The sequence below is a fragment of the Thamnophis sirtalis genome, unplaced genomic scaffold (genome assembly GCF_051295495.1).
Source record: "Thamnophis sirtalis isolate CommonGarterSnake01/CBP01778 unplaced genomic scaffold, rThaSir2_p1.2 scaffold_11, whole genome shotgun sequence".
In the NCBI taxonomy this organism is placed as follows: domain Eukaryota; kingdom Metazoa; phylum Chordata; class Lepidosauria; order Squamata; family Natricidae; genus Thamnophis; species Thamnophis sirtalis.
In genome coordinates, this window is record NW_028261391.1 from 46,199,363 (window position 1) to 46,271,451 (window position 72,089).

Consider the following 72,089-nt stretch of genomic DNA (forward strand, 5'->3'; position numbering starts at 1 on the left):
AGGGCTGATATTGCAAAGTCCTCCAGTCATGATTTCCATGGCTAAGGGAGAACTATAGTATAATATATTAATATGGTCTCTCCAACAATAACAGAGAATTAGAAATTGGGTCTCCCTGCTCCTAATCCAGCATCTTAACCAATAGAATGCATTTGCTTATCTACCCCGTCTACTGTTTCAGTTTAGGATTAAATAGGCATTTTACATTTGATTGCAGACAATAACATTGCTGCAATATTGCTGAAATGTCTCTTCAGAAATCTATTGCTTTGCTGCAAAAAAGGAATGCAGTCTGAACTTCCCTTCTGGACAAGTAAGCTGGCTTCCACATAAAAGAGTATTGCAGTTCACTCATTCTGAGGTGTGCCCTGAAGTGACATTGAACTGTCTCATATTACAGCTTTCTACTGCTACCATGATTTTCTTGAAAACAAATGAGTGACTTTTGGGGAAATATTAGTGTCCAAGGATGCACTTAAATGTTAGTGTCTGAGGATGTACTGAAGGTGAAGGGATGGTAAATGTTTAACCGTGTCTCTGATTGTAATCTCCAGTTTTAACAAAACCATCCTTTCCTTGCAGTCTTCTCAAAACTCTAGCTAAGGAGGGATATGATGAAACTAAAGAAACTATCTCCTGCACTGCCTAAGTAACGAAACAAAAATGACTTCAGAAGGAAACATTTCTGGGTGGGAATGTGGCAGAAGCAGCAGAGGTTCAAGGGATGCTTCTGCCTTGCCACCTGTGGACATGTATCCATTAAAGGATTCTTCCGTGTAGATTATTTCCCAAGGTGTTCTGCATCATTTATGGGATAAATTTAAGATATATGTTAATGAAAGAAAGGCATTCAATGAAATCTAGTGTGTATGAAGCCTATATGAAACCTAACATGCCATGAATTGTTAATCTAGTAAGAAGCTAACCTGGTATGAAAAAGAGAAAAGTCAAGTACTTAGATTTTTTTTTTAAAAAAAAATTCAAGATTCATATTTATTCAGAATGATAAATGAATTTTAAGAACATGTGGATTCGTATACCTCAATTTCAAAAATCTGAATGACCAATAAATATAGGAGCAAAATGATTGTGAGTTTTGTATTTTTTTCCTATCTAGAGGTCACCTGGAATTTTGCAACCCACTTCTGGTGGCCTTAAAGGAGATTTTCACAAAGGTCAGACACAAAGACACAGATATATGACAGAATATTATTTGGAGGGAACTACCATATTTTTTGGAATATAAGACCCACCAAAATTTTAAAGAGGCAAATTAAAAAAAAAGTTTTTGCACTCTGCAGACCTCCCCAAAACCGCCCTTTTTTGTGAAAATGGGCCCATTTTTTGTCAAAAAAGGGCATGCGTAATCTTTAGGAGGCTTATAGAATGCTCCTGGGGGCTGGGGGGCCAAAAATGAGCAAAAAATGCCCCGCTTTTCGCTTATTTTTGCCTTCCCAACCCCCCAGGAACATTCTGGAAACCTCCTAAAGGCTCTGTACAGCCATTTTTGCAAAGGGGGCGGGGTTTCAGAAGGCCAAAAATGCTGTATTCAGTGTATAAGACGCACCCAGATTTTCACCCTTTTTTTGAGGGAAAAGGTGTGTCTTATACTCCAAAAAATAAAGTAAGTCATCCCAGATGGAGCATTTTCAGAAACAATGTGAACAAAAACATTTTTTTAAAACCCATAAGGTGTTTTGGGGATAAAATATTTCTTCTAGCCCTATCTTTTAACCCCATTTTGTACTTAATGTACTTAATAATCACAGGAATAACTAGTGAACACATGTGGCTTCCTCATCGCATCTATACTTAGAATATTAAAATATTTAAAACAGCATCAATTGGAAAGAAAGCTGATGTTTCCCCTATCCAAGTAGGTCTGAAGGAAGGAATAGCCCGGCTTTAATATACTGCTGGTCAAACTTATCCTTTGAAGGTTCCTTGCGACAGGTTTTAACTTAAGCAAGTGATTATAAGGGAAATGATAGGAAGTCTGTCAGCTACATCATAGTCGTGTATCCGAATGTTGCATTTGACAACAAGACATAAAGATTACTTATAAATAAAAGCATCCAATATAATAAAATGCCTCCTAGTGGGTTTAAAACAGAGTAACAGCAAGGAACTTGTGTTATTAAGTTCATATCAAGCCAAGCCTGAAAGAAACCAAGGGAAAGAAACAATTCTTGAGATGTCCCAGACTCAGGGCTATTAATAATGCACACGATGAAAACCATTAGGCAGCAATGCTGTGAATCACTCGTAAACCAAGACTGAAATTTTAGTTACATTGCAATTCCTTTAGGTTAGGGAAGACTGTTCTTGACTGGCAAGCCAAGCCAGGCCTGGCCTTGCACATCCAGGCAGGAAAGAGCTCTGACTGCTTCATCTACATCCAATAAAAGGCACACAGTCAGCCAATGGTGGTTCTTTTCCTTGATTAAGCCTAGGGCAGGAGTGTATTGGGACTTTTTTCCCCTTCGCTAAACTGGGTGTGACCAGCGCATGACGCATCCGGCCTATTGGCTGGGAGTTTGACAGCCCTGGCCTAGGCCCTGGGTTTCTCAGAGCAGTTTAACAGTGGGAAAATTCATTGCAGTGAAAGCAGTGAAACATCCACCCTGCAATTATTTTCTAAGTACATAAATACCCCCACTCCAAAAACATATGATAATCCTAAGGATTGTATATACCAGCTATGGTTAACCTTTTTGGCACCAAGTGCCGAAACTGGAGTGTGCACGCACCAGAATGTTGGAACTCAGAAGAGAGCAGCTGGCTGGTGCACCTGCGGCCGGCAGCTAGATGCTCTTCCAGGTACTCTTTTCATGTATGTGCACCAGACAGCTGGTCTGGCATGAAGACCATGCGGCTGGTACGCATGTGCGCAATGGAACCCAGAAGAGCAGCTAACGATGGCGCGAGTGGCCATAGAGAGGGCTCTGCGTGCCACCTCTGGCACACATGCTGCAGGTCCGCCATCACAGGTACATACACTGCTCCGCTTTCCAGCATGGATTCAAGAACTTGCAGGAAGAATTTAACTCTAGCTAAGCAGGCTGCATCTACCCAATCAACAATGGTCTGCACCCAGACTTAATTCCAACCTCAGTAAATAAGAGCTAGCTCAGTTATGACAGATAAGACACATGGCTGTTCAAATTGTACATTCATCTTTCTTTGGCTGTAAATCAACTCTGTAAATCAGTTGTCATTTTAAGAAACCCCAGATTAGCCAGTGGCTAATTAGCTGAGGCTTTAGTAGCCACAGTTTGGATGGTTTCAGACAGTTTTTATTCTTGCAATAGTGGCGAATATCTGTAGCAATGCAAATGAAGATACTTTCTGCTCAATAAGTAATCAGATGGTGAGAAATGGCAGGTAATAGTAAGGTGAGATTTCACCTGGTTTCACTTGCTGCTGCCTATCAATCACATCTTCCAGTGGATGACATGTTCCTGCTGGGAGTTTTGGAACCTCTTTGATCAGGTTGCTCCCAGGCCTGGCTAAACATCAGAAGACGTTTCAGATCCAGTGTCTATAGAAACCAGAGGCTGTGAGTTCTAGTCCTGCCCTAGGACTGAAGCCAGCTGGGTGACTTTAGGCCAGACACGCTCAGCCTTGGAAGAAAGCAGTGGCAAACCATTTCTGAAAATGTTGCCAAGAATGCTGCAGGGACTTGCCACCAGAATGCAGATTGACTTGAAGATACCCCGCCCCCTGCAAAAGTAATTACAACTATTAACATAAACCTAAATGGAACAAGCAATGCTAGGCATGAAAGGAAAGATTAAAAGGGCTAGGATAACACTTGGGGCAGAATAGCAATCTTGTGAAAGTTTTAAAAAGTAACAGGAGAAGGGATACAGGAAGAGAAAAAAGATCTTTCAGGAGAAGAGAGAGAATGGTGTTGAGGGCTTAGGAGATGGAAAGAGGAAAAAATCAGTTGGTGATCATTGTCAAAAGAGCTGTAGGGAAAAGAGATGATAGCAACCTAATAAGATGGAGAATCAGAAATCCCTGAACAGAAGAAAAACTGAAGGAGCAGGCAAATAGAGGCTTATGGGTGAGAGAGAAAGAATTTCCAGATTTACCTTCCCAACTGCGTCAAAATCCATTTCCAGGGATTTTTCTATATTTGTTTTTGATGTAGTTGTAATTATCCAGAATACATTTTTTTACTTAATTTATAAGTCCTCTAAGATTCTTGGGTTTTGCTTGAGGAGTAAGTGGCACCCAAGACCAGAAGAACTTTGGCACAGATTAATCTGATGCACCAGTTATGACCTTTGTTGAGTCAGGGGATCCTTTTTATGGTCATATATGCCATAGTCAACTTCCATTTGGACAATTGCAATGCTCTTTGGGAGGGAAGCACTGGCTCAGTGGCTAAGTGGCTTAGATACTGAGCTTGACAATCAGAAAGGTTGGCAGTTCATCAGTTCGAATCCCTAGCACTGCATAATGGAGTGAGCTCCCATTACTTTTCCCAGCTTCTGCCAGCCTAGCAGTTCGAAAGCATGTAAAAATGCAAGTAGAAAAATAGGGACCACTTTGGTGGGAAGGTAACAGCATTCCCTGCACCTTTGGCGTTTAGTCATGCCAGCCACATGGCCACGGAGACGTTTTTGGACAGTGCTGGCTCTTCAGCTTTGGAACGGAGATGAGCACCGCCCCCTAGAGTTGGGAACAACTAGCACATATGTGTGAGGGGAACCTTTAATGCTCTTTGCATGAGGTTGCCCTTGATGGCCACTCAGAAGATGCAAACATTCTATAATATAGCAATGGAAATAGCTGTGGGTCACTGTTCCCTCTAAGATACGCGGCTGCGCGGCCGCGCACCTTGCAAGAAAGCCCCGCGCAGAGTTCCTATCTGACGCGCAGAGATTTCTGTAAAGGAAACGTTTTGCAGGCGGCTTCAACTGGATCCGGCAGTGCTGTTGCCTGTTGGAGGAGGAGGAGGCGAACCAGCCTGCTGCCACCACCGGCCACCGCCAGCCCCGCTGCTTTTCCCGCCCCCTTCCCAGCCCCACAGTCCAGCAGACGCAGCAGAAGCAGCCCCAGGGCTCCGCTGCTGTTCCCCGCATTTTCTGGACGGGGATCCCTTGGAGAGGGGATTCCTTCCTGCGAGACCCCGTCCAGAAAATGCGGGGAGCGGCAGCGGAGCCCCGGGGCTGCTTCTGCTGCGTCCGCTGGACTGTGGGGCTTGGAAGGGGGCGGGAAGAGCGGCGGGGCTGGCGGTGGCTGGCGGTGGCAGGCTGGTTCGCCTCCTCCTCCTCCAACAGCACTGCCGGATTTCTGCCCAACGCTGCGGGGGCGCCAGCAGGAGCTTTGGCGGCTTCACCTCAGCCGCAGCGCTGGGCAGCAAATGTGCTGGTGCTGTTGGAGGAGGAGGAGGAGGAGGCAGCAATAGCACCTGAGGACAGGACAAGAAGCAATGGAAACTTGTCAGAAGGAGACTCAAGCTGGAAATAAGGAGAAATCTGACAGTAAGAACAATTAAAATCCTAGGAAGATGTCCTTTCATGAAAAATTACTTTTTCAGTTAACTCTGCCTGGCATTAGTTGGGGGAACAGAAATATTAGTTGGCCAATTCTAAAAGAGAGCACCAGAAAGAACTTAAAAGATTTTTTAAGAGAGCTGGGTTTTTCATTTATATTATATGTATGAACAGAATTAACACAAATTGCAGATACCAATCAAAAATAAAGAAAAAAAGGATGAAATAATGCTCATTTTTAAAACCTCAATGAAAATAAAAACAATATACCAAGAAGGTGGCATACTGGTTGTGATTTGATCTCTTCAGGGGATCCTGGGGATCCCCTATACAAGTTTTTTAATATTGCAGACTTGCAGTATTATAAGTCATACTGATATTATAGAACACTTTAATTAAGCGGGTCCCTTGAATAAACATAACTTTGAGTTTCAAATAACACTGATTTCGTTGTTGTCTTAGGTGACATCTGTGAAAAAAATTCAGGTGCTCAGGCATGAAAATGTACCGCTCAAACACTATACTTTTCCGCTCACACTGAAAAAATATTAGAGGGAACGTTGCTGTGGGTATCTTGTTTCATCTATGTGATTCTTTGCAAGCTGTACAATCAAAAGGACAATTTAAGGTTCATTTGACCTATAAAGACCTTCGGGGCTTAGGGGGTTCCTACAGAACCACCTTTCTCTGACTGTTTCTGCCTATTCAAGACAATCTGGAAGAGTCATCATGCTTTAGGTCTCATAATATTAATAGCAGTGATGGGTTGCTCCCAATTCCGCCCGGATCGGGCAAATCAGTAGTGGTGGTGGCAGGAAGCTCCACCCACCCACCTGGACACTTCTGTGCATGCGCAGAAGCATTGCGTGTATGCACAAGCATGCATGCGTGCATGAGTGAAACAGTAGTAAACAAAATTGAAACCCATCACTGATTAATAGTACAATAAATCTGTTTCAGCCCACATTAAGGAGGTTGCTTTCCTTTTTAAGTTTTTGAGTCTTCCAGGGGTGAATTGGAGGTCCCCCCCCCCCAGTTTTTGTGAAGTCCCATAGTTCAAACTTCACTGACTCAAAACTCTAGGAACTGAGGAGGGACCAATGGGCTGCTTAGATCAAACTAGCTCCTTAAATCAGGACGCCTCAATTAATTTGGGGGAGTGAGAACCAGTATAATATATTAATATATTACTAATTGCTTCTGCAAATAAATTGTTGCATATTTGCTACAGAACACACTCTTATTTTCCATTGTTGGGGATGAATCAGTAACAATTGGATCTTCTTGGCAGATATACAGCTTTGAGAATCAATATTTTCAAAGCCATATTTTCAGTGGTTCATTCAATCTGTACTGTATTGTATGCAGGTTTTGAAATATGGCAATCCCATATTTTCAAGTTTGTTTTGGCTACTCTTTTATTTTAGGACCGGTAGGTCTTGGGGTTTCATTGGGACGGATCTAGAGAAGATTGATGTGGCAACTTTTAAAAATGTTTCTATGATCTGCTGAAGATATTGCAGGCTACATGTGTGACCAACTTTTTTAAATCTTTCTGAATCCGATTACAGGAAAATGGTAAAGCCTGCAGAATAAACAATGAGATGTTTTATCCTATAAGCAGGTCAATCAGATGGGAGCCGCCTGGTTCCAAAGGGGTCTCAACAACATCCTTGAATCACAGACTGGAAGAAATGAAATAGGAGCAGATCTGTTAACATTTGAACTACTCCAGCACCATGTGCAGAAATGTTTATGGCATTACAGTGAAATTTATTGCCACAGGAGCTGCTGGGCAGCCCTACTAAAAGATTGCTTGCAATCGTTCTAGATTTTATACCTAGTTCTCTGCTCCAGGAAGGATTTGCAGCTTTGATTTGTACTTTGTGTAGCTCTATAAATACTGATCCTAGCATGTTATATATGATGACAGCGGTAAACCTCTCTGGTGATATATCTTCTGCCTGTGCATTGTCTGGGAGTACTTTCGCTTTGAACTGTGCTGCGCTGTGCTGTTGAGTACAAGAGGAGATAAAACAAAAGGGGCAATCTGAGAACAAGATAGCAGAATAAGCCATATCTAAGACTGATGACAACCTCCCTAGCTCCTGGACTCTTGGCTGCCGTCTAAAAGCAAAGCTGGAAAAGCTTCTAGGAGTCATGCTTGCTTGTTCAGGTTTGAGCTCCTACAAGCACATCACTTCCAAAATGCCCGCATTCTCCATTCCTCAACCTTACCAGTTCTTATCTCAAGCCTTGTTCAAAGTAGAATGATTTAATTACAAATTAAGTCAAATTTAATGCTCTTTGAAAAGAATGGGGCAATTTCACTTTTGGGAGGAAGTTCCCACAGACATTGTGCAGATTATAAGCAATGTACCATTTTGCAACATTATTCAGAATAGCAGAGTTAGAAGGAACCTTCTAAGTCCGTGATAGCAAACCTATGGCACACGTGCCACAGGTGGCACATGGAGCCATTTCTTTTTTTTTTGAATAAACACAGACAAAACACACACAGAAAAAACAACAACCAAAAAACCATCTTCCATTACAAATTGTAGAAAGTGTGTCGATTGGTTATAAAAACTTCCATGCATCCCTTCCACAGTCATCACCTACAATTCATATCAAATCATATATTTTAAATCTATATTTATATATATTACTATCATCATACCTCAACCTTCATTTGACTATAACTGTTTTTATTTCCTTTTATATAAAATATTCCAAATTTAAAGCAGAACCACATAATGGCATTCCAATAGCTCTTCCCAATATCATCCAGTAACATTACATCTTTATAACATGTTCTATATAAAAATTGGTTATATTTAATAACAGAGTTTCTAAACCTCCTTTCGTAGACACCATTTGCAATTTATATCAAATTTCCTCTTATCAAGCCTATATATATATATATATATATATATATATATATATATATATATATATATATATGTGTGTGTGTGTGTGTGTGTGTGTGTGTGTGTGTGTGTATATGTATATGATGTATATGTATATGTATATGTATATGTATATGTATATGTATATGTATATGTATATGTATATGTATATGTATATATGTATATATGTATATATGTATATATGTTGTATATGATGTATATGATGTATATGATGTATATATGTATATATGTATATATGTATATATGTATATATGTATATATGTATATATGTATACATGTATATATGTATATATGTATATATGTATATATGTATATATGTATATATGTATATATATGTTGTATTTGTGCTGATAAATAAATAAAGGGAGACTAGTATAGATCTATTTCAAGCTATTTAGCTCTCATCAGCTAGCCATACCCTTACTGGGATTCGAACCTGTGCTGTATTACATCTTAGGCAGATGTCTTAACCATTAAGCCACAGTTTGTCCTCCTTATCAGCTGATATTTGATTTGATTTTTTTTTTATTGAAAATTTATATGCCGCCCTTTTCCCTGAGGGGACTCAGGGCGGCTTACAACAATGAAGGGAAGGGAGTGCAAGACAAGACTTAAAAGAAAAGAATCGTGGTTTAAAGAAAAATTAGTCATAAAACACAACATTCACTCAACATTCGGGCGGGGTGAGAGTAATCCTATCCCCAGGCCTGACGGGATAGCCAGTTCTTAAGTGCTATGCGGAAGGCCTGGACTGTGGTGAGGGTACGGATCTCCACGGGGAGGTTGTTCCATAATGTCGGAGCGGCAACTGAGAAGGCTCTCCTCCGCGTAGTCGCCAGTCGGCACTGACTGGCGGATGGAATTCGGAGGAGGCCTACTCTGTGCGATCTGATGGGACGCAGGGAGGTGATTGGCAGGAGGCGGTCTCTCAAATAGTCAGATCCACTACCATGGAGCGCTTTATAGGTGGTAAGTAAGACCTTGAAGTGCACCCGACGATCAACAGGTAGCCAGCGCAGCTCACGGAGGATTGGTGTTATATGGGCGAACCGAGGTGCGCCCATGATCACTCGCGCGGCCGCGTTCTGGACTAGCTGAAGTCGCCGGATGCTCTTCAAGGGCAGCCCCATGTAGAGCACATTGCAGTATTCCAGCCTAGAGATCACAAGGGCTCGAGTGACTGTTGTGAGAGCCTCCCGGTTCAGGTAGGGCCGCAGCTGGCGCACCAGGCGAACCTGGGCAAATGCCCCCCTGGTCACAGCCGACAAATGGTGGTCAAAACTCAGCTGTGGATCCAGGAGGACTCCCAAGTTGCGGACCCTGTCTGAGGGGAATAAATTTTGCCCCCCCAGCCTGATTGGTGGAACATTAACCAAATTTTTGGGAGGGAAACACAACAGCCACTCGGTCTTTTCCGGGTTGAGTACCAGTTTGTTAGCTCTCATCCAGTCTTTAACAGCCTCAAGGCCCCGGTTCATCACGTCCACCGCTTCATTGAGTTGGCACGGGGCGGACAGATACAACTGAGTATCGTCCGCATACTGGTGGTATTTTATCCCGTGCCTTCGAATGATCTCACCCAGCGGTTTCATGTATATGTTAAATAGCAGGGGGGACAGAACCGAACCCTGCGGCACCCCATAGGTTAGGGGCCTCGGGGACGATCTCTCCCTCCCCACCAACACCGACTGCGACCTGTCCGAGAGGTAGGAGGAGAACCACTGTAAAACAGTGCCGCCCACCCCCACCTCCCGCAGTCGTCGCAGAAGGATACCATGGTCGATGGTATCGAAAGCCGCTGAGAGGTCAAGGAGAACCAGGATGGACGCATAGCCTCCATCTCTGGCTCTCCAGAGATCATCGGTCAATGCGACCAAAGCGGTTTCAGTGCTGTAACCGGGCCTGAAGCCAGACTGGAAGGGGTCAAGGTAGTTAGCTTCCTCCAAGGTACGCTGAAGCTGTAAGGCCACCACCTTCTCAACAACCTTCCCCAGAAAGGGGAGGTTGGAGACTGGACGATAGTTGTTAAGAACTGCTGGATCCAAAGACGGTTTCTTCAGGAGGGGCCTCACCACCGCCACCTTAAGCGCGGTGGGGAGGTGTCCCTCCCGAAGAGAAGCGGTAACAACCGCCTGGATCCAGCCTCGTGTCACCTCTCTGCTGTTGGCAGTCAGCCAAGAGGGACACGGGTCCAGTATACAGGTGGAGGAACTCACAGCTCGCATAGCCTTGTCCACATCCCCGGAGGCAACATCCTGAAACTCAACCCAGAGATGGTCTACCAAGTTATTCCCCTGTGTCCCGGCTGGATCTGCAGGGGTGGAGTCCAGTTCCGATCGAAACCGAGCAATTTTGTCCGCCAAGAACTGACTATATTCCTCAGCCTTACCCTGCAGGGGGTTCCCCGTCTCCCTCCTATTTAGGAGGGAGCGGGTTATCCTGAACAGGGCGGCTGGGCGAGACTCGGCGGACGCTACCAAGGAGGCAATATGTGATCTTTTGGCGGTTCTCAATGCCCAAATATACTCCTTGGTGCAAGCTGTCAACAGTGCTCGGTTCGATGCGGACCTATCGGATCTCCACCGGTGCTCTAGGCGTCTCCTCCGGCGCTTTATCTCGCGGAGCTCCTCGGTGAACCAAGGGGGTCTCCGCGAGCCGCTGACCCGGAGGGGCCGTAGTGGCGCAATTCGGTCTAGAGACTCCGATGCCGCCGAGTGCCAGGCCGCAGCAATAGTCTCCGCCGAACTGTGGGCGAGAGCATCTGGAATAACCCCAAGCTCCGTCTGGAACCTAACAGGGTCCATCAGTCGCCTGGGGCGGAACCACCTGGTCGGTTCCTCCTCCCTACGGTGGGGGTTTGGCCTCCGGAAGTCTAGCCTCAGCAGGTAGTGGTCTGACCACGACAGGGGAATGATCTCATTTCCCCTCAGACCAAGATCATAATTCCACTGCTCCGAGAGGAATACGAGGTCGAGTGTATGTCCCGCCAAGTGGGTAGGGCCTCGAATTACTTGGGTCAGGCCCATGGCTGTCATGGAGGCCATGAACTCCTGCGCTCCATCAGAGTGTTCACCGAGCGAAGGCAAATTGAAGTCCCCCAGAACCATTAGTCTAGGGAACTCAATTGCTAGCTCGGCTATTGACTCGAGGAGCGCAGGGAGGGCCGCTGCAACGCAGTTGGGAGGCAGGTACGTTAGCAGCAAACCCGCTTGACCCTTGAGGTCCAACTTCACTAGCAGGGACTCACACCCGACAAGCTCCGGAGCAGGGATCCTACGAGGAGCTAAAGACTCCCGGACTACAATAGCCACACCGCCACCCCTTCCCTGGGCTCTCGGCTGATGAAGCACCTGAAACCCGTCTGGGCACAGCTCTACGAGGGGGACTCCTCCCTCTGTGCCCAGCCATGTTTCAGTAATACATGCCAGGTCTGCCCCCTCATCTACAATCAAGTCCCGGACGAGGGGAGCCTTATGGATAACAGACCTGGCATTTAGCGACAACAGCCTGAGACCAGGGTCCTGATCGCTCACGCCATCTGACCTTGGAGTGGGACTCATAGGGCCGGAAGGAGGGATCTCTGCAATATAGCGAACCCTCCTTCCCCTATAATGGCCAGCCCTAAAGTCCCCGCCATATCTGCCTCTCCCTGTTATGACCGCAATGCTCCGACTCTCTCCCGTGGGCATAATTCCCCCAACCACCCCAATGGCCCCCGCTTGCCCCGCCATATATATGCATTATTATCATTGTCAATCAATTATTTAACTGTACCCATTACCACTTCATTTTATACATAATGCTCTAAATTTAACTAAATTTGATTTAATTGCATTACATTTTTATAACATGTTCTAATTAAAAATTGGTTATATTTAATAACAGAGTTTCTAAATAACAGAGTTTCTAAACCTCCTTTCTTAGTCAATTTGACCATTTTTTATTATAAGCTTTCATTACATCAACCTAACAAAATTTCTCTCCTTAGTTCCATCAATTCTTCCCTCTTTTCTTCTTCTATACTTTGAGATCTGGGGTAGAGCTCCAGTCCAGCTCTCCTTTCCATATTCCACTCTTTCCATTTCCAACCACGCTCAGTTCACTGTCAGTATCAACAATTTTCTTGTCTATTTTCTCCTTCAGTTTTTAGAACTCTGACCTCCACTTTCTTCATTTATTTATTTATTTATTAGACTTATATACCGCTTCATAGGGCCTTCAGCCCTCTCTAAGCGGAACATCCTCAATTTTTCCATCAAATTTTGCTGTTCTAGGATCTATGTTCTCTTCTCAATTCTCTCTGTTACTTCTAATAATTTTTGAATTTCAAACATAATCTTTTGCAATGTTAAGGTTTCTTTTTCATATTGCTGCATTCTGCCACTCTGGCATTCAAAACTTTTTATTAAATTTAAAGCAAGTTCATTTATAATCATTCAAGACAAGGCTTTGTTTTCATTCCACTCCAGTTGCCAATGAAGCTCCTGAAAAGCACCTGTATAAGTAACCCACTTCTCACTATCACTCTCTGTAAACAAGCTGAGGAACCTTGAAATGCAAAATCAAATGATCAAAGAGAAAAAAGAATAGACAATATTTCCAAGCTTTCCAAGCCTCCAGCCTCCATGTGGCAGTGTTACTTACTTTCCCTCTGTTGTTACAACCCTCTTTGTATTCCTTTTATATTTTCTTTATATTTCAGGCTTAAAGAAAACAAAATTCTTAAATGAAGCACAAAAATAACCCCATCCAATCCAGCATTATAAAAATAAGGAAAAAGATTTTAATCCATAGGTATATATAAAAAAGAATAAAAAATGTAGTAGAAGAAAAACTAATCCATTCAATTTAAAAAATAGGAAACATTTGCAAAAGTTCTAGCCGTAAAAGAAAATTTAAAAAAGGATAACACACTGTCTAATGTAGCTTAATTTCACCACTTGTTCTCTTCTGTTTTCAAAATTAATTTAGCTTTAATTTTTTGGGGGGTAGTCTCTTTTATAATAAGATTTCCTCACCAGATGGACACACTTTCTCTTTCCGTTTTCCTCCCATTCTGGAGCTGTCCCAACTTCAGCAACTTCAATGGCTGCGCTTCTGTCGCCGGCAAAAAGAGATTCTCCTGGATCAATCAGGGACTTTGCAGTGTCCCTGAGATCAGCAGGACGTACTCTTCCCTATCACCATCTCTTCGGAACGGTTTAGGTCCAAAAGGACCATCCAGCGGCAAAAGTATCGACTGCGATCTTGGAGCTCCAAGATCGCACGTCATGTTGTTGTGACATCAGATCCTCCTCCACAGAGCCATTTCTGAGGGCACACGAGGTGTTGCCCTGTCAGCTCCAGTGCACATGCACATGATGGCCAGCTGATTTTCTGCCTTGATTTTCACTCATTTTTTGCCCTTTGGGGGCTTCCCTGAAGACTTCCCAGAGGCTTTCTAGGAGCCTGGGGAGGGCAAAAAACCACCCAATGAACAAACCGGAAGTTTGGGAATGGACTTCGGGTTTGCATGTTAGGCTGTTTTTTGCCCTCCGGATGCTTCAGGGAAGCCTCCTGAAGCTTCCAGAGGGAGAAAAATGGCCCAAGGGTCAATGGCCCAACAGTCCCAAACTTCTAGTTTGTGCATTGGGCAGTTTTTCGCCCACCCCAGGCTCCAAGAAAGCCATGTGTGCATGCACAGGGGAGCATGTGTGTGTGTGTGTGTGTGATATACACATGCACAGAGGGCACAGCACGGGGGCATTAAATTATGGGGTGAGCATGCGATCACACGCGATAGCGCACACGAGGCAAAAAAGGTTCGCCATCACTGTTCTAGGTCTTCCAGTCTAACCCCCTACTCAAGCAAGAGAGTATATACATTCTATACATGGAAATGTATCAACTGTATGCCTTGCTTCGACAGGTGCTGATAGAATGTTACACCTATCCGGACTGGTCCTGCCAACACATCTAGGATTTGATGTCAGCATGCTGTTCTCGAAATGTTCCTTTGTGGCTGACCAATCCAGTATGATCCTCGGACCAAGCTTTATTCTAAGATTGGCATGAGATTGACACATATTTAAGACTATTCATAGACTTTTGATGCTCTCTGAGCTTGATTGTTTTCTTGCAGATGTTTTTTTACCTAACAAGTTAAGATCATCAGCACCACGGACCCCATTATTCACAACGAGCAAACGTGTGTTGTGCCCAATGTTTCCTATTTCTAGAATTGGGATGGCATGGCTATAAAAACTGTTGTTGTAATGTTTCTCTATTTCTCTATGGAAACATATCTGATATATCTATGTCAATCTGCTTTTACTTACCAACTGATTGGCTGGCTAACTGACAAACTAACTCCAAAGACTTCAGCAAGTCACAGCCCCAGTGATCCCTCCAAGGAGACATCAAGTTTGTTGACCAATCAGGTCAACTTCTTAGCTCCCCCAAAATTCCACTGATCCAGAGATAACAAACCTACATAATCTACAAGGGAACATGCTTCCCAACCTTGATAAGAAGGGGCCAGGCTTTGCCATTCTGCGCAATCTGGCCTTCCACTAAACCCAATAATGGGAGGACCTTCCAAGGAGGCAATATTTGCTTGCATGGGGCCACTGACATTATGCATGGGGAGATAAAATAAAGGGGTTAGAGTATGACCATCTGGGCAACAGAACACATTTCTTCAAAAGTAGCCTTGTCCTCTCATTTAAGAGCATTCCCTGAGTTTTCAGCTGTCTCCCTGGTGCTCCCTTGCAAGGAAGGGAGGAAGGAAGGAAGGAAGGAAGGGAGGGAGGGAGGGAGGGAGGGAGGGAGGGAGGGAAGGAAGGAAGGAAGGAAGGAAGACAGAGAAAAAGAAAGAAAGAAATAGAGAAAAGAGCTTGATTAGTGCTAGTAATGCCTGATGTTTTGTGTCCTTGAATAGAAGTTCTTGTGTTCATGCGTCTCTTTCTCAGTATGCAATGGAAGGTATATAGGCATGTTTAGTCAAATGGGCTCCTAGTACTGCTGATCTTGTTCAACCAGGCAGCAACATTGAGCTGATAATTAGCTCCATGGGAGTAGGCAGTTGTTCAGAGAAAACAAGGAAAAAACAAGGATAAATCCCCAAAGGCTTTATATGAAGACTTGCAGTTAGACTGCAATTCTTCATCAAGAATTGTCTGTTTCTTGTATGGTCTGTAGTTCAGGGGAAAAGGTATTTGTAGAAATAAGAGCTTCCAGACAGTAAGAATGGGTAACAGAAATAATTTCCATCAATTGGACATTATATTCTTCCCTGCCTAGTGAAGCACGCAGTACTTTTTCATCCTTACCTGAAGGTGGACAGGCATCCCTGATCTGTGGGAAAGATATCATGATGTGTTCAGTGTGTTCAGTCTCTGTGGAAATCCTTGAATTTGATGCAGTTTTGATGCCTTGGTTTGTAGATCAGTTTCATAATTTCAGTTGAAGATGTAGACAGACAATTTGAAATGGGGCAGGTGATCATCTGCATCCTCCATACTTCTACTGCAGCTGTGGGGAGCAAAATAATTGAGTCTTTGAAAAAGTTAGCTATTGGACCCTGCTAATTTGGATAACTACAATCTTGTTTTATACAATCTTCTCTGGGGCAAGAACAATTCAACTCCAAGCACTACAATGAATCTTTTAAAATCAAGATTAAAGCTGCTCTGCTTTTCAATATCCCCCCCAAATATAAAGGCATTTATACATTGGAAAAAATGCACTTATTTACTAAGTTCGTAATGGTAACTGTTGTGGCCCAGCAGGAGCCGTTGGAGCTGCTGATGGACTCCGATAGCAAGGAACCCTATGAGTCTGCTATGGAAGATGTGGAGGACCCTGGGCAGGGTTCAGACTCAGAGCAGGGACCAGAGAAGCTGGTTGGCCACCAGGAGGCGCCTGAGGCATGGAGCAGTGGGGAAGATCAAAGGGAGTTTGTCCCTGATGCCAGGCAACGTAGGGAGGAGAAACAGAGGCAGCAGTTATGGAGACAGACTCATAAGAGATAATCAAGGCCAGGTGGTTGTGGCTTGGCTCCTCACAAGAGACTATATAAGAAGAGACTTTGGGAAGAGTCCTTTTGCAGGACACAACCATTTGTAACAATCTGGAGAAGCTCTTGTCTGCATTGTCTGTTGGAGTCTGGGTTGCTGCCAAGTTCTTGCCTGTGAGTCGTGTTTTGGGCTTTCAGCCAGCAGGATTGTAATTGCTATAAATAAAGAGTGGCAAACTACTAAGCCTGTGTCGGCGTTAATCACCGGACGGAGGGGGGTCAGAACAGGTAATTTTATTTCAATTATTATTATACGTGGTGAACTTTTGCTTAGCAGCAGTACAAGCTAATAAACGTACTGGAAAGCTGAAGGTCAATCCAAATGTTTTGTTTCCAGACAAAAATTTCTCATTCTTTCATACTGGTACTAGGCCAGTTTTAGCAGCAAGAGATGGGAATAAGGGTGACAGCTTGTTTGAATATCTGGGTGCCCTTCTTGTTAAACTGATAAAGCTTTATTGTTGTTAGAAGTCAGTGTTCTCCTTACTTGTTCCAAGGTCCTAGCAACCTCCCAGTTGGAATTACAGGTGAAAATTAGGGTGCAGAAGATAGTTCACAGTATAGGAACTGCAGATCAAGTACTTCCCCATACAAGTGGGGAAAGCTAGGTGACTTCTCAAGCGAAGGCGTAAGGAAAAATGATTGGCTGTAAATAAATATAAAAAAGATATAAGGCAGAAATCATTTTTGAAAATGTCTTAACAATCCCAGCATCAATTAGCTATGAGCCACTTCATTCTGAATTAACTGTTTCCAAGGAAATATTAAAGATAGCTCTAGGTACATTCCAGTAGTCTATATGGATGGTAATGAAAGTATGAATCACTATAAACAGGTCCTCCTGCTTCAGGTAAGGGCATAATTTGTGAACCAGTTGGGCAACGGTCCCTATGGCCCCAGTCTCTAGCTGAGGCTTGAGCAGGAACTGAGAGTCCAGAGGGACCCCAAATCACAAACGAGCACTTGCCCATCCGGATAATAGATATTGGTATAGAATAGCAATGAACAGGTAGCACCCGTGTCTTTCATAAGCTGAACTTCAGCCTGCTCTATAACCTCAGGATAAGACTGGAATGATAGCACCCTCCTACAACTCAGGTGATAATATATGCAGTAGATGGGTATCACCAGCACGTTGATGATACTGCAGTGCAGGCTGTCAGATGACCTCCCAGGAGGAATGTATAAATATCCAGCTGTGTCCTGTGATTCTTGACCACTTAGCTGGCCCTAATGGTTTGGGCTGTGCTGTCTTCACAAATTGGATCCCTCTTTTTTGTTGCTTATCTTTGGCAGCGTATTGGGCAGTGTGGTTGGTAGGTGCCTGTGGATTGAGAGATGTAGCTTCGGAAAAGTTGATGTATACTTAGTTTATAGAGGTGTCCCAGTTATTGACTTATTAGACAATTGTGTTGCATAATTGCAGAATGAATTAATGAAACCTGACCATATCTATGAACCTAAGCAGTCTATTCAACCAAGACAATATCCCATTTAGCCCAAGATCTATGGCAGGGGTGTCCAAGCCAGAATTCTGGGAGTTGAAGTCCACAAGTCTTAAAATTCCCAAGTTTGGACACCCCTGATCTTTGGTATTTGCCAGCAGTGGGCATATGCAAGTGTGTGAAGGCAAGCACTCTGTCAGCAACTAAAACTCAATTCACAATGACCCACCCTTTGCAGTGGGTTCAAATGATTCTCCTGTTTATAATTCTACCATATTTCCTCTCCCCCTATTTCCTTTTGCCACAAAATGTTCATTAAACCCGAAAAGTTGGAGCAGTTCCAGTATGATTGTTTTCATAGAAAAACTCAGCATTCAGAAGCACAGCAAGCTCTGACCCTGGACAATTTGCATCACAACTTATTCTCATGTGGGTTGACCTGCCCTCCAAGAAATGGTCTAATCTCTTTTTAAAACCAGGAGTCATTGCTATCCCATTCCTCAAGGAAGTAATTAATAAATTAGTATTCCTCAGTCATACCTTTACTAAGTCCATGGGTGCCTTCAGAATATGGCCATTTTTTTTTTGCATGTGAGGCATGTAAAAAAACAAGAGAGCTTCAGTCATACACTGTGGCCACCAACTAGATTAAAAAAAAAACACCTTGTGGACATCCCCAATAGAATTTCTAGATATTCTTTACAGCTCATTTAAAAAGTAAGCATCGACGTACAGCATAAAAAAAGTAAAGCAAGAGAACAGATATACTAACTCACAGGTAAATAGAAACAGCAAATGCAGGATGAAAGGGAAAACAAATGACTAAACTGGCATCAACATAAACAGAAAGAAAAGCCAAGGGTCTTCTTTTTTTGCTTTTATTAGGTGGGATGTCAGCATACTTTGTGATAACTGCCCTAGCAGGCATTCCCATAGTAATGTTGGATATATGATTGATAATATCCCTATAGATACCATTGTGGCTACAGTTTATCTGATGGCTTTTCTTCTTTCTGTTTAGCATTGTTTGTGTGTTAACTTTAAATCCAGTCTTTCCTTTGGGAGCTGGAAGCAGCACACACAGCACTCCTTTCAATCTTCCCTCACAACCCTGCAAGGCAAGCTAAACCAACCCACTTAAAATGGTAATGGGAGTCCCTGGTCTTATTCTTATACCTTTACTACCACAACACAGTGGGAGAATGGAATCAGAGGGAGAGCACACATAATCAGTTAGTACTAGTTTAACTGTGACTTCAGAAATGACCACTAGAGGGTGCACGAAGCTTACCTGTTTTCTTGCAAGGTCTTCTAAGAAGCTGGGACTCTTCTTTCTCTCCTTTGCTTGGCAATTGCTTGGAGAAAATTGTCAGTTACAGTAATAGGTATAAAAATGAATGGCTTCCCTTCAACCCTGTGTAAATAAACTACAGATGAAGAATGGGGGACATTACGGGATGAGCTTTTTCTGCTTGCTTATTTGTAATGCACCAATACCTTCACAGAGCCAAGGCCACAACTGAGATTGGGCAGGTAGTACAGGGGCTCCACTCAGCCTTCAGCTCTGATAGACAGCACCTCTATATTGGCACATAAGCACATGCACGAGACCGTGAAGAAAACAAGTCAAAGAAAGTTATTTTATACTCTTAAACAATGCAAACATTTTACACAACTATATTTTCTTGCCTTATAGCAGTGGTTCCCAAACTTGGCAACTTTAAGACTTGTGGACTTCAACTCCCAGAATTCTCCAGCCAGCAGAGCTGGCTGGAGAATTCTGGGAGTTGAAGTCCACAAGTCTTAAAGTTGCCAAGTTTGGGAACCACTGCCTTATAGGAAGAAGAAGAGAGCACAAATGAATATATTTTCCATGGCACATACTCAAATACAAAAGCAAATAAATATAGAAATTCAATTCCTCTTTTAAGTACGCAAGCCAGTTAAGTGATTTTGGGTCAGTCACTTTCTCTCAGCCCAACCCATCTCACAGGGTTGCTAAACGTAGGTGATTCACAGGCCTTGTTGAACATTTCATTAAGCCATTGTTTGATCATAATTTACTGATTAAACCAGAAACTAAACTAAATCAGAATTAGGTACTTTCGTATGATACCTGAACCCAACATTAGCCACATCAGAGGTGGGTTGCTCCCGGTTTAGCCCAGTTTGGCTGAACCAGTAGTGACAGCGACGGGAGGCTCTGCCCACCTGCCCGGATGCTTCTAGGCATGCACGAGCGAACCGGTAGTAAACTGGTTAGCAACCCACCACTGAGGCACATACACTTACTCAGATATATTAACTGAGATGTCATTCTTAAAGTGATATCCATACACACCAGGGCTGTCAAACTCACGGCCCACAGGACAGATACATCACATGCTGGCCCCGCCCCAGTTTAGCAAAGTGGGGGGAGTCCTGATATGTCACATGACACTGTCATGACAATGCGAGTTTGACACCCCTGCCATACAGGATGGAAAGGGAGAAAGAAAGAAAGGTTACCCATGCAATTGCAAATGCAGATATATTGGCCAATCTCTTACTTTGCTTCACCTATCTCAGTTCCAAGTTCTGTTTCCTTCTTGTCCTTTCCCACAAGGTTACTGATGCTGTGACATTCCTGAAAGTATTGTCTCTCTGTACTTCTTGCTACTCTGCAACATCTCCTCAACATTTGCACATCCACCTATCTGTGGCCCCTGCTATCAACTGCATTCTAATGTGGCCAGGTGATAATGGGCCCAAAATAGAACCTGAATTATGTTCATTGCATGCAGTATGATGCAATTGGAAGTTTGGTAGATAAAAAAACAGCAGCTACCACAGAGTGTTTTATAGTTTGTGATTGGAAGTTCTCTACATTGCTCATGTGCCAAGGTCCATATGCCACATAAAGATCAAATATAGAACTAGATTCTTTAGATTTACCTCATGCATATTAATTCTAATTTTATCTGAATTGCGTACATCATGCATTTAATTACAAATTGATTTCTGAATTCCTTGGAAAAAATGTCTCCAATCAAAACCATTCATCTTCTTCCAAACTAAAGTTATTTTTGTGTAGCATTATCAGTATCAGTTTCTCTTACCAGCAGAATGTTTGTTCTTCATAACAAGATTGGAAAGAATGTGTGATTTTAAATAATAAAAGAAATACAGGTACAAGGAAATGACAGCTTGGGCTTTTCACCTGGGCAGAAGGCTTTGAGTGCTAAGTCTAAAGCTGAATATCTGTATATTAACTTTTTCCGAGCAAATGCTGTTTTTAAGAAAATGCTACAAAGATGTCATAGCCCTATCTAGGCTGAGAGCCATGATACCTATTGATTTGGCTGGTGTCAAATGCTATTCATCTTACCTAAATAAAAAGTAATCAATATTGGCGAACAGGTTTGATGTAGTGGTTACAGGGACCAAGCTAGAAACCAGGAAACTGTAAGTTTTAATCTTGTTTTAGGCACAAAGCCAGCTGGATGACCTTGGGCCAGTCACTCTCTGCCAGAGGAAGCAGGCAATAGCCAACCACTTCTGAAAATCTTGCCAAAAAAACTTCAGGGATTGCTCTCTAGGTAGTCACTTGGAGTCAAGACTGACTCAAAAGGCACCAAACAAACAAACAAAAAATCAACATTGTAACACAGTGTAGAAGTATTAGTGAATGAGGGGGGAAATTTTTAAAAAACCCACTGTAGATTTTTGTGCAACCTTATGCTATAACTTTTATAATTATGCTCCTTAAACTTATCAAACTGCAAATACATTATTTGCTAGAGGCTACTGTATGTTTTTCTTCTATATTATTGTTTTGTCATAATGAGTAAAATACAAAACAGAAAAACAAACAAATTGAAGCAAAACAACAGTGTACCACTCAACACTAGCAACAATGTTTGTGGACTTTCTAGCGTTAAATACAGTAACAGATGGTTAAGAGAAGGATTTGAAGATTGGTGTAATGTTTAGCTTAACTTGTTGACTCTTTTTCTTCTTTCATTCATTCATTCATTCATTCATTCATTCATTCATTCATTCATATATATATATATATATATATATATATATATATATATATATATATATATATATATATATATATATATATATATATATATATATATACATACATACACATACATACATACATACATACATACATACATATGCACACAGTATATACAACTGATACACACACACACACACACAAAGGAGTGAACAAGTTAAGCTAAACATTACACTAATTTTCAAATCCCTCTGTTAACTATTTGTTGTTGTATTTAATGCAAAGAAGGTCCACAAAGTTTCCAATCTCTTATAAAGCTGTCTAGTCCATTATCTCTAATCAAAGCAGTTAATTTAGCCATCTCTGCTAATTCAGTCAATTTCAAAATCCATTTTTCAACAACCGATATCCCTTTTTCTTTCCAGTGTTTGGCAAGTCCTGGCAGCTGTCACCATGTGAAGGAATATCACCCAAAACTGATTTTCAATTGGCTTCTCCATAATACCTAAAAGAAAAGCTTCAGGATTCATTAATATTTGTATCTTAAATACTTTCTGCAATGTCATTCTGCAATGTTTATCCTGTATGCTTTCACATATGCCAGACTACTACATATAATAAAATGAACCTGGATTTTGACTACATTTCCAGCACTTATAACAGTGTTTCTCAACCTTGACGACTTTAAGTCCTGTGGACTTCAACTCCCAGAATTCAACTGGGAGTTGAAATCCACAGGACTTAAAATCGCCAAGGTTGAGAAACACTGATTTATAAGAAATCCCTTTATACATTTTCGCTAGTCTATCTGGGGTCAAATATAGACAGCATATCACCTATACTGTCATTGCTGTCCACAATGTATCGTATTCCTTGACTATAATTTTCTGCAGTTTTCTCTAATTCACTTCCAGTGTTACTACAAATGAGAAATAAAACATTATTTTCTTGTGTGAATGCATGTGTGCCCTTTTTCTGCATTTATGAGAGTGTGTATATGCACAGGAAATTATGTCTATGACAGAAGATTGCAGGAGTAGATTATTGTTAATAACCGCATTAAACTGAATAAAATTATTGCAATGAAATTAATTTATTTCATTCAACTAATGCATTCCTAATTTATTCTAAATCTGGGAATCGGGGGTCATTGTACATGTAAATTTTTGTGCTAAATGTTATAGATTATTAAATGATCAGTCACGACTTGCCTTCTAAAATCCTTTTTTTGCCCCACCCTCTTTTACAATGAGACCCCCCCTTCATTTTTCAGCGTGCCCCCATGCCATTTAAAAAGACTATAACAATCTAGTTCTCAGCCTGAGGAAAGCTGTGCCCTTGAGATGTCCATTGACAAGGATGACTTGCTTATTGAAAGCCTTCACCATAATGGAGGCAAGTCTACAGGACATATTAAAAACTCACCGTAAGTATATCCATAAAAGAATCACTTTTTAGAAACTCTCCAAATTGTTTACCCTGAGGATATTACCGCTTTCCCTCTATTTTGACGAATGTCTTTCTTTGACACCATGTGTTTTCGCATCTTCAGTCCCATCTTCCTTCCTCCCTCCCTCTCTCGGTCTTTGAAATATTTTGATCCTTGTTGTTTTCCATCTGGAAGAGCCTCACAGAGGCAAGCAGAGAAAGCAGAAACGGTGCTCTGGTGACAAGGAGCTGACACATTCTTGGGAGGCCAGTTGGAGCAAGTTGTCTCGAGCTTCAGCTGTTACCTGAGAAAAGCCGGAGCGCTCTGAAGTCTGTGAGGTGGAGCAGCTTTGCCCTTGCTTTTTCCATCACGGGTAGCTTCTCAGAAAGGAGGCTTAATTTGAGGCACATCTTTTGAACAGAGAGAGAGGGGTCTCTAAAGGGTGTAGCCAAAAAAGTCAAGATGCATTGCACTGATGAAACAAAGAGCATCAATCACAGTGCTGTGGCACCACTTGAATTTTCTGACCATAAGTAAAGGTAAAGGTTTCCCTGGCACATACATGCTAGTCATTCCCAACTCTCGGGGGGGCGGTGCTCTTTTCAGTTTCAAAGATGAAGAGCCAGCACTGTCCAAAAAGGTCTCCGTGGTCATGTGGCTGGCATGACTAAACGCCAAAGGCAAACGAAACATTGTTACCTTCCCACCAAAGGTGGTCCCTATTTTTTCTACTTGAAATTTTTATGTGCTTTTGAAGTGCTAGGTTGGCAGAAGCTGGGACAAGTAAGGGGAGCTCACTCTGTTACTCAGCACTAGGGATTCAAACCACCGAACTGCCGACTTTTCTGGTCGACAAAGCTCAGCATCTTAGTCACTGAGCCTTTCTGACCTTACCCTGACTGAGATAATTATATTATAATTATATTATAATCCAAAATATTAAGTGGCGAAGAATACATCAAGTCACAAATAAATGTCTATAGATCCTGAAAATTTTAGTGCAACACATCCTCTCTCTTCTCCCAATACAGGATTTTTTGGAAGAGGTCTTAGGGGCTGATGGAGCTTTGCACCTGATACAGGCTTGTGGTTTTTTTTTCTGCTTGCAGAACAGTGGCTTGGCCATGCGTATCGGAACCATGGTATTTCGGGTGAGCAATGAAAATTCTCTCTTTGCCACAAGGCATATATTGCAAGAGATTACATCGGAGCTGGCACTTCCTTAAGGACAGCTCAAGTTCAAACTAGCCTACTCTGCTTCAGAACATTGAAAATTAGGTCTAAATTATTCCCCTTCATCTCAAAATCTGGGATTTAGCCAAATCTGATGCACATTCCAAATTAAAGCAACAACTGCTAGCTTCTTGAAGTATCTTCCTGTCTTCCTCACAAGGCTTACTTATATTATCACCCTGTTGTACAGTATCCACTGTGTAAGTCTGGCTGATAACTAGGAATTCATCATTAATCCTCCAAAACTGAGAAATGTCATCCACTCAGATCTCTGCCCTATAATGAATTCAAAATAAGAAATGTAATATAGCAGAATTCTGAAGGTTAAAGGAATGGCCAGAGTAACAGTACATCAGAATAATTTTACCTATTGAATTAAATCCAACATAATTTTCTATTATTCTAACTCAACAGAATATATCAGTGGTGGGTTCCGGATCCCGTTGCAACCGGTACGGATGCCACAGGGCCCGGTGTCCTCCAAATGAACACTCAGAGCGCACGCACACACGCACATGTCTCTTACCTTCCAGTGATGCCTCTGCAAGCCTCCGCAATGCTCCAGCTGCTCCAAAGGGTTTAAAGGACATGCAAGGAGGTCGGGCGGGCGGGTGGGCCCTCTGGAGCACTGTACCGGTACCCAGTACTCCGGGCAGGCTCCAGTACACCCATACCGGGGCGTACCACCTGCAACCTACCACTGGAATATATGTAACTCAGGGTTGAACGGTGGAATTATTGTTGGTGCTCTCTGATCTTAGCTGTTTGCTTGAAGACATTTCATTACCCAAGTAGGTAACATCATCAGTGTGAACATGGGGAGCAAAACAACTGTAAACAAACAACCAAGCTCAGAGAGCACCAACAACTCCACCATTATCTTAATCATCCAGCAAATCTTGTAACAATCAATTTAAGAATTTAAATTGAGACCAAGAATTTAAATTGTACTTGAGACAAAGGACAAAATTGTATCCTTTTTATTCTATGTAGAGAAATAAGCTGGCAGGTATTGGGAGGGGCGGGGTAACAAAGCACCAATTTTAAAATGCTATTAACACATCTTTTTGAAACCATGTACGATATACACATCCATTCCCCTTCCTAGAACTATCTAATATTCAGATAGAATTGGCTAGGTTCATGGCACATACTAATCTATGGTAAAATGGAATTACCTTACATTGCTATTCCAGATACTGTGAAAATTCAGTCATTGATTTAGCACATAATGTGGAACACACCATCATTTAACATGGTTTATTTGGGCTTAACATGTTGTGGGAACACAAAACTAGTGTTTTGTTTATCAGATTTATTTAGGGTTTAATACATTGTATGAAGACATGGTGATATTCCAGATAAGGCTATGAAGATGGCTGTTTTCCTTAAAGGTTAAATCCCTTCAAAGGTGTGATTCCAAGCAACACTTTAATATCTAATGGTGCTTGATATTCAAACCTGTGCTTGTTAGATTATTTATTACAAACATTAATTCCTGTGTCTGTGGAGCCCCTATTATGTTTTTATTGTTATGGCTGTTTGTAGCTAATAAATAAATTAATAACATTTAATAAAGTGAAAAAAATTAAAAATAAAAACCAGGCATTTATACTAAGGTATGATGCCAGGAAAACAAAAATAATTTAATATGCGGGGAGGCGGCTTTATATAAAAACAATACGTTTTGGAAGTTGATGAGCCTCCTCTGGGCTTAATCTGCCTGTCATTCATGGGGACAATTCTTGGAGCATTTTTGAGCTGCTGGAATTTGTGCTGCGGTAAGTTTTTCGGCTTCTTCATTTGTTTATATTAATGCTTGTTCATTGTTTATGTCAGTGTTTCTCAACCTTGGCTACTTGAAGATGTCTGGACTTCAACTCCCAAAATTCCCCAGCCAGCGAATGCTGGCTGGGGAATTCTGGGAGTTGAAGTCCAGACATCTTCAAGTTGCCAAGGTTGAGAAACACTGGTTTATGTGAACACAAACAGAATCATCATTCTGTTTTAATGTAAGATTACCTTTTCATTACAAACAACAGAAGTTACAGTTCTTAAAAATTAGTCATAAATAGACTACAGCATTCGGATTTAAGTTTGCCTATTGTTTAATATTTAATATTTAAATATATTTTATAATTCAAAAATCTCCAAATATGCTAGAAAAGAGATGATAGTTTAGCACTTCTTGAAGATCCCAAAGTGGGGAAAACTGGTTGGATGGACTGTGTGTGTTTATAAAGATAAAAATACCCCTCGCATATACAGTACGTGCTAGTCGTTTGACTCTTAAGGGGCAGTGCTCATCTGTGTTTCAAAGCCGAAGAGCTAGTGCTGTCCGAAGACGTCTCCGTGGTCATGTGGCCGGCATGACTAAATGACAAAGGTGCACAGAATGCTATTACCTTCCCACCAAAGTGATCCACATTTTTCTACTTGCATTTTTACATGTTTTCAAACTGCTAGGTTGGCAGAAGCTGGGACAAGTAACAGGAGGTCACTCCGTTATGCGGCGATAGGGATTCGAATCACTGAACTGACGAACTTTCTGATCAACAAGCTCAGCGTCTTAGCCACTGAGCCACCACCTCCCTCTGTGTGTTCATAGCCTTACTTATTTTTCAAGTTTTATGCTTGAAATTAAGAATATACTTATATTCATGGCTGTTAGGATACAGAAGAAAACAAAACCAAAAAAAACCGTAGAGATTCTCCTCTCTATCATAGCTCAAAGTAGGTTTTTTGGGCAGCTACTGTTTTATCTTTGAAACTATATTCCTCTAGAAAAATCAACACAAAAGTCAGGTGAAGAAATATCATTTTTAAAAAGTTATTTCTAATAATTGAGACTAATACTTTGCCCCTTTTATTCATTTTTCCACATAAATTACACAAACACTTTAGAAAATGATTACACAAAAGAGAAACCTTCTTATAAGTGCATAACTTAAAAACAAACCAAAGAATGCATCTCAGAAACTCACTAAAATATTTCTTTTTGATAAATTGGCTGTGTGTACCATCTCATTTTAAATATAAATGATGCATAGGTTAAAAAGTAACTAAAAAAAAAACCTATATATTTTAGATATTTTGTATCTTCTTGGAATTTGCTGTAAGAAGTGCTTAATCACAAGCTTTTTCTCAATACAATAATAAGAAAATTGTGAATTACTGGTCAAGAAATAGAAAGAGAAGGATGTTCTGCTTGGTTCCCATCCTCTCTTTTGTGGAGCTGACTTCTTGAGCAAAAGTAAATAAAATATTGAACAATATCATCAACAATACCAAAATAATCTATCAAGTAAAACTGCATTACACCTGCAAAATGCCACAGATGCCTCAGTGTTATTAAAATATAAGTTGATCAATGCAGAGTCTGTGGTAGCTGTGAAACTGATTTCAGCTTCAACACAAGAGTTTATGAGGCAAGCTTTGCATTTTTCAGTCATTCTAGTATCAACATTCCTTCAGCGGAACGAAATGAAATAAATCAAGAAAAGCCCAAAGAGTTCATCTTGGAAAAAACAAAAGAAAAAGGAGCGAGATTTTATTTATTTGTAAAATCTAAATGTCTTTTAACAAAAGGGCACCAGCAGGAGACGCAGCTATTGTTTTAAAAAAGTTCTTATTCTTCTTTCAGATTGCAATTGTGTTTTTTTCTTGAAATGATCAGCCTGCAATACTTACATGGGAGAACAACTCCTGTGTTGTCAGCAGATAAAATGATATACTAGCAGTTGTTTCTTGAAAATGGGTCAAAGGAAGAACCTTGTGTTGTTTTCTCTCTGAAAGAGTTTTCGATTGTTCCAATATCACCCTTTTCAAGAAGATGGTGATACGGTAGTGATGGTGATGATGATGATGAAGAAGAAAGAAGGAAAGTGTTGCCTTTTATTAGAACTCTCCACTAGACCAGCACTGTATGACCTTTCGGAGCCTTGGCTAGCAAGGGGACATTGTCTGGTTGTTGCCACTGGCTCATTCATAGGTAACCGTGTCTTCTACGGATGATGCTGAATAAGGCCAGCCACTCTGTAATACAAGAGTCCATGCATAGGCAAAGTTCAGATTTCACTCACAGGAAGAGGCCACAGAAGTAACGCTGGTAATCTTGGAAGTGTCATCTGACCATGGCTGAAGGTTCTGGAGGGCAAAGAGGGAGGAATTGTGAACACAGATTGGGTCTGCTTGGATGGGCTGATTGATGGTTTTCTGGAAGGCCTCTTGCTGGAGCTGCATGAGGATGCGATTGGCTTGCTGTCGCTCTGCTTCCCGTTCTTCTGCAGTTTGCCGCCTAAGAGAAATGCACGGAGTATGTCAAGTTTCAGCAGGACAACAGATGTCTCTTACTTGTAAAAGTTAACTCCCATTCCATTTTACCACAGCGTCTTCCCATCTTTTGGAACATTCTTATGCTCAAGGATTTTTTTCCTTTCCATTATAGCCAAAATGAAAAGTCACATTTAAGGCAACCTGCTGCCCAATTATAGTAAATAATTGAGCATGGAGAATCCATGGAACAATCAAAGGGAGCACCCCTTAAAAGACCTAGCCCTTCTTTGAAACCATCTAAATGATTGACCATCCTAGTGGCATACACTAACTTTGTGTTGTCTGAAGCAGCACATTCTGTTCTACTACCTGCATCTATCCATTAATTACTAATGTCATTTGGTTAATGTTAGATTTTAGAATTATGAGGGATCAGCTGTATGTGTGTGTGATGGTGTGAATCTGATTATTTTCTCCTTACAATTTATGTGAGTGGAAAATGTGAAAAACAAGTTGCAGATTCTAAAAATTGCTCCATCTACTGAATGTTTTAATTCATATTCATTAAAAGAATGCCTCTTGTTTTAAAACTGTACCACAATTACACAGAACACTTCAAACCCTTTGAAAATTTATACACTAAACTAGTCCACATCCACCACTTGTAGCAACTAACAGGATCTAAAATCATGTCATAATCAGAAGCATTGAAGATGAAAACAAAATATAAAAATAGATAAAAGAAGATAATATTTGTGGCTCATAATGGACTCTGTTGGGTTCTGGGTGCTCTCTGAGCTTGGTTGTTTGCTTGAAGACATTTCATTACCCAAGTAGATAACATCATGGTAATGAAAGTCTACAACAAAACAATCAAGCTGAGAGAGCATCAAAGAACCCAAAGAGTCCACTATAAACTAAAGTTGGTGCCACTCAATTCACAAGAATTTATCTCATGCCACAGTATGATTCCCAAAGAGATACATAACACCTTTCAACTTTTTTGCTCCAAATAACTTCCCTTAATTCTACTTTATTTAAGGACTATGAAATAATCAAAAGGACAAAGAAGTCCATAAGAAGCTACTTATGCGGAGGGAGGGGGGGGGACAAGGGAAAAGAAGGGACCAAGGAAAAAAACCCGAGAGAGGCAGAAAAATGAAGGAGTTTACAAGAAAACTGTCAGAATAGGAAGAAGTATGAAAGGTGTTAGCAGTTCTCTTTCCAGTTTTGTAACTTAGTGCTATGATCTGGCATGTGCCAGATCCTGCTTTTCTACCAGAAGAATGAATTGAAGTTACTTTTAAGACAAGTTAGAAATTATTTGCATTCATCTCTCTTTCTTTCTTTCACAATCACTTTATCCTAAATCTGATTAATAAGGAATTGATTCTGGATTTTAGAAATTATCTCTTAAGTAGCAATATTCAAACAGGAAAGGGAAGACTTCAGGCTTTTTGGAGCTACTGTCATCAGATGCATCAAGTACTCTGCTTTGATAAGCTTACAATAGAACTGTGGTATTTTAAAATAAATGCTACAATACTCTTAACTGTCTTTTAAAAACAGAAACCCAGAAAAATATTATGGATTACCTGTTTATAGTGATTATATGGCATCAAATTGTTGTTGGCTCTTAGTGACCATATAGACTCTTAAAAATAAATACATTTGATATGTTATTTTAATATCTGAAAAGTTCACCAAATTTTATAAATCGTTACTGTTCCCATCTGAAATACTTCGGAGATTTGGGGCAAGAATGCCAAACTCAAAAGATTTCAGATGAGAATGCTAATATCAGGAAAGATTTGACTTTTCACCCTTTCATACGAACATCTGCAGTTATCACCACAGGTTGAAACCACCCTTACTCCAAGAGGAGGGTTGTTCCTGGTTCGGCCCAGTTTGGCCGAACTGGTAGTGGCAGCGGCGGGAGGCTCCATCCACCCATCCCGACACTTCTGCGCATGTGCAGAAGTGTCACACATGCATGAGAGAGAGAGAGTGCACACACAAGCGAACCAGTAGTAAAACCGGTACAAACCCACCACTGCTTACTCCCTAATTTCCCTAAAACATTTTGCTTTGACTTAGACTTAGAAATTTCAGAAGTGAAATAATACACAAAGAAGTGAATCAGCATGTCTCCCAACATGTTGAGCTAGGCCAGAAACCAGTAATCTGGGGCCCATATTATGTAGCAAATTCCATCAAAGCTAAAGCCAACAAGCTAACTAATAAGACCTTTCTTAGAATAGCATTCCACTGTTCAAAATTCTGGTGAAATCCCCCAAATGTTAATATTTCCAAGAATCAATACCTTTTTTTTAAAAAAAAAAAAGTCATTCTGATTGGAATTAGGAGGAGACTGATTTACTGTCCATCAAACTATTAATTTCCTCTTTTCTTTACTTGGTAATAAACTGTTTTGAAAATCATTTTATAATGAAACTCTAGGAGATTCCTTTTTATTATCTTTATTGATATTGATCTCCTTCCATTGCTGCAGTTCACAAACAGTCAGACTTTTAGTCATAATATAAAACAATTTCTACCTGGAATATTGGTTTAGTTTGATTCCATTGGATCTGGGAAGATTATTGAAACAATTATCAAAAAGGAGAGTCATGAAATGTGGTACATAATGCAGGTTTAACTCCTTAAAGCACAGAGAACTTATTAATTTAAAAACTTCAATACTTTTCAAGAAGAGTGGAGATGGGAAAAAGAAACGATATTTCTGTCTTACAGGTAGTCCTCATGACCATTCATTTAATGACTGTTCAAAGTTAGAATGTCACTTAAAAAGTGATTTATGACCAGTTTTCCCACTCACCACCACTGTAGCATCCTCATAGTCACATGATTACAATTTGGCACATGGCAACTGGCATGTATTTATGACAGTTGTACTATCCTGAGATCATATGATCACCATCTATAACTTTCCCAACTGGCTTCCAACAAGCAAAAACAATGGGAGAAGCCAGATTTGCTTAACAGCTTAACATCTGCAGTGATTCGCTTACTAACTGTGGCAAAAAAAGGTCATAAAATGGGATTCAACTCACTTAAAAACTTCTTGCTTAGCAATGGACATTTTGGCCTCAACTGTGGTTGTAAGTCAAGGACCACCTATATTTGAGAAGTTTACTTCTCTCTTTCTGAGAATGTTTTATGTTTAGATCTAAACTGTGCCCTTTTGCACAAAAATGCTCCATTAATATCACTATATCTTACAGGAGATTACACCTAAGAGGAAATGCAAAAAATATATATGCAAGGCCTAGACACAAATAGCTTTAATACAGTACAGCATTTAGATCAATCTGATTTCAAGGCAGGTATATAATCTGATCTTATGAATTCATTGTGGCCTCAAATACTTAACTTTTACTAGGTCATGACCAACATTTCTGTATTAACAGTACAACCATCAATTGCCTATTAAAAATATGTCAGATCTCCTTGGCAGATTTGAAATTACAACCATGAATAGCGCTCCTCTCTGAGAGCAAGTGAGTTAATGTTACCCAACAGCAATAGCACTTAGAGTTATATACCCTTTCATAGTGCCTTATAGCTGTCTCTAAGTAGCTTACAGTCAGCATCTTGTCCCCAACAATCTGGGTCCTCACTTTACCGACCTTGAAAGTTCAGAATCCAATTCCTGGAGTGAGCAGTGAGTTAGCCTGCAGTACTGCATTCTAACCACTGCGCCACCAGGGCTCTTCAATCCCTCCAAGGCACTGCAGCAGTCAAAACTTGAGAGAAAGAATATACCTACATCCCTAGATAAGAAAGTACCAGAATTTTTAAAAAAATGCATGCTGAAATAAATGTGCAACAGCTTGGGATAGATGAGCAATTAGATGCTATAGATGTGGAATGTTTACATACACACATAACTGTAAAAGACTCCTTCGAGTTGATTAACACAAAACTGAAGACATGTACCGTGAGGCAAAAAAGTATTTAGTCAGCCACCAATTGTGCAAGTTCTCCCACTTAAAAAGATGAGAGAGGCCTGTAGTTGACATCATAGGTAGACCTCAACTATGCAAGACAAAATGAGAAAACAAATCCAGACAATCACATTGCCTGATTTGGAAAGAAGTTGCAAATTATGGTGGAAAATAAGTATTTGGTCAATATCAAAAGTTCATTTCAATACTTTGTTATATATCCTTTGTTGGCAATGACAGAGGTCAAATGTTTTCTGTAAGTCTTCACAAGGTTGGCACATACTGTTGCTGTTATGTTAGCCCATTCCTCCATGCAGATCTCCTCTAGAGCAGTGATGTTTTGAGGCTGTTGCTGGGCAACACGGACTTTCAACTCCCTCCGAGGTTTTCTAGGGGGTTGAGATCTAGAGACTGGCTAGGCCACTCCAGGACCTTGAAATGCTTCTTATGAAGCAACTCCTTCGTTGCCCAGGCGGTGTGTTTGGGATCACTGTCATGCTGAAAGACCCAGCCACGTTTCATCTTCAATGCCCTTGCTGATGGAAGGAGGTTTGTACTCAAAATCTCACGATACATGGCCCCATTCATTCTTTCCTGTACATGGATCAGTCATCCTGGTCCCTTTGCAGAGGAACAGCCCCAAAGCATGATGTTGCCACCCCCGTGCTTCACAGTAGGTATGATGTTCTTTAGATGCAACTCAGCATTCTCTCTCCTCCAAACACGACGAGTTGTTTTTCTAACAAACAGTTCTACTTTGGTTTCATCTGACCATATGACATTCTCCCAATCCTCTTCTGGATCACCCAAATGCTCTCTAGCAAACTTCAGACGGCCCCGGACATGTAGTGGCTTAAGCAGGGGGACACTGCAGGATGTGAGTCCCTGGTAGCGTAGTGTGTTACTGATGGTAGCCTTTGTTACGTTGGTCCCAGCTCTCTGCAGGTCATTCACTAGGTCCCCCCGTGTGGTTCTGGGATTTTTGCTCACCATTCTTGTGATTATTTTGATCCCACGGGGTGAGATCTTGCATGGAGCCCCAGATCGAGGGAGATTATCAGTGGTCTTGTATGTCTTCCATTTTCTAATGATTGCTCCCACAGTTGATTTCTTCACACCAAGCTGCTTGCCTATTGCAGATTCAGCCTTCCCAGCCTGGTGCAGGTCTACAATTTTGTTTCTGGCGTCCTTCGACAGCTCTTTGGTCTTCGCCATAGTGGAGTTTGGAGTGTGACTGCTTGAGGTTGTGGACAGGAGTCTTTTATACTGCTAACAAGTTCAAACAGGTGCCATTAATACAGGTAATGAGTGGAGGACAGAGGAGCCTCTTAAAGAAGTTTACAGGTCTGTGAGAGCCAGAAATCTTGCTTGTTTGTAGGTGACCAAATACTTATTTGGTCCACCATAATTTGCAAAAAGATTCTTTCCACATCAGACAATGTGATTGTCTGGATTTGTTTTCTCATTTTGTCTCTCATAGTTGACATAGTATGATGTCAATTACAGGCCTCTCTCATCTTTTTAAGTGGGGGAACTTGCACAATTGGTGGCTGACTAAATACTTTTTTGCCCCACTATATTGTGAAAGACTTGTATACCGTACCCTAGGACATAATGTAGTTTCTTTTTATTTGTTTTAGGGTGCTGAATAGTCATAGGTACATGTGACTCATTTAACAGTCATGCTCTAAAAATACCCCATCTTAATATAATAAGGTGGGGAGAGAGAGAGAGAGAGAGAGAGAGGGAGGGGGAGAGGGAGGGAGAGAGGGAGTGGGAGAGAGGGAGGGAGGGAGGGAGGGAGGGAGGGAGGGAGGGAGGAGAGAGAGAGAGAGAGAGAGAGAGAGAGAGAGAGAGAGAGAGAGAGAGAGAGAGAGAGAGAGAGAGAGAGAGAGAGAGAGAACCACAGTTCTCAGCATTTGCAATGATTGAGAAGGATGGGAGGCTTGATCCAATAATTCTTGAAGGGGATGTTTAGAATAAATAGTTTAAATATGTGTTAATTTTTCATATAAAGCAATATGTTCTAAATTAAGCCCTTTGTATATGGGTGTGTCTACAAATGCACTGGGTGAGGGTCTGTATGTGTACTGGGAAAAGGATTCTAAAACCATATTCTGCTCAATCTCTAACAAAACAAAAGTGCATGAATAAAAAATACCATTTTCTTTCCACTACAAATTTACTCCTGATGCATATTTAATATTGTTTTGACTCAGAGAAATGTAACCCGGCCTCTTCTGTTGCTGTTTAGCTGGGTTTGTAATTAGTGAAAACAGATTTATTAATTTCAGTATGGAATATTTTTCTCAGTTAGCCAAGTTGTTCACTTGGCAGAGAAAGCAGTAATTTGTTAACGAACAAAAAAACAAAGCCAGGCTTTATGCAGGGTGGGGGTGGGTGGGAGGAGGGAAAGAATAAAGTAAGCACCGTGTCCCACCTCAATTTGTTTCAAGACTGCAATAGAAAACAGCTTAGTTACAGCTCTTCAGCCAGACCTTCATTGCCTTAATTGCAAATATGCAAATTCAAGTAAAGCTTTCCTGGCACTGAGAAGAAATGTCTCATGGGAGAAGTTCCATCCAGACTGCACTGGGACCTTGGAAACATTGTCAAAAAAAGAAATATTTGCTTCTGAGTACAGTCCACCAAATGTTAATTACAAAAAGAATGAAATTCTGTGCACACCTACTCTGAAATAAACCCTGGTGCATTAGAATACAGGAAGTCCTTGCTTAGCTGTCAAAATTGGGACCAGAAGTTCTGTTGCTAATCTGCAGCTGCTAAACTGCAGCTGCTAAGACAAAAATCTTATGACCTTACTACCCATTCAGTTATTAAGTGAATCACCATAGTCTTTAAGCAAAACATCATGTAACCACAACTTATGATTTTATTTCCGCATTTTCCATTAACTCTGCTTGACACAAGCCGACTGGGAAGCACACAACTAGCAATCACGTGTAATGGTCCTTAATGCATGCCATGCCAGCTACAAAATGCCTGAATAGTACAGGGCGGGGCATAACCTTTTCCTAGGGGGTCACAGCAACACTTGTAATAACAACACAAATAATTCATACACCATTCGAAAGCCCATCAAAAACTGAGTTTATTGACACGATTTAATAGTCAGTATGACCACCATTAGCCCTTCGAACAGCATTCAAACGAGGTGGATAAGAACACAACAAATCTTCAAACAGTTCCGTTCGATTTTCCAGATTTTCCAGGGCGGGGCATAACCTTTTCCTAGGGGGTCACAGCAAGATCGACAGCAGTTTACAACTTCCGCGACACCTCATTTTAAAGCCCATAAAAAACTGAATTGAATGAGCTATTAAATGTTAAATTTGTTTCGGTTGAAACTTTGAGAATGAATTTGGAAACTGTGTTGAAAAATCTGGAAAATCGAACGGAACTGTTTGAAGATTTGTTGTGTTCTTATCCACCTCGTTTGAATGCTGTTCGAAGGGCTAATGGTGGTCATACTGACTATTAAATCGTGTCAATAAACTCAGTTTTTGATGGGCTTTCGAATGGTGTATGAATTATTTGTGTTGTTATTACAAGTGTTGCTGTGACCCCCTAGGAAAAGGTTATGCCCCGCCCTGTAGTCCTGAAACTATAGGATGTTGCAACAGTCAAATATGCAAAGATTGATCATAAATCTGATTTTTTTATACTGTTGCAACTTCAAACGGTTGCTAAACAAGGGAGTTATAAGTGAGGCCACATGTACTGGACTGATGAGACCCAGTTTCATGTCCTTACTGGACCAATGAGGTCACGGGGTAATTTGGGCCAATTACTCTTTCCCAATCCAACCTGCTTCACTAAGTTATTATTTTAAAGACAAAATTAGTAGTGCTGCACTTTGAACTCTTCTGATGCCCTGTTACTTCTGTTAACCATAAGCCTTTCCAGGTTGTGCATTGCTGGGTAGGGCCCATTCTTAAAGGAGGGTTCATAAGTATCAGAAAAGCTTAAGGCCGTGATGGCGAACCTGTGGCACGTGTGTCACAGGTGGCACCCGGAGCCATATCTGCCGGCATGTGAGCCCTCAGCTCCAGCATGCATGCCGGCTGATTTTCAGCCTTCCGGATTGGGGGAAGCAATTTTCGCCCTCATTAGGCTTCAGGAAAGCCTCATTGGGCCCATTTTTTGCCCTCCTCGTGGTCCAGGAAAGGCTCTAGAGCCTGGGGAAAGCAAAAACGGCTCCCCCTGGAAGCTGGAAACGGATTGTTTCCAAACTTCCGGTTGGCCCATTGGGCCCCTTTTTCACCATTCTCAGCAGGGGTGGGTTCCTGCCAGTTCTAACCGCTTCTATAGAAGAGGTTCCACAAATCTACAGTGCCGTTTAGAATCGGTTCCAGCTCCCTCCCCCCGCCCGTCCGCACATCATCACGATGAAGAGCAAGAGGAGGAATTCTGAGAGTTGAAGTCAACAAGTCTTAAAGCTGTCAAGTTTGAATATCCCTGGGTTTTTTTCCCTAAAGGGTTAGGGGTGCAAGGGTCTTGTAACTTGACAGCTTTAAGACTTGCACACTTCAATGCCAGAATTCCTGAGCCAATATTTCGGTTGCTAAGCAAGAGCGTTGTTAAGTGAGTTTCACCACATTTTACAAGTTGGCCACGCCCACCCAGTCACATGGCCGGCAAGCCACTCCCACCTGATCACATGGCCGGCAAGCCAGTCCCACCCTGTCACATGGCCGGCAAGCCACTCCCACAAAGCAGGCCACACCTACATAAGAGGTTCTAAAAATGTTTGAAACCCATCACTGATCCCCAGGCTCCAGAGGCTTTCCTGGAGCCTGGGGAGGGCAGAAACAACCTGCCCCGCCTCCCCCGGAGGAAATACCAAGCTCAGCTCAGAGGCGAGCAGTGTGGCGCATGTGGGAGTGAGTGTGGGGTGTGTGTGCACGCATGTGCATGTGGGGGTGTACTTTGCATTATGGGTGCCAGCATGTGCAGGCACTATCGCATGCATTCCCTTGCATTTTTGGCACCCAAAGACAAAAAGATTAGCCATCACTGGCTTCTATTTTATTCCTTAAAATCCTCACAAACCCACAAACTGCAGGGAAAGGAACCAAATATTCTAGAAAACTTTGCAACCATAGAAGGCGAACTGTCTCTGGGTCACATCTGGGCATGCTGTCTCTGGATTACACTTGTGCTACATCTGATATCTTTATAAGATAAGCAAGCTATTTGAGATTTTTTTTTAAAAATTGCCCAAGGAAATATAGAGGGAGGATTATTTTTCAAGGGACACAGGTAAGAGCTGCAGTGGTTAGAATGTAGAACTGCAGGCTACTTCTGCTGACTGCCGGTTGCTTCCAATTTGGCAGTTTGGCAGTTTGAGGCTCAAGGTTGACTCAGACTTCCATCCTGCCAAGATCAATAAAATGAGGACTCAGATTGTTGGGGGCAATATGCTGACTCTGTAAACCGCTTAGAGAGAGCTGTAAAGCACTGTGAAGTGGTACATAAATGTAAGTACTTTTGCTGTTGCTTCTAAAATCCCACTAGAAGGCACCCTTTAAGGGAACGGACCTGGAAGATGCCCATCCTAAATAACCTGATGGGCCAGACAGGTTCCTCATGAAGAGGCAATCCCACAAATAACATGCTGTTGTGTAATGTTGAGCCCCACTTTGAATTGTAAACTGGAAAGAAAGAGGGAGGGAGTAGCTGCTCATATAACAGCAGCATGATAGGGGCAAACCAAGAGATATCCAATACTGGATATGCAGTGTTAAAGATGTGTTATACTACAATTGTAAAGACAGTACAATCCTATTTGAGAATAAAGTATTCAAAGTTCTGTGTAGCGATTTCTGCAATAATAATTGTCTTTCATATAGTTCCACAATCCACTGAAAAAAGTAAATTTATAAACAGAGCTCAAGTAATGCATTCTTGCGGTTTCCCATTCTTGGTCTCTGGCAGAACTGGACTGATTATTTATACCAACCAGGTCCCAGTCTCTTTCCTTGCAATAATTTTCCTGGCAGTCTTTTCCTTTATCTTGGTTATGTATAACTTAGGCTTTGCTGGTAGCAAGTGTGCAAAGTTCTTTTTTCTTGCCAGCTTTCAGATAGGCTGAAATCCTTGGCTTTTTGGATGATTCTGTATGGCAACATACTAGTGATGATTGATATTTAGCGAAGTCAAGAACAGTTCATAATGGTGACATTATAGGTAAAGGCTATTTTATAAGTGAAGACTATTCCCTTTTTCATTTCAAAAGGAAACTTCCAAGATCTACCAAAGATATCATCTTTCTCCAACCTGGGTGTTAGAAAATTCCCAGAATTCTCAGCAGAAAACATGCTATTTGAGGAATTCTGGGAACTGAAACCCACATATAAGGAAAGTATTAGATTCTTGGGCTGAGAAAAAAAATGTCTCTGGGGCCTGAATATGTTGTCTATTTAAAGCATTATGAGAAGGCACACTTCAACACCAATTGCTAAAATTGAGATTTAAAGCCCTTTGAGCCTACAAAACTCAATATCAATTCTGCCCTCAATCTCTACTTGCAATAATTAATTTAATTATTTTATATTGAATTCTGCTTTTCCATCAGTTTACACTCCTTTTGCCTATTTTCCCAACAGCAGTCCAATGGAGACAGTTAGAATGATGGGCAATAAATGGCACAAAGTCATCCAGCGAGCTTTCATGCCTGGGGTCAGACACAAGCCTGGGCCTCTTCTTACTTTAACACCTTTCCTGGCTCTTTTACAATATGCATTTCTCTGTATATATAATTTAAGCTTATTATTATGTGACACATGCTTATTTAGAAATAGGTGTTACTTATTCAGTGGGGCTTATTCCTATATACATTGGCATAGGATTGCAGCCTTAATAACATTTTCAGGAGACATTTATAGTATAAGACAGCTTATAGTGAAATTACAGATGGGCACATCATATTAAAAAAACAGAAATGTATTCTTCATTCATGATTATATGCCAATAACACAAATGCCCTGTTTATAACGTTTTACTGCTCTTACAAAAATGAATAAGAGAGAGAGAGAGAGAGGGAGGGAGGGAGGGAGGGAGGGAGGGAGGGAGGGAGGGAGGGAGGGAGGGAGGAGAGAGAGAGAGAGAGAGAGAGAGAGAGAGAGAGAGAGAGAGAGATTCAAAATGTTCCTATTATTAAGTCTGCTAACTAAATAGGGGGCCTATTTATATAGCTCCAGATATCTGTGAGACACTGATTAATAGAAAAGTTTAACATGCTGTATTTCAAATGGAATTATAACATCTGGGACCATGAATTCTTCCAATGATCAATTATGGGCATAAATTATGGGCATAAAAAAGGAGATACTGTAATGTCAACTACTAAATATTTAAACATCTATTTAAATATTCTCATTTTTAGACAAATCATCAACTCTCCTTACAATTCACATTCTTTATTATTATATTGGCTGCATTCCAGCACAAAAGCAGCAGTGCATAGGACATGACTGAGCTGTGAAAGTTGAATGTCTTTACCCAAACTACCATTTAGTGGAGGGTTCCTACCGGTTCGGACCTGTTCAGCCAAACCAGTAGTGGTTTGATGACCTGGGTCACTGGAACCAGCCGTGACCCAAGCCTGCCACGCCCCCAAACTGGTTTTCTGGGCAGCGCCGTAGGTGCCGCCATCTTGTTTTTTTGCTTCTGCGCAGAATAGCAATAGCAATAGCAGTTAGACTTATATACCGCTTCATAGGGCTTTCAGCCCTCTCTAAGCCGTTTACAGAGTCAGCATATTGCCCCCAACAACAATCCGGGTCCTCATTTTACCCACCTCGGAAGGATGGAAGGCTGAGTCAACCCTGAGCCGGTGAGATTTGAACAGCCAAACTGCAGAACTGCAGTCAGCTGAAGTAGCCTGCAGTGCTGCGTTTAACCACTGTGCCACCTCGGCTCCCTTCAGAAGCATTTTTATTGTACTGCACATGCACACACAGCGCACATCAAGCGAGTGCGGCATGCACATGTCCGAACTGGCAGTAGTGCCTGCCAGAACCCACTCCTGCTACCATTATGTAGAAGTACTTCCTCCCAACAGCAGGAAACAGTATTCTTGCATTGATTACTACATAGTTAGCTATAGTTAGTCAGAAAAATATTATGGAAGGGAAGGTAATTTTTCTAAAATGATGTACTGCTGGTGTAGGATACTAGAACCAAGAGGTATAAAGATACTTCTGGTTTGTTTGGAAAATATGAAAAACATGAACGGTTATTTTACCATGCATAATTTACTTGTAAAAGAATTAGAAAAATTTGGGTTCAAATACATACAATAATGGAAAGAATTTTAAAGATTAATACACAGGAGACATGATTTGGGGGGGGGGGGGGACTTGAAGAAACTCCCAGAAAATTGTTTCCTTTGTAACAACAGAAAGACTACAATATGTACAAAGACACAAAGATTCTGACATACTCATAACAGCAATGACTGGTGAAGATGACAAAACTTGCAAAAATGCAATATTGACTTGTTTAATTAGAAAGAAGACAAATACATTTATTAGTGACTGGAAAGCTTTGTAGACATTCTGCTGAAAATGGAAAAAAATGAACTGATGATGTATGGATTTGATTATTAGAAAAGGAAAAAATATGAGAAGGGAAATACGATGTAACTATAGAGAGGAAGGATGGATGAAAAATTTGTAACTGTTATGAAGTAAATTGCAAGCCAAACCTGGATGTGTTTTTTTTTTCCTTTCCTTTTCTTTCCACTATTTACGTCTTGTACTTATTCACTTGCTCTGCTTTATTCTTTTTCCTTTCATTTATATTGTATCATGATTTTTATTAGTATGTACATGTATATGTATAACATATTAGTGTATTAGTGTATACATTATCTTAATAAAGATAAAAAAATATAAGGTTTTTTAATTTGGAGTGTATTTGCAAATTGAATATATATTTGAAATATATTTTAAAATGCACTGAGTATTTTAAGTTTGTTTGGTTGTAGCTTTTTTTTAAAAAAAAGATTCTATTTGTTAATATTTGTATCCCTAGATAACTGGCATTCATTTGCAGTGACGATATGATTACTATTATGCTACCTATATTGCCTCCCTAAGTCCAGGTAAAGACAAACTATCTGTTTAAAATTTTAGATGGGAGAATAGCTTGTTTGCCTCCCAAAACTGTAGTTATTTTCAAGCAGAATGTTAATATCTGGCTTCATGGTAGGTGTCTGGAAGATTTTTTATAATAAAACCACTAGGAACTTTATGAATTTCAAGCAGAAGTGGTATTCAGCTGGTTCGCATCGGTTCGAGTGAACCAATAGGGGAAATTTGGCCTGGTTCCCCAAACCAGTAGTGACCTCTGGCTGGCCCTGCCCCCCTCCCAGTCAGCCAGTCACCAATCTTTCACTCCACCCACCTGCTTGCTGCTTGCTTACTCGCCCCGCCCACCCGCTTAACGCTCACTCACCCACTTGACATCCGCTCGATGCTCGTCATTGAGTTATTCTTTCAAGGGACTCTGTTCAATCCTATCTAGTTCATCTATTCAGGAAGCTGTTTTAATAAAGGTTAGCTACTAGGTGTCTCTAGCTCAGAGGTGTCTGTTGTGGCCCACCAGCAGCCAGTGCAGCTGGCAGCAGATTTGAACAGTGAGGAGGTTGGGAAGGAACATGGGCCAGTCCTGGAGTCTGGGGAAGGCTCTGATGAGGGGTCCAGAGCTGTATGCCATTTATCAGCTGCCTTCAGAGTCAGACATCAGTGAGGCAGACAAACAGCTGGAGCCTGTTCCCAGTGTGTGCATGAGCAGAGTTGCCATACGAAGAGAACAGATAAAGAAGAGGGGTCGACTTAGGAGTAAGGCAGAGGTGGACGATAAATGGCCCCTCCCAGAGGAAATAAAAGAGGAGCGAAAGGGGAGTGGAGTTTGCAGGAGACAATTAGTTTGCTTAATTGGTTCGTGGCTCTCCAAGACTCCTTGCCAAGTTTTGCAGCTATTGGCCTGCCAGCTCTCCAAGCAAGATGAGGTCTGTGACTGTACATCCTCCCTTGAAAGACTTTGCTAGATGTGAATCAGCAGAAATCACAATAAATTAATAAATGGGGTTTTTGTCAGGACAAGGAGTTTGCTTCAGGCTCTTGGGAAGCCTCGGTCAGAAGTATGAAACTTGCGGTCCGCAGGCCAGATGTGTCATGCACTGGCCATATCCACCCCCATTTTAGCGAAGGGGGGAAATGTCATGATACATCACGTGACAACAACATGAAGAAACAAGTTTGACATCCCTGCTCTAGCTGCCATGAAAATTCTCTCTCCTCTGCTGCCCACACAGTTTGTATCAGTCCTAGCAATAGAAAGCTCACCTCTCCAGTTCTAGATCAATCCCAACAACGAAATTTTGCCCTCAATACCTGTGGGGTGCTCAGTGCAAACCTCTCATATTGTTTGAATCCTGTGGGTTCCCAGGAACAATATTTGAAGCAATGATAACACCTGCCTAGACAACTTATAGATCAAAAGTATAACAAGGAACAAAAAATGTTGGAGCAGCTTATCTGATATTTTAAAGACAACATTTCTAGAAATAGCAATAGCACTTAGACTTATATACCACTTCATAGTGCTTTTACAGCCCTCTCTAAGCGGTTTACAGAGTCAGCATATTGCCCCCCAACAATCTGAGTCCTCATTTTACCCACCTTGGAAGGATGAGTCAACCTTGAGCCGGTGAGATTTGAACTGCCGAACTGCAGCTAGTAATCAACTGAAATAGCCTGCAGTACTGCACTCTAACCACTGCGCCACCTCAAAATAGAGAACACTTATGGGTTAAGCCACTTCTAGTCACCTCCCTCCAATCTGTTGCTGAGTCATAGACAGCAAAGGGAATGGCTTGGGATTCTGCTGTGGGTGATGGTAGCCCCACCTCTATTCTGCTCATAAGATGGGTGAAGAGTCACCCAAAATGAGAGATTGTACATACAGTACGGCCTGAAATCCCTTGCTTGTTTCCAAAGACGGAAGACCGGATGCATCAGACCTCACCATGCAAAAGTTTTCCTTGGTTTGTTTCTCCTGTAGCTCTAGCAACGGAAACTGTCTTTCCACAACAAACCTGGCTGTCTTCATTTTGAATGGCAACTCACAGGAACCAGCCCCTCCCCACCATTTCCAGTCCATCAGCCAATAAACCAAGACTCAGCTTTAACCAATCAGTTTTCAAATCATCTGTTCCAAGCTTAAAATAGATCAGAAAGATTGCTGGCTTCCAAAGCAAAACAAATGGGAGATAGCAGCTAATGTATGCTGATTGAAATATTTTTCACCACAACAAAAGTCACATGATGGACGGGAAGTCCTGTACATGTATCTCAATGGTTAAAGATGATGGACTCCATTCCCAATTCCATTCCCAACTAGGAATTATGGGAATTTATATCTAACCCATCTACCGGTTATGTTTTGGGGAAAATGGAGTAAATAAGACACAGAGACACTAATTTAAATATTAGACTAACTTTGACTAATCAGAGATCTCAAAGCAAAGAGGCTCCTTTACCCAGAAATAAGAAAAAGCTAGCTTGCAGTAGATAACGTACATTAATTGGAGGAGAAGAAGAGGGTGAATCAGGTAAACATAGTAAAAATGTCTTACGTATTACATATAAAGGGACACATTCAAAAAGAAGTATGAACACTTAGTGATATATATGAAATTAAATAAATATTAGATATCGGATTGAGCGTTAGGATCAATAGTCAAATACAAAAAAAATCTGAATTCTGATACAACTCTCAATCCCTTTGACATTAAAACTGCACACCATTCATCAATTTCCCTCTAGATATACTAAAATTGCAAGACACATATTTACCACGAGCTCCACTACTCCGTTTGCTAAGCATTTGGAGGAAGCCTCCTACAAAGAACTTTTAAACAGGAACCCAAACAAATTCTTTGATTCCTGAATGACTCCCAACGGGACCAACTTCTTCCAAGAATGATTGGATCTGTGCCTAGTAGATCCTTGGGGATCTACTTCACATTTGGCAGACCAGATCTCCCACTGAAAAGTTTTAGGGGAAAAACATACTGGAGGTTTGTAGAGAGTTTGGTCTTGATGGCCCAAGAGGTGACCTAGTCCAGTGAATGAAAAACGTGTTCCAGCACAGCAACAGTAGCAACAGCTCACTTGCTTGGTGTGCTTACCTCCATTTTGTTCTCCGGTTCTGGAACCAGGTCTTGACTTGGGCATCAGTCATTTTCAGAGCCTTGGCTAAAGCCGCCCTCTCGGCTGAGGCCAGGTACTTCTGTCGATGGAAGCGCTTTTCCAGTTCACAGATCTGCAGACGGGTGAAGGAGGTGCGTGGTTTCTTCTTCTTGGGGGGTGTCCGGTTCTGGTAGGGGTGACCTATACGGCGTGTTACAGTGAACGGTGAGAGGGCCACTGGAGGGGGAGACAGGACGGGCGGGGGGGGGGCAAAGAAGCAAGCGGTGACATGATCAGGAAGGACTCCACAGAGCAGCGGCAGAGGAGAGACAGAAAGACACACACCAAGAATCAAACAGAGAAGTAGGAAGGCACAGAGAAGGCTTGGTCACAGAGCTCACAATCTCCTCTTTGCATTTCCAAGCACAAATCTGTTTTGGAACCCCCCCCCCCAATATTTCTTTATTCATGGGCTGCTGTGGAGGAGCTTTCCCATGTCCCCAGGTGCATCCCAATATGGAGGCACCAGACTCTCTGCAAGAAGCGAGCTCTGTGGCAGAGGAGCACTTGAAGGGTATATACGAAGCGGGCAGGGGGCAGAAATGGGGAGGGGAGAAATCCTTGTTTAGAGCGCCAAATCTACCTTGCAAGCTAGGAGTAGGGACTGTACATGTATAGCCCAATCATTTGAATGCTATCTGGGAGAAAGTATGTAAAAATAAAGCTTCAGACTTCTGCAGCTTTTAATAAGAGCATTATGGAATTCCTGTTTTTTAAGACTTTGGAACAAAAGAGATCTTGAAACCCTTCCCTATTATTTATATCCATAGTAGTAGATTACATAGTAGTTATGTAATCATCAAAGTACACTTTCATTTTCATTTGTAAGCATTTTTTATTTTGTTGATTGTTTTTACTGATGTTCATAACCCCAGTAAGTTCATAACCCCAGTAAAGTTCGTACTCTCAGAAAAATCGACAGGAGTTAACTCAAAATAAACCTAATTAAACAGACAGTTTTTTCTGAATTTTGAGCCATTCTCTCTGGATAAAAAGATGTGTATTGTATAGCCTGTAAATTACAGTACCCTTCATACGAATGAAAACAGCTTTTTAAATATTGGGATTATGTCTAAGGAAATATGCATTGGGCTGACTCCGATGCTAAAGATGAGTCCAGTTTTTCAGAATTAAGTGCCACTGAACTCCATGGAACTGACACTGTATGTCACATAATTCGCATGCAATTACAGTGGACACAATTATTTATAAATGTGTATGGAACTGAGATGCATCTCTCTCTATCAAAATATGCTTTTAATATTTGATTTATTCATAAATGTCCATGCAATTACCAATTGAAATAATGTTGATGGGAATATATATTTGGCTACTTTGTTTATAATCTTAAATATATTTGTCTCCCAACCTCACTCACTTAAATACATTCCCAAGAAATGTAAAGTGTAAATCATAAAACTAAGGAAAATGTTTTAACTTATAAAGCTAAGAAAAATGTTATTAATGAAAGCAGGAAGGGAAAGGAGCAGCACAGGAATGCTTTCCAAGAATTATTCTAGATATAATTGCTCTGAGTTACTTTGACAATCTCTGGAATTTCCTTCATTTATGGCTTTAATTTTAAATCTAGGAAATATGACTTGTTATACATTTTGTAGCATTGTTGGATTGAAGCTTATCAGGATAATTGTACTATCTACTACAATTGTAGTGTTTGGTTTTAGCTATATGGCTTTACATAATGATTCTGCACATGAGGAAATTATTTTTACAGTATTGGGTCCTTTGGGCCTTAAATAAGTCCCCCCTTGTGATTAAAGAAGGCTCTTTTTAAATTTCTCTAAGAATATATTTCACTTGTTACAGCTGTAATTAAAAAAACTATTTTCCAAAATCTTCCTAGGTTAAATAGATGTTTATAGTTTTATTATGGACACTAAAATCACCAACAACAGCAACAGGGATGTTGATAAAGCAGTTGCAGGGATTTTATTTTGGTACATGTATTTTTTCAAATGGGGGGTGGGGTGTTATCTACCTGTACCCTCTTCCCCTCTCTCTAAGGCTGAGCATTTGCTGGAAAGATACTAATCAGATGCCACAGAAAAGTTTAGCTGGAAACTGGGGGAAGAAATAGAAGGAAGGTGACAATAATGTTTAAAATAGAATATCACTGCAATCTATCGCCAACTCTCCTAGATACTTGATTTTGTTTGTATCTCGTTTAGTGGCAGCAAATCCATTTAAGAACACAGTAAATAATCCCAAAACTGACTTTTGGTTAATTTACCAGCAACATCCCGTTACCTCACCTGAGATCTCTCTGAGTCCGCCTGATCTGGGCCCTGTGCTCTCCGTAAAGTTCAGCAGTTTCCCGAACCGAACAAGGGAGGGAGGGAAATTCTACGCACCTTGTTCGGCGGTGCCGAGGCTGATTTTTGCCACAAGTAGCTCCGCGCAGCTTTCGCTCCCCACGCCAATAGGGCTCGCATTTCCCTAGTAAAGGCCCTCGGCGAAAGAGCGACGAGGGGAAAAAAGGCCAAGGTTAGGCCTCTGTAGTAAGAACAAAATCTCTTCTTTCCGAAAAACGAATTGAGACTCGGGATCAAAAAATTCTCTTATATATAAAATATATAAAGCCCGACGAGGACGGGCCGGAGGATGATTTGTTCCCAACTAAAACCGCCCGGCCTCATTTGCAGCAGCCCCTCGGCAGGGAAGAAACCCGGGCGAGGGCTTTTTCGGACGGTTAGGCCTCAGCTGCGGCTGCGCCCTCGCGAGTGGAAATTTCGAAAGAAAAGCCTCTAGTCCGGCCTTACTAATTGGCCGGAGGTAATCCAGCAAGTAGGTCTAGAGACCCTCAGTCTGGCGACGGCCAGGCGAAATAAATAAAGCGGCCGCCTGGGTCGTCGCGTCTTCGGGTTAAGCTGCTTCAAGACACTACCAGCCCTGCCAAAAAGCGCCGCTCTCCCTTCTCCTCAGCTTCCGCGGGTCTTTACGATTTCTCTCCGCCATTCAAGTAAAAGCAACCAACTCCCATAGAAACTGAGGCGTGGCGGGCAATTCAAAACTCAGCGCAACTCGCATTACAGGCCTCTTTGCTCCGACCGGGCCGCGTCCCATCCTGCGAGAGCGGGTGCCTACAACCGAAGGGAAATTTTTTCCTCCTTCCTGGCCGCGTCTAGTCCGAAATTGGCTGCCCTTGTTCAGTGATAATGGCTCCCGGTTGGATCTACAATGTGCAGGCCGGGCGTTGCTGTCACTGAACGCCGCGGGGCTCCCGTCAGAGTAAGAGTGTCACAGCAAAGAACCGCGCCGCCACAGCCTCGATCTGCCCGTTCGTTTTGCCGGGGACATCGCAGCCACCATTACTCTAATCTGCATGTACGGTAATAATTTCCCCGCCCCGGCTGGAAGCCAGGTAAAGGGCTAGCCCTGGGGACTGGACGTCTTATCCTGCTCCTAAGCGTCAGATAATGGGAGCCTTTATTGATGAAGGTCGGAGCTCGCCGTTTAAATTAAAATTGAAATATAATTACCATTATTGTTCGTGGCAGCCTGATTGCAGGGAGGGGCGGGATGAGCGTAAATCTGGGCGATTCGGAAAGAGCATTTGATTGCTAAGATTTATCTTCCAATAGATCTGCCATTAAGCAACGAATTGACATTTTGTTTTCTCTCTTCTCCCCCTCCCCTGACCCCTTTAAGGCACGTCGAATAATGTAGGTGCCAATTTTGGGGTCATGCATACCCCATACTTCTAGGAAAAGATGAACCTGGCCGGAGGGGAGAAAACGGCATAGGGTTTCTTGGACTCAACTATAGATCATTTTCTGGCCGTCTTCCTTTCAGCGCTACCGGTATTAATATCATTTCTGCACCGTCTGGCTGAAAGATACAATTCTTTTAAATGTATATTTTAATCCGTATTCCCACGCTCCATAATTTATAACAGTAATCGTGAGGGATGCATACAATTACGCAGAATAAACCTGATCAGGAAATATGTAGACAGACGCATTATTTGGTCAATTTACAATTTCTAAGTTTTGAAATTCTAGTTATGGTACGTTTTTAAAAACCTAGTTATTTTCCAACTTGGACTATTATATACTAACAAAAGTTGATGAACTATATCTATGAAATCGTTTGATAACGGTAGGTCTCTCTGCGTACATAAGTATGTGTATAATTACATAGGCATACAGAGAGATAATGATGTTGTGGATGATAGTGATTGCTATAGGGTTATTATAGTAGTATAGTATAGATTCTAGCCATATCTGTAATGTTCCTAAGAGATGTCGTTACCCTTGGCGGACGCGTTTTACGAGAGGAATTGAGGTGGGCAAATATATCTATTCGTGAACGAAGTATAGAAAATTGGAAAAGAACCTAGGTTGGCGGGAACATGGTTTAATTTAAAAATGTTGAAACAACATGCTTGACCCAAGAAAATAAAATTGAATGTTTAAATGTTTCTAAAAGTTGCATAAAGGCTAGGCAAAGAGATTATTTGCCCGCCGATTTGAGCTTCTGAGAGAAGTGGTAAGAGCTTCAGAAAGATGGTATGGTATCCCTTCCGTAGAAGTTTTAATCAATGTGAAAGCTAGTACTAAGTATACTATAAAAATATCGTTAATTTAAGAAGGATAATCAAGTCGCCATGAAAAGTATTAGGAAACGCTTGCTACTAGATGTTTAGCCTTCTGAATTTCTGGCATCGCTGCTCTTTCGGGCCCTACAGCTAAAAGCACATCCGTCAACGCAGTTTATAAATCAACCCAATCGATTCAATTAAAGCGGTTGCAAATCGAATGCGAGCACGGCCGAGATTCTCTCGCTGGAGGGCAGGAGTGGGAGGCTATCCAGCCAACTGGCTTGCGGAGGCAGGAGCGGGGAGACCGTGGGGAGACAGTGTTGGAAGGCGCCGGCAACTCGCGCGGGGCGGAAAGAGCCCCGGAGCCTCTCACTCACCCGTGAAGCGGTCCTTGGTGTAGCGCCTGTTGCTCTCCATCCAGGGGAAGGTCAGCCCCGTCAGGTTGTTCACGGTGGGCACGGCAGTGGGGAGTGGCTGGGGGACGCCGCCGGCCATGGGTCGGTGTGCCGGCACTCGGATCACGCCCCCGGCCGCGTTGAGGCTATTTCCGTTCATGGCCCCGACCCCGACGTTGAGGTTGTAGGAGCCCGCCAGCGAAGCCATGCTGCAGGCGCCGCCGTTACTGTAGCCCCCGGCGGAGGAAGACCCTCCACCGCCGGGGGCCGAGCCGTAGTGGCCACTCATGGGGTTGTAGGCGCTGCTCACCACACATCCTCCCAGGCCGTAGTCCGCCGCGTCCTGGAGCCGCGCGTTGGAGATCATGCAGCTGCCTTGGTCCGGGTTGTTCAGGATCTGGTCGATTCCAAAGCTAATGGGCTCGGCGTGGCTCTGGTGGAGGTGGTGCGCCCCTAAGTGATCCATGCTGGGCCGAGAGCCACCCCAAAGAGGGTGACTGCCCCCCCTCCTCCTCCACCGCCACCACCGCCGCCACCTCCTCCTCCTGATTCAGTGCTAGAGATTTTTAAAAAATACGCGCAGCTTTTCTGGTCTCGCTTCACTTGCTCCCGAAGAGGTAAAAAGACGGCCGGAAGCGGAGGAAGGAAAAGCGGGGAGAGGAGGAGGAGGAGGAGGAGAGAGGGTGGGGAGGGGGAACATGCGCGCCCGTGGGCTCCCTCTCTCGCCTCTTTCCGAGGGCATCAATCATGTTGGCCCAAAGCCTGGCGCTGCTAGGCCCTGCTCCCCCATTGGTGGAGCCCCGAGAAGCGAGGAGGGAGAAAAAGAGACAGGGGGCAAGGAGCTTCCCCCCAGCAAAAATCTAACCGGGGAGCCCGGCAGTAGCAAATCAGCCGATCGTGCGTGGAAAGCGAGGTCCGGGTGGGCAGCGAAACTGCAAGGCTCTCTGTTCTAATTCCCCGCGGAAACTGTTGCCTCTGAAGCGTTTGCTCCGGTGTTTTGAACCTTTGAGCGCCACGTGTGTTCGGTCCTGTAAAAAAAACAAAAAAGAATTATTTCGTTGTAGCTGTTGTCTTGTACTTACCCTCTTTACCAATTATCTTCAACCTTTCCTTTCCCTTTTTTTTTTTCTTTTCGACCCACACTGATTAGGGAGAATCCTGAAGTCTAAAAGATCACAATCACCGTCGCTGAATTTAATTTGGGCTAGAAACGCTTATCATTAAGTGTCCTCAATACTGGGCAAGAGTAGTGTATATCCTCCATGTGAGCCTTCAATTTACTGTTGACTCCTGGCTGCTGCCTAGACTAGTCCCTATAGAATAGAGCCATTTTCTTTTAATGGATTGAATCTTTCTAAAATACAGTATTTTCAGAAGTTTTGGGGACAAATTTCTATAGAAATGGGTATGCTTTGAACATATCAGCACTTTTTGCCCTCACCTCATTCATCAAAGCCCCACTTTTAGCTAAAAGAAAAAGGTGGAAATACCCTCTTAATATTTTGACTCTTCGGAAGGGAGAAAATAGATATCAAAATATTAAGGATAGAAGAAATTTCACAAAGTTGTGCTGACCATAAGAAGTACCATATTGAATGTTTTTTTCTGTAAAAAAATGTAACGGGCCAAAAGATTACTACTATTTATAATCCCCATCTTCATTCGCAAAGATTATAGGGGGGGGGGAACGGGGCAAAGAGAGAAGAGGAAAGCAAATTTGGTAGCGATCTCCTATTTACATAATCCTGCTAATCTCTTCTGGTCTGATTAGGAAAGGTTTGTGTGTCTACTCAAAGGCAGAGAATATAAACTCTCCATTAATGACATTAACTACCCAACCTAGTAATAGTCACATATGACTGTGTGTTAAGTGTGGAAGTAAAGTTTCATCAAGAGTGAGATGGTAGAGTGTATGATCTCCAGAAGTTACTCAGGTCTTGTTTGTCTGTTATCCGTCTCTCTCTCTCTCTCTGAATAACAGGTGCAGAAAAATGGAAAATCTGGGAAATCCTTTTGGGTTTTGGAGTCAGCAAAATGAAGCAGTCTCAGACTTTTGGGGCTGACTGCAAATTCAGGAATCCTCCCTTACCTTTACCCTTCCATTTTGCAAACAACGCCAGCCCTCCGCATTTGCTATCCGAGCCCCAGAGCCCCCTTTGCTCATTAGCTGCGTGCAGTTCTATTAATAGACAGGGCTTTCCATGGAGAGGGATGTGAGAGAGCTCTGGACTCCCAGCCTGGATTGTTTGTATGGGGAGGCAAGGCTTCTTCTGCAGCTCTTGAAAGGAGCAGAATATGCTCCTGGGAAAAGGGTGAAACCTAGCAATAAAAGCAGGTGGGAGAAGGAGCTGGGCCCTGGTGTTCTCTTTTCTAGTTGTTTCACTGTAGTCAATGTGCAGTTTCTTTCAATATGCGGTAAACTGTGCTGGAGGCAGAAAAGACTTAATAAAGCCAAAGGCAAATAGACCCTTGATACAATAATTATCAATGGTTTTCTGGAAGTGTTTTCAATGCTTAAAGGTAAATTAGAATCCTCATCACCCAGAGCTGTGAATATACATTGTTTAATGTGCAGCCCCTTCTACAATCAATCGCTCATACAATGTTCTTTAAGAAGCTGGTGGAAGCAATTTGCATTTTACTTTTAATTTTACATTAAAAGCATTTAAAATAGTACTCAGGAGGATCCTTTCCTATAGCTCTGATGGAAATTTGGTCTATATTCAACAGCTGCTATGGCTACCAGAAATCATTTGACACATTTGACTTTGGGACGTTCACACACACATTCGCACACATCAATTACCCTGACATTTTATGTAGATCGAATGATAGATTATCAAACAATTTCAAAATCAACAAAGTAGGTCCTTCTGTAAGTACAATATTCACCCGTGTTTGTTCAGGTTTCCCCCACCGGTTTCAACCACTCATGAACCTTCAAGTGAGTGAACACAAGCCAAAAATACTGACATTGTAATTTGAAGTGACATACACATAATATTTGCTTTTAAAATGAAGGAAGGGAAAGTAGATCTGTTTTATTTTCAAAATCAGTTGAGACATACACAGAATAGGCAGTGAATCATTTTCTATAATTGTATGAGAGAAACACTTTTTGGATTTACTGGTGTTTAGAGTTCACAGCACTTTGCTTAGTTGGGCACATTATAGGGTGGAGGGATTCGTTGCACCCATAACTCTCTTCCTGTGGCTATTTTATCACCTCTATTTTTACTTCTTTATATCATAAGGTTGCTACAGCTTCCTTTTGCATTTGTTTGGAATCACTTTCCCTTAGGAAATTGGTGGCAAGTTTTTGAAATCTATGAATTGGTATACAGCTTTGTGATATCAATTAATTACTTTTGGGGGTAGGGAGCTAAGCAGGACAGAAAATTCAGCTAATTTGAATCAAGTCATTTTACATCTTTCTCAATCCTGTAGGTCTGCGCCATGCCTGAATATTGTTTAGAACAACAATAATAGCACTAATTATAATCAAAACAAGTAAGATTTAACAGAGTTGACAAAGTAGCTTAAAGTGACTAAAAATTTTTTTAGTCAATCCAAAAATTCTATATTCAGAGGCATCTGCAATGGCTGGAACATAATTGGCACCAAATTCCCAAGTGGGGTGGCTCAACTTTAGCACCGCCTCAGCAGGAGCAGACCAGACGGAAAGAACAGATTTGACTTGAGCCCAAGAGATTCCCCCATCACTCACATGGGTTCATTAGTGCCTTTGTAGAACTGTACGTTTAAATTAAAAAATATTTGTACAATATGCCTTATTTTGTCTGGAGGAATTTTCACCATCTTTAACAGAGTTTGATATTGGCAGGATTGGGACTCAAATGTCTGACAAACTTTTCAATCCAACTGATTTTAAAAAGCAACTCATGCCTTCCTCTCAAATTATAATTATATTACTGTGTTTGTTATTTGTTTGCTATAGAAAACAAGGACAAAATTCACCACGAGTTTAATCCCAAAAGTTTGTTCCATACTAAAACTGAATGCCTTTTTTCTGATGTTGGTAGTAAAAAATACAACTTTCCTTGTGAATATATTCCCATGGTTCTCATACAAAGTCTCACTATTATTCAGCAGGGTTATCAGTATGAGTATGTGCTTCAATACCATTATCTAGTAGCTCTCTGCTTCCAAAACTGTTCTTTTTTGCAGCAATGTTTTAAACAAGCCATAGATACTTCTACAATGAATACACACACCTGAATTAACTTTTAATTCTTTTCTTTTTGTAAACGATGTGTTCAGCGTTAGTCAGGAAGGGGGGGTGTAAATAGAGGAAGTTTCAGTTCAACACATCAACGCATGAGGTTTTGTTTTGAGCGCACAGCATGCTTGCTCTCGGCCCCTTCCTTCTCCCCATCTTTCTTGCCAAAGAACTTTTGGCTGCCTTAAAATTGACCAGATGCTGCGGTAGTGTCAAGAAATTTCAGATAAAAACAATTTTATAAAACAGTATGTTTCTTCTGCTAAACTAGCATGTCAAGAAGTTTATGTTGGAAAAGATTACATTGCTTTAATACTCAGAATATTAGAGTGGCACAAGCACAGCCTTTCTGATTTCGACTGAGGACAGAACAATGTTTTTTCTCTTCTGCAAAACTTTGTGTGTTAGGCGAGGGGGGGGGGAGACGAGGAAGCATATTGTAAATTTGAAAAGCAGAAAGTAAGTAGAAGATAATCTCAGCGACCAGGAGCAAGGTTGAGTGTGTGCTTTTGGCACTCAAATTATCTGTCATTATACAATACAATTGTGCCTGTATTTGATATACATGTGTAAATAATCCCAGTATGATAGCATTTTCACCTTTGCTGGGGAGATGCCCAGTTTACAAGGGCTGCTTTCATTCCGTTTTTGTTTCATCTTCAGTTATGAACTAAGAAGTGGGAAAAGTTGCTTAGTAAGAGTCTCCCACCTGGACTTCGGGTTTCAGAAGTCTGAAAAACAATGAGTTGAGACGGTGAACTCTTATTTTTGAAGAATGGTTATAGTAGTTCGTTTTTCACAATATTTTGAAACAGGCTAGAGAGCATAGATGAATATAAATCCCTTGCAGTGAGTCTTAATAATATTAAAAGAACGCACACTTATTCGTTTTCTGCGGTGGAAACAACTTTTCCATCAGCTTCACTTGGTCTGAGCGGCCTGTCCAAGGGCCACGAGTTCAAGGTACAGTCAACGGAAGCGCAGATGTGCAGTACTGTCAATCGTTCACCCAGAAAAGGGCTCCCCCAAAAGGAAGGCTCTTTCGAAAGAGTGCCACGGAATTCGGTGGCATTTTCTTCGGCGTACATGAGTTCAGGGTGGTGAAGTGTCGTGTTGTTTCCCCGGATCATACAGCAAGTGGGAAAACTCCATACATTGCATACTGAAGACTGGTGGTTTTTGTTTTGAACTCTTTAGGTAAAAAACCTTGCACAGCAGCCAGACTTTTCTTTCTAGTTTATAACAGACTTTTTACATAGGGTGTAAATTTTGAACTGGTGCCTCTAAGACTTCTTCCTAAGACCTACTTCGGGATGCTACCAGGTGTTTTTTTTTGGGGGGGGGGGGCTTAGGCTACTTGTAGCTTTCTCCAACCCCTACCACAAGTACATTCATTGGGCTCAACTCCTAGCACTCCTTTTCGTCACGATCAGAGGCTGGGCATGTTAAGGTGATGGGAATTGGAGTCAAACATGACCGAAGCTATTCTTGGACGCCAGAGATGAGAGCGCCGCCGCTTCCTTCCTTCTCGTTCCTATAAAGCTGGCTGGCCATCGCTGCCCGGGGCTCTGCTGCGGTCCCGAATTCGCGGGCTTCGCTCTTGCCGCTGGGTTTCTCAGGAGCGGAGCGGTTCCCTCGCTTTGCTCTCTTTGAAGCCTTCTCCGCCTCTCGTGAACACTAATTGGGTAAGCAACTGACAGAAGTTAATAACGGCATAAGAAAAATGTCTCCGAGCCGGTGGCCAAACGAGGAGAGCCTTCTGGCGAATTGATTTGGGGCCTTCGGGGGCCTGGCTTATTTCACTGCAAGCATTAAAGTATTAATATTTTAGATGGGATCCGAGTCTATATTTTTTATGTCAGGCAATTGACGGACATTAAATTTTAATGAAATGATCTGCTGGCCAGATTTAGAAGGCTCGTTGTCGGCCCAAAGGAACAGAACCATTAGCCGGGAGGAGGTGGAGGGGAGAGCTTGAAAAAAAAGGGGATGTAGCCCTCTCACTAACAGGTAAATAATTAAAATGAAATGTTCCCCCACTAGGTCGGGACCTATTTGGAGAAGATTCGTGGGCGAACTGGGCAGGCCGCCGAAGGACCAAAGGGAATGAGCGAAGGCCAAGTCCCGACGGAGTCCGAAAGCCATGTAACTTCCCTGGGCATCTGGTGGCCAAACGAGCGGAGAGCTTAATGTCTACCTTTCGCTTCAGAGTTATTTTGGAGGTTTTTTATTCGTTTGTGGGTGATCCTGCGATAAAATCTACAAACAAGCAACCAGAAATTTGGAAAAAGAACAAGAAATGAGTGGCCAGCGATATCCTTCGGATGAAAATGGCTGAGGAGGGAAACCAATTTTCATCCTTCGTCTGACAAATAGTTGATGCTGAGGCGACAGCATCTTCTTCAGCATCCTTGGGAAGTTCGACTTGAAGCCATTTCATTCCCTGACTCAGAGGATTCCAGTGTTTAGAAGGAAGGGTGCGAATTTAGAAAATAGATTTAATAGATTTAAAAACACGATCCCCTTCGTGGGCAAATTAGCGGTACGATTATATTACTAAACTATATGTTTGTATAGTTTGATATGTTGCAGAATTAGACTTCTCAGTTAAAAATGCTGGAAGGATCCATCTGTTAATCAATCAGGTAATCTATCAACTGTTCATGGCATCGAATGTGATTATATAAACGCTAGTGTAATACATCCGATTTGCCCTTTCTGCTGAAAGCCTGTGGGCACTTAATCCATAATCTTTTGTTACGTATAAAGGAAACTGTAATGTACTGTGGGTTTTTTCATTGTTTTCTTTGATGAAATATTCTCAAATATGCAGTGCGTTGAAATGGTCGAAAATATATGTAAACTTGAAAACAAGGTAGTCATCTTCCCTAGAGGCCTCTGGTCTCCTAACTGCTTTCCCCAACTGGGCCTATAATCCCATATGCCTTGCTGACACGGCCAAAAATTGGAATAATGAGAACTGCAGTGCAACTTATCTGCAGAAGCTAATTTATCTATGGAGGACACGGTTACTATAGAGATAAATACCCAATTTTAAGTTTTCTAGCTGTAGTAGCAGAAAGCATTCGATATGTACTGTGAGAGAGATGTTTTTGCTCCGAATCAAATAATCGGGCAGAAAATGTAATGGTGGTGACTAACCATGAACCCGAGTATGGGAACAAAAGATTCGCAATTCATTCTTTTGTAATTGTGAAAATATTTGGAATCCTTCAGAAATAATTTAAAATTAACATTATTCCTCCCTCCCTACCTGTGCTTAATACATACATGTATCCAGTGCTTCTGTTGTAACAACGCTTCAATTCCCAGTTGGTCCCGGGACCCCCAAATATAGCCCTTCCCCGCTATAGAATAACAGGCCAGATGGCCTTTGCCTTGCCGCCGCCGCCGCCGCTAAGTGATTGGGAGACGATCTTATTGGGAAGAGCATCTGTTCAGGCACCCTTCCCCCGCCTCTTCACTTAGGACCCCGAGCCGCACCGCCTCTCCTGTTGCCCGCAGCTTTCTTCGGGATGAGCTCAGATATCCCAGGAAACCCAATCTCCGAATAAATATTTGCAAGGCTGTTTTGTTCGATGTCAGATCCAATTTAAACCAAAGACCGCGCGTAGTCTGCGTTGCCCAATGCACAGATTCCTCCGCCCCCGAAAGAAAGGGAGGGGGTTGCAGAAGGTGAAAAAAGAAGAGCGAGAGAAAAATATGCACATTAAAATCCTTTTCCACGTTGAATTTGTTTTTTTTTTCTCCCCCAACTGTACTCTTTCCCATTTTTTTCACTCGATAGCGAAAGTTTTCCACTTGCGGCAACTACATTTGTAATTGTCAATACAGTTTGAAGAAGTGGAGTTTTACCATCCACCTCATGTATGCGCTCTTTGGTAATACGGGCTCGCTCCCACAGTAAAAGTGTACATTGTTCCAGCTGCTCGATGCTTTTTAATTGGAGCCAAAAATAGTGTATAGACAAAAGTTAAAATCTTAGAAAGTATCGTTAAAGATGCCAATACAGTATTTTTACTATAATGAAAACTATCTTAGCTTCTGAATTCTTCTAAGCTCTTGCTCAAAACTGCCCTGCTGTCCGAAGGTAGGAGTAGTATGCACGTTATCTCCTACCAGTTTCCACATATTTGTTTATTTATTTGAAATAAAGTTCCATTAGGAAGCTGAAGTTGGCCCTATCGAATCTCCACAGCTTAAGGGTATGTCTGGAAGGGTCATTTATACGTAGCCTTAGTTTAGAGGAATTCCTTGCCACGGGACACTTATGAAGAAGGCAAGCACGCCTCCTATGCCCGAGAGAGGAGGCGTCTACACCGGGGCGATGGCGGCTGCCCCATGTACTCCAAGTCGGGGCATTCTCAGCAGGATCAGAGTCAGGCTTAAGATACCCCACACCTTCCGCAGAGCTCTACTCCTCCGGCTTTACCATTAGGCGGAGAGAGTGAGGCTGCTGGAAGGCCAACCAATCGTGAGTTGTATAATAACTACAGTTTATTAGAGGAGTGCTGGGGACGGCGGATTTTCTTCAAGCGCGCACGACAGTTGTGGGTGCATCTAAGGACCATCTAAGGGCCCCCTCTGCCTTACTCTATATTGCCTTCAACTTTACCTTTGGCTGTTGTCCAATCCACTGCATGTACTTGGGCGACAGCAGACAACACTGGCCTAACAGCTGGACTCATCTGCTTTCTCCTCTTTGTCTGGCCCAGCGCTGTGCCATCACCGTCGGGTGCAGTTACTTTTCAGATAGATTTGACAACAGAAGTTCAACCGCGTCAGCTTTTTACAGGTTTTTCTGACCACGCCTGTTGAATATTTACTCCACGCAGCGCTTCTCTCTACGGGACGCCGGGAAAGAGGCTGGGACTCTGCCACAATCCTGAGAGACTTACTCAGCCTTTTTCCCGGCTCTGCGAAAAAAAGACTCTGCTGCATTCCGTAGTCTCCCGGGATTTCTTCTTCCCTTGTCTGCAGGTGATCGGATTTCTCCCGCTGCCCCTCCCCTACCTACCTAAAGTTCTTCTGAGTTCTTTAGGGAATCTGCCGGCGCCACCTCCATCATCCAAAGTCCTTGTGGTTTGTTTGGGAGAGCAGGCGCTTTCTGGAGAGAAAGGAAGGCGCTGATGACCGCTTCAAGAAAGAGAGCCCGTTAATGGCCCTCCCATGGGCTACTGCGGGGAAATCAGGGGGATGGGCATTAGGCAAAGAAACACTTGCTCTTCCACAAAAGAGGCACACCGGATTATATTTGGCATGGCAGGTTGGCTGTCTCACTCAACCTCTTTAAGTGTGGCATAGGACTTCTAAGAATCATTTTATTTAAATAGTTCATATTTTAATAATACCATTGGGGAGAAGTAAAATAACCACTTGAAGTTTCATTGAATTAGGAATTCAACTCCTTTAAGAATGATTAGGTCTAGTACATGTTTTTTTCCCCAAACATGGGAACCTTAAGATGTGAAGGCTTCAATTCCCCAAACTGGCTAGTGAAAGGGCAAAGGAAATTCTACAGATTTTCTACAGGAAATTCTACAGATACAGGAGTCCATACATCTTAAGTTTACCAACTTTGAAAACACTGGTGGAGTAAAAGTCTGCTAAAGAGAAATAATAACATTTCCAATCTGAATCTGGTTACCACATTGAATATTTCAGATGACTGATAACAGAATAACAGAGTTGGATGGGACTTGGAGGTCTTCTCTAGTCCAAACCTGTGCTCAGGCAGGAAACCTGATATCATTTCAGATAAATGGTTGTCCAATCTCTTCTTAAAAACTTCCAGTGTTGGAGCACCCACAACCTCTGGAAGGAAGTCATTCCACTAATCAATTGTTTTAACTTTCAGGAAATTCCTCCTTAGTTCTAGGTTGGTTCTCTTCTTGATTAGTTTCCATCCATTGCTTCTTATCTTGCCTTCAGGTGCTTTTGATTCTATCCCTCTGTTAATGCAGTCCAGGACTGCACTGGCTTTTTTGGCAGCTGCGGCATACTGCTGGCTTATATTTAAGAGATTGTCCATTAGGACTCCAAGATCCCTTTTGCAGTTACTGCTATTGAACCAGGTACCATGTATTCTGTACATGTGCATTTGGTTTTTCTTGCCTAAATGTAGAACCTTACTTTTCTTACTCTTGAATTTTATTTTGTTAGCCAGAGCCCAGTATTCAAACCTTTCTGTATATTGAGTCTATTTTCAGGAATGTTGGCTGTTCCTACCAGCTTGGTATCATCTGCAAATTTAACAAATTCCCCTTGTATCCCCTCATCTAATCATTGTTGAAGATATTGAAGCATACTGGGCCAAAGAGAGAGCCTTGGGTACCATATTGGGCCAAAGAGAGAGCCTTGGGCACACTTCCCTCCATGTATATGCAGGTCCATTAGAGACTACATGTAGGTTACAGTTGGTCAGCCAGTTAGGAATCCATCTGGTGGTGGTGCTATCTAACTCACATATTTCTATCTTTTCAAGTAGTAGGTTGTGGTCTACTTTATCAAATGCCTTACTGAAGTCCAAATTAGCAAACTTCTCTGTCTGACTCAGTCCCAGTTTCCAATATGCTAATAAGATTCAGTTCCTGTGCAGTGCTTTGTAAGGTTTACAACAATAGTTATGCATGGGGAGAGTCTTTTTGTAGGTGCAATTTTTACCCTCATCTTAAAAATAGGTAAACAAATCCCTGCAGATTTTGCTCGGCTAGATATTGCTGACTGTAGGGGGCAGTGCTCATCTCCTTATCAAGGGTAGTTGAGCCAGCCAGCATGTCTGAAGATATCTCTGTGGTCATGTGGCCAGCACAGAGTGTTACCTTTACTATTGAAATAGTACAAATTTATCAACTAGCATTTACATTATTTCAAACTGTTAGGCTGGCAGGAGGTGGAGCGAGAACAGAAAACAACTCTGTCACATGGCACTTATGTCCTGAACCAGGGCTATCAGTTTTCCAGCCAACAAACCCAGCAGACAATGGGCCACTACACTGCCCTTGAGCCACAGTATGCATAGGAGGATGCTGACTTTTCAATTCTGTTTTATCTAGGTTACCTTGGAAAACAAATGGGAAAATACCATTGAGGGGCAAATCCACTTAAGGTTAGTGTGAGGGCTGCCTGAATTTAGACAACAAAATGGATAACTCCAAAGGATTTATAGTGCATTGGTATACTTAGGAGGGTGCTGACTTTTCAGTACTGCAATATTTACGTCTCCTGGTAAAATGCATGGGAAAATCCCATTGCAGGGAAAATCCACTTGGGGTTATAGTTAGGTTTCCATGAATTCAGACAGCAAAATGGACACGGCAATGGATTTATAGCATATCAATATATTTAGGACGGTGCTGATTTTTGAGCCTTTCTTATCTATGTTTCCTGGGAAAATATATATAGGAAAACCTCATTGGGTGGGCAAATCCACTTATGGTTAGGGTTGGGTCTCTATAAATTCAGAAAGCAAAACGAACATCATCAAATAATTCGTAGATAATGGTATGCTTAGGAACTCTGGTGGCACAGAGGTTAGAATAGAGTATTGCAGGCAAACTCTTCCTACAGCCTGGAGTTGAAGGGGTCAGCATTCAATCCTTCTAAGTTCAGTACAATGAGGACCCAGATTGTTTGTAGCAATATGTAACATTGTAAAACACAGAGATTGCTGTATAGCAATATGGGGCAGTATATAAGTGCTATTGCTATTACTATAAGGTAAAGGTTCCTGTCACACATATGTGCTAGTAATTCCCAACTCTAAGGGGCAGTGCTCTTCCCCATAGCAGCTGAAGTAGATAAATTTAAGATGGACCAGAACTCTGAAAGACGGACTGTATAACTAACTTTGGAACTGGACATCATGAAAAGCTGGAAATTTGAAGAACTATGTGAAATTATAAAAATATATATGCATAAATCATTAAAATAATTTAAATTAAATTTAAATAGAATTCTGAACCCAGAGAAGCAGGGATTCAAAGAAGAGGGAAAAGAAGAGTGGGGGGGGGAGATAATGAAGGGGTAGAAATGGTGGGAAATAAAAAGCAGACAAAAAACTCCATTGGGCTTGGCAGTGGTATAAGAAAAATGGTAAAGGGTAGATGTGTCCCAACAAAAGGGAATAAAAAGCAGACAAAATATTTTCAGAGGTTGACAGTGGCATAAGGAAAATTGAAACAGGAGATTATGCCCCAACAAAGAGAAAGATAAAAGATGGTGGAGTGGGGAAAATTGAAGAGGGTGGATGTGTATAAACAAAGAAAAGGGAGAAGGCAAGAACAGAGAAGTGGGACAAAAGACTTACTAGGAAAAAATCAGACAACTAGAAATTGTTATATGGGAAAATATAAAGTTAAGATAAGGGGTTTATTCCTAAATATGAGAATAAAATGGAGTTGCTAACTGATTGAATATGATAATAGAAAGATAATTAAATAAAGGTCAAAAGACATGGAATATGGATAAATATGAAATTGATAAGGGGAGATTGTAAAGCAGAGGTTTGTGATTCTCTTTTTTACATGATAATTAAACTGAGATGCTAATTGAATATGATAATAGAAGGTCAATTAAGCATGGGTTAAAATATATGAAACATGGATATATATATATATATAGAACCTTTAAGATGATGAATAAAGTGAGATGTGTACCATTTGTTATTCTATATAGTAGATGAAGGGAATTGTGATGGACATTGAACAGCAAGGATTGCTATTTATAGACAATTAAGGGTAATCTAAGCCAAGATATAGAAAAATGGAGAGGGAATATGAAATATACTTGCAATGGGAAACTATTGAGATTTAAAGACAGAATCACAAATTGGGGATGTGTAAGGATGTATAATTATATAAATATAATGATGAGAATAGCTGGGAATTGTAACCAGGTCTACATCTCGGCCAAAAATAGGCAGGGGTGGTGGTGGTTTAAAGCACAATGACTATGTATGTATACTTTTTTGTTCTCTTTTTTTAAAAAAGAAGGAAGAAGGTATATGTCAAATTTAATATGTATACTGAAAAGGAATTATAAATACCATCAACATAAAATGAAGCTCGCTCAGGAGCTGAAATACACCAAGTAAATGAGATGAAGAGTGTGAAGTAGAAGAGAAAGGTAAGGGAAGAAGAGAGTGATAGGAGAGAGGGCAAGGGGGAGGAAGAGGAGGAAAGAAAGGAGGAGTGGAAAGGGGAGAGAGGGGAAGGAGAGAGGAAGGAGAAGTAGAGAAAAGAAGAATGACAGAGGGAAAAAAGAAGGTAGGGAGGGGGAGGGGAGAAGGAGAAGAAAGTGATGGATAAGGTACAAATATGGTGTATGGAGAGCAGAAGAGCCAATAATTGTTTTTGGGAGCTGATGGTAAGGTGAAATGATGTAAACATTTAATAATACAATATGAAGTTGGCTATGTAATAGTATAAATGTGATTATATGCTATGAAAATGCAAAAATAAAAAAACTTAATATGCAAAAAAAAACAACACATGGGAAAATCCCATTCGCAGAAAATCAATTTTGCTCCACTTAGGGTCAGGTAACCATTAGTGGATTTTACAGAAATGGGATTTTCCCATGTATTTTGCCATGAAATGGAAATAAGGCAGGCCTGAAAAGTAGGCATCCTCCTAACCATACCCATGGGCTCCAAATTCATTGGTGGTGTCCATTTTGTTTTCTGAATTCATGGAGACCTAACCCTAACTCTATATAGATTTTCAGCAATTGAGATTTACCCTTGTATTTTGCCCAGAAATGTTGATAAGACAGGACTGAAAAGCAGGCACCCTCCTAATCATAGCCCTGTGCTCCGAATTCAATGGCACTGTCTATTTTGCTTCTAAATCTTGGGGACCTAAGCCTAACACTAAGTGGGTTGGCAACATGATCACCAACATCTGATGACTGATATGGTACAACAAGAAGAAGATAGGTATATGAATCAAGAGTGTTAAAACTATCCTGGGATAAGTCAAATCCATAAGAAACAAATTATCAGTATGACTTTTCAAAACCTAACCAATTTTAGATGAATCAAGGTAATTTTGCAGTATTCTTCAATAATCTTGTAATATCAAAGAGTAACTGTAAAAGTATAAATATATACTCTATTCTGTCATTCCCAAAAAACTCTAAAGGACTTGGGGCAACAATTTGTAGAATTTATCAGTCAACATAATGACCAACATGACTGGGACCAGTGGTGGGTTTCTACCAGTACGCCAGGGCTGGTACCAGAAATTGGGCGTACATTTGCAAACTGGTTAGAGCTGGAGGCCCGTACTGGTATGGTCTCTCCCCTCGCCTGCCCCCACTTGCCCCATCCCCCACCCACTGGCAAAGGAGCCTCGGTTTCTGCCGCTGCCGTGGCTCTCAAAGAAAAGAAGCAGGGACGATGGCCAGCACTCACTTCCCTTACCGTGTTATTGCTCCCTCCACGCCAGCTGCAGCCCCATCTGCCCTGCTTAGCTGGGCGTCCAGCAGGAAAAGCAGCGAGCAGGTGGGCGGGCTGGCCTGGCTTCCAAGTAGGAAAACAAGCACCTAGGCCCGGCAACTTTAAAAGAGAGGGGCGGCTGAAAGCAGCCAAACTTTTTTTGTTCCGTTTTCATGCCTTCAGGTGGAGCAGAGCACAGAGCCAGGATGCCGTGCAGGGCCCGCTTCCCTCCACCCGAAGGCACAAAAAACAGAATGCAAAAGGAGGAACCCAGGGTTGGGTGGGGGCACTATGCGTGATTGCAGGACACAAGTGCACACATGCAATTTGGTGTCAAGTTCATTGCAGGGCTTCCCATACTTGGGAGTTGAGGTGGTGAAGGGAGAGGCATGGAGAGGTCCAGCGGCACAATCCACCATACAGCAGTGGCAAACTCAGGAGTTTTCCCCTGGATTCCTCTCTGTCCTGCCTTCTCCGATCTCCCGAAGTTCTTTTCCCAGCGTGTGATAGCTCTCTCCTGGATTCCTCTCTGTCCTGCCTTCTCTGATCTCCTCAATTTCGGCCCTTAATCCTCCAGTTGTCTATTTTTGGGAGTTTTCCCCTTCTCTTCCCCCCCCTCCTTCATCTGAGTCCCACATTTTTTTGCCACCGTGGGCATGGCTTGGGGTGTGTGTGTCATGTGACCGAGTGTGCATGAGTGATGTCAAGTTGGCATACCCGCCTGGTCACATGACTGCCACGCCACGCCCACAAAACAGACCACACCCACATAATAGGTTCTAAACATTTTGAAACCCAGCACTGACTGGGACATTGTAGAAGTTATTATCTTGAAGGCATCAAATAAGAAAAGGCTCTGTAGTTGTGGGTTGTGCCTTATCCTGCCAGCCTAGCTTTGTGCCGTTAATTTCTCAAATATCAATGCTTTGCTAGTAGGGAAAAGGAACTACAAACATTTTCAATTATTGAAACAAGCTAGCTAGCTATGAAGCCTGCTCATATACATACATTTTTAAAAATATCAAAGAGGAGTTTTACCAAGTCAGTGACTTTGACTCTAAAAGCAAAGTGTTGAAAATCAGGTTCAAGGAGAAGGCAGAGCATAAATAGAAATATTCTGTTTTGATTTGTATTCTCATATAGCTCATATAGCATTCAGAAAATGCACTTACTGGTCTTTAGAACATGTTCCATAGTTGCTGTCCGTTTGAACAGATCTTTATTTTATTTTTTTAATTTTAATCTCGAGAGTAATAAATTCTGGAAATATAATTCAGAGAGAGAGAAAAGGAGGGAAGGATGGAGCGGGCGGGGGGGGGGGGAGGGGAGAGATGGCAGACAATCACTTGTTTGATAGACAAATGCCAAAATCAAGATCTCTTGAAAAGTCTAGTTTGGATCTGAAATAGCAGGGCGATAAATAGATGACAAAATAATGACATTTAATGTAAAACTACTATATTTGGTCTGCAAAAAACCCACTAAATGAAAAGAAAGAAACTCTGGGCTTTTACTTAGTAATCATTTGGATTTCTAGAGCCCAAGTAGCCCTAATTTAATAGTTGTTTGAAAATCATTGTCATTTTAACACATTTGATACGTATCTAAATATGTTTCTCATAGAATATGTAAAGTTAGGAATCCTGATGATAAAACCGCATTTAAATGAAATTTTCCTATTCTGTTCATTAATGGAAGATCTAGAAGACAGAAAATTAATTGAGATAGGGTTGGTTTTTTTCTGGTTTTATAATTATTTGTGGACTTTTTAATTTAATTTTGTTGCATTGTGTATCTTGGTATTTTGCTTATATTTTGTCTTCTTTTAAAATAAAGAATAAGTTAAATTTAAACATTATGATTCTACATAGTAGTAATTCTAATGATTAAATCATTGGATCCAGTTCTTATGACTAAATTATTTATTTATAGCAGATGATTTGGAAAAGAGAATTTAAAACATCATTAAAAATACAGCCATGACTCAGTCGGTTCACTTAATACTTGCACTTTATCAGTCCAAGTTCAACTCCAAAGCCTTGTCTGTTCTCACCTTATTAAGTCTGACCGCACTGGGGGGGTCATTTAATAAGCCTATACACCTGTTGTAAACAGCAGTCAATGACTGGCAAGGCTGTTGCCAATAGCCCACCTCTCATATCTTCTACAAAAACAATTTGGGCAGCAAATTGGAAGTCTTTGTTTATTTATTTTTTTTATTTTTTTCATTTTCACATTCCATTTTACAGTCACTTATATACTGGATATTTGCTATAAGAACAGAAATAAAACAAAATAAGAAAAAAAAAACACAACTCATCATTCACAACCCCACCTGACACTTCCATCCTCCATACACCCCATCTTCCCCCTCCAACTTTCCTTTCCTCCCTCTAACACTCCCCTCCTACTTCCCTTTTCCCTCAAACCTTCCTTCTCCCCTTACTCCCAGCACACCCTCCTTACATTCCTCTTACTCCTTCCTTACTCCTCCCTCTTCTTTCCCTCTACCTCCCTCCTTGGTGTATTCCTTTATTCAACTGTTGTTTATTAATATAATATGATAAAAAATAAAATAAACCAAGAAAAAAAGAATATAAAGAAAGAAAAGAAAGAAAAAAAAAAGAACAACCGTATACAAGTGCATTCTTTTTCTTATTGAGACTATATTAACACCCACCCACCCCCCATAAATCCCCATCCCTAATCCTCCCGACTTCCCAGGGCCCACACCTGGCACTGCCCTCTGTCTAAAGTATCTTATGATCGTATAGATTAAAAATAAAAGTAATATATTAAAAAAAAATAGATAGAAAGAAAATACAAATTATCTAAAGGAAAAAAGAAAAAAAAAGGAAAAAAAGAAAAGAAAAGAAGAAAAGAAAAAAAGAACTCTTTGTATTAAGCTCAGCCCCCCATCTTTATTTATGTTTAAATAGTGTAAGTCATTCTATATGTTTTTTATTCTCGTCTCATGCTTCTTTGTTATTTACCCCAACCTCCTGTAAACTCTCCAGTTCTTCTTCCTTAACCTTATATTCAGATAAACATTTATACAAATTTGTATAGACATCAATATACCATCTAGCTCAAAATAATCTCACCAAACTTTCCCTTCTAGTAAAATTTAAGCAGCGTGGATCATTCCACACATTCAAATATTACTTTTCAGAAAAATAATCTCATCAAACTTTCCCTTCTAATAGGATTTAAACAGCGTAAATTATTCCGCGTGCATTTTACCCTCGTCCCTTGCTTCTCTAATATTTACCACTATTTCCCATAATCCCTCCAAATAATCTTTCTTAACCTTATTTTCAAACAGTAATTCACACAAGAGTCAAAATTTATACAAATTTGTGCAGACATCAATTTACAATCTAGCTCAAAATAGTCTGACCAAACTTTCCCTTCTAGTAAAATTTAAGCAGCGTGGATCAAATATTACTTTTCACAAAAGTCAGTTTGCATTCTATCTTAAAATGATCCCATCCAGCTTTCCCTTCTAATAGGATTTAAACAACGTAAATCATTCCGCATGCATTTTACCCTCATCCCTTGCTTCTCTGATATTTACCACTATCAAATTTATGCAGACATTAGTTTAAAATCTAACTCAAAATAATTTCACCAAGCTTTCCCTTCTAATAAAAATTAAGTAGCATGGATCCTTCCACATATTCAAATAATACTTTCAGCAAGAATCAGTTTACCTTCTATTTTAAGATGATCTCATCAAACTTTCCCTTCTAACAGAATTTAAACAGCGTAAATCATTCTGCATGCATTTTACATATATACATTCAGCATCACCCCACCAATATCCAATTCCGCTTTTTCTACCGGAGAGAGGTCGCAAACCCCCATTCAATCCACAACTTTGACAAATATTTTAGAATGTCTAAATCCTCGCTCTCCGCTTTTCTACTTCTCCGAGGGAGGGAGAGCTACCCCCTCCATCTTGCAGCCATGTGGTCTGTTGCTTGCCTTCTCCTTCAGCTTGTCTTTCCTCTTTTCCAAGTGAGTCAGGAAGTCCCGCCTTCAAAGTCTTGTAATAGAAATCTCGAGCCTCCGAAACAGAATTGAGACGAAGTCTTTGATTGTCAAATGTGACCGTAATGCCGGCTGGGGCCTCCCATTTATATTGAATCTGATGATTCCTAAGCTCTTTAGTTAAGAAAGTATAGTCTCTTCTTGCTTTTAACATTTGGGATGGTATCTCTTTGAAGACAATCACATCCTGGCCATCAACTCGCAAACTATTATTGTGAAACTTTTGCATGATCGCATTTCTGGATTCTTTTGTGGAGAAATATATAATTATGTCCCTCGGGAGCTGTCGCTGTTCCGCTACCAACGAATTCTGGCGATAGATTTTCCGAATCTGCCAATCAAAATTAAGTCCCGGGCTTCCCACCGCATGGCTGAAGGCCTCAACAAAGGTCTGTTTCAGATTCTCTCGCTCCTTTTCGCGGAATCCTCTGACTCTTATTGCAAATGCCTTCTTGTTAAAGTTTATCATAACGAGCTGTTCTTGAGTATCTCTAATTTTTTGTTGTAAAGTTTGAATATTAGTGGTCAAATTAGAATTAGCCTCCTCCAAACTTTCCAATTTATTCTCTATTTCAGCGGTATAATCCGACAGGGCAGACACGGCTACAAACGTATTCGCCTTCATTTGGGCAATTTTAGACTTTCCTGGGGGAGGAGCCTGTCGCCGAGGAGGGCTCATCCGAGCTCCTCTCAGAGATCTGGTCTGTATATCTAAATAAGATCATAGATATCACCCCTTTTTGGCTATAAAGGGGCAGGGAGCAGCTCTGTGTGCTAGGGTCTATTCGTAATTCACAGCCTTTCTCTTTTTCTTTGGCTGTGGACAGAGATTAGATCCAGCGTAAGCGGAGCCTTTATCTCCAGCCAGTTCTTCTCAGCTGCCTTTTTTTTGCAGCCCTAGACAGGCGACCCCCCCCCCCAGGACAAAGCAAAGTTGTTTGAAGCTAGGATTAATACGGGCGGGTCCCACCCCTGTGAGATTTATGCTTTTATTACTATCTTAAATACCAGCCTCTTCGTCCTAGAGGCTTCTTTGTTTAAACGGACTTCAAAATGGCGATTTCTCTCCGTTGGTGACTGATAGGGGATGTACTTAGCCGGCTTTACCTTCCTGCAGACCGCTCCTTAACAAAATAATCTTTTTTTTTGGAAACAGAGGGGAGCGAAAGCGCTGTTTATTTGTTTATTTATAATGGCACCCAGGTCAAAATCGAAGCGTCTCTCTACGAATGTGCCTAAAGAATCTATGAATCAACTTAAAGAATCTACTAAGGAATCGCAGCCCTTGTCTCCTACGCCCTCTACTGGAGAATTCTTAACACAGGAATTTTTCTTTCAAATGCTTAATGATTTTAAACAAGAAATTAAAGAATTTGTATTGGAGCTATATGGCAAATTGGAAGTCTTTGAAGGGAAGCTAAGAAACACAGGTAAAGCAGAGTTTGGCAACCTATGGTCTGCAGGACAGATATGGCCAATCATGTAGCCTATGATCCCAAAAATAAATATAATTATCTGGCACAAAAGGAGGAGGGAGAGAGTGCTTACCATCTCAGCAATGGCCTCAACAACTCCCCTGGAAATGGCAGCAGTCTGTAATGAGGTAACATTTGCAACTGGCAGATGCCTTCTTAATTCATTGAATAGGTAGAAGAAGGGTGTACGGTACAATCAGATTAGCAAGATTCTGTTACTCTAGCCAAGCTTGATAAAAAATAGTTTTAGCCTTTCTGTGGAATTGATTTCCTGATCTGGCACCTAGTAGAGATAATACATGGCCTCTGATAGCTATGTAGGAGAAGGCTGTTGATTCTGGATATAAATGTTCCTATAAAAAAAATAGACCCTTGGTGCAGCATGATTTTGAATATTAGGATGGGTGATAGGTATGATGTACAGACTCATATGTGTACCTTCAATTAGAGTAATTGCCAGGAGTTATGGCATGACTGGTTTCTCCTTATTGGGACTCTCAGACTTGGGTGGTCAGGTGTTATTCTATGGAATTCAAACTCTCTGCTAAGAATTGAACCCACAAATATTCACCCCAAAATAGAGCGATACATAGATTTGCTTTTGATTACAGGCAGGGATGTATAATAGTTTTGTCAGAATAATAGCCACAATACAGCCACCTTCCCTTAAGTTCTCAGGCAAAGAGTCATGTAAAACTACATATATGACATAATATAACATCTGCATCTGCCCTGAGCTTAAGGAAAAATATTCTATGTATACTGTACCATTCTGATAGAGCTTATGATCATTCAAAAGACTCCTTGATCATCTTAGTTAACTATTTTATTAGAAAGATATGTTTATTAAAGTACATACCTAGATTGGTATTCAATAGGATCCACTATTTTGGAATGATAGGTTAAGTGGATCAGGCTACGGTTGTATTCAAAGTGACATAATTTGAATTGAATTAACATGAAATTGAACTGCTGTATTTAAAATCACAATTTGTTTATAATGTTGGAGATGCACTGGGGACCACTTGGAGGGTCAGTTGCAGTCCAGGTTGTTCTCTACTGACCTAGACATTGAATTGATAGGCCTGAGCAGAGTAATATTTATCTAGCTTCGCCATTTCAAACCAGAGATATTTATTCTCAATAAATCTGCTAAGCTAGGAAATATTCAGAGTTAAATCATATTTTGCGGAGGTGGTGGATTTTTAAAAATATTAGACATACTGGTAGATACAGTATATCGGTATATACCATTGGTAATTGGCACTTACAGGACAACTGAACAAGGCAGAGGTTTTTTATTTCAGATATTTCTCTTGGTTTATTGCTCTCTTTTAGGGGAGGGGGCTCACTGGATGATTTTCAGCCAATTACTATTTCTCAGGAAAACGTACCACACAGGGTTATTAGGGAGAGATTAGAGAACAGAATATGTCTTGAGTTCTTGAAGAAAAGGTGCTATATAAAACAAATCAATCTAACGATTTTTAATTTTATCACGTAGCTAGGAATTATTTATAACAGCTAATGTAATAAGATAGTTGGGGATTATTCATAACAGTAATGTACTTAGTGCAAATATTTATTCAGAAGTGCTAATAATATCCCTGGATGAGCATACCAGCATGGGGAAAAACTATTTATAATCACGATATATTTATAATTATATTTATAATTATATTTTCTTGAGGATGAATCAAGGAAAATTCTCTCTTTCTCTCTGGACTGGCTTGAGATGGTTAACTTTTCTAATCTTAACACCTACAACTT

At 41.4% G+C, this 72,089-nt stretch overlaps 1 protein-coding gene across 2 annotated transcripts; it reads right to left on the reverse strand.

Moving 5' to 3' along the window:
• Positions 1-27,456: 27,456 nt before the first annotated feature.
• On the reverse strand, positions 27,457-50,558 carry TLX1 (T cell leukemia homeobox 1). Of its 2 annotated transcripts, none has more exons than XM_087724956.1 (3): positions 50,075-50,558; positions 45,076-45,277; positions 27,457-28,906 (listed from the first exon to the last, which is right to left on the reverse strand). In XM_087724956.1, exons 1-3 carry the CDS (start codon positions 50,556-50,558, stop codon positions 28,684-28,686), a joined length of 909 nt encoding a protein of 302 aa, XP_087581082.1. In that variant the 3' UTR covers positions 27,457-28,683. The 2 variants fall into 2 exon arrangements, with proteins under 2 accessions (XP_087581082.1, XP_087581081.1); XM_087724955.1 differs by having other exon boundaries at positions 45,076-45,313.
• Between the last annotated feature and the right edge of the window lie 21,531 nt (positions 50,559-72,089).

What these genes read in the sequence shown, in the direction of transcription:
- TLX1 (XM_087724955.1), bottom strand. Translation starts at nt 50,558, where the DNA reads ATGGATCACTTAGGGGCGCACCACCTCCACCAGAGCCACGCCGAGCCC. An exon ending in CACCAAGGACCGCTTCACGG is followed by an intron (nt 45,314 to 50,074) that starts GTGAGTGAGAGG and finishes CTCCCCCTCCAG; the next exon opens with TGGCCCTCTCACCGTTCACT. An exon ending in AACCGGAGAACAAAATGGAG is followed by an intron (nt 28,907 to 45,075) that starts GTAAGCACACCA and finishes CATTTCTCTTAG; the next exon opens with GCGGCAAACTGCAGAAGAAC.